Source organism: Pelobates fuscus, chromosome 4 (genome assembly GCF_036172605.1).
Source record: "Pelobates fuscus isolate aPelFus1 chromosome 4, aPelFus1.pri, whole genome shotgun sequence".
In the NCBI taxonomy this organism is placed as follows: domain Eukaryota; kingdom Metazoa; phylum Chordata; class Amphibia; order Anura; family Pelobatidae; genus Pelobates; species Pelobates fuscus.
Window position 1 is genome coordinate 69,339,538 of NC_086320.1, and position 72,089 is coordinate 69,411,626.

A 72,089-nucleotide genomic window follows, 5' to 3' on the forward strand; every position below is an offset into this window, starting at 1 on the left:
AAAACACATTAGGACAGGAATTTACAATCAAATAAGGTGGGCTGCCCTTTAGGAGAGGGCAAGAGACAGGTATGTGAGGTAGGGGTTAGTCTTGGAGGCCATAAGCTTTCCTAAAGAGATGGGTTTTAAGGCACTTCTTAAAAGATGCAAGACTAGGGGAGAGTCTGATGGCGGTAGGCAGGCTATTCCATAGGAAGGGAGCCGCCCGCGAGAAGTTCTGCAAGCGTGAGTTGGCCGTACGGGTGCGGTCAATGGACAGGAGGTGGTCACGGGCAGAGCGGAGAGACCGAGAAGGGACATACCTATGGATCTGTGAGGAGATATAAGAGGGGCTAGAGTTGTTCAGTGCTTTATAGGTGTGAGTTAGTACCTTGAATTGACTCCTATAGCATACAGGAAGTCAATGTAAGGACTGGCAGAGGGGTGAGGTGTGAGAGAAACGACTAGAGAGGAAAATCAGTCTAGCAGCAGCATTCATTACGGACTGTAGGGGTGCAGTACGGCTTTTGGGAAGACCAATCAGGAGAGGGTTACAGTAATCCATGCGGGAAATTCCTAGAGCATGGACAAGCTCCTTGGTAGTATCTGGTGCAAGAAAGGGGCGGATGCGGGCTATGTTTTTAAGATGGAATCTACAGGATTTGGCAACATGCTGGATGTGAGGCTCAAAGGTGAGACCAGAGTCAAGTATGATGCCAAGACAGCGCGCTTGCAAGGATGGACTGATGTTGGTACCACAAACTTGAAGGGAGAGCGAAAGAGGAGGATCAGTATTAGGAGGAGGAAAGACAAGGAGCTCAGTTTTTGAGAGAGTGAGTTTCAGAAAGCGGGAGGACATCCAGTCAGAGATGGAAGAAAGGCAAGCAGTGACACGTTGCAGGACGGCAGGGGAGAGGTCCAGGGAGGAGAGATATAGCTGGGTGTCATCAGCGTACAGGTAGTAGCGGAATGCCAAGAGAGGCAGTATAAAGAGAAAATAGAAGGGGACCAAGGACAGAGCCTTGGGGGACTCCGACCGAGACAGGACGAGGGGAGGAGGTATCATTAGAAAAAGAGACACTGAATGAGCATTGGGAGAGATAAGAGGAAAACCACGAGAGGACAGAGTCACAGAGACCAAGCGATTGAAGAGTTTGAAGAAGGAGAGCATGATCAACGGTGTTAAAGGCCGCCGAGAGGTCGAGAAGAATTAGTATGGAGTAGTGGTCTTATGATTTCAGCTAAATAGAAATGAACCCTTTCAGCTCTACACTACCAGAGCAGGTTCATGTTCTGAAAAGTGAAAGAAATATACTTCATTATAGATCTAATGTATACCAATACACCGTGCCATTGGATTTCCTTTTTGTCTTTACATACTGTGCTACTACTAGACGTGGAGATTTCTTACTAACCTTGGCCACCATATATCCTAAGACGAGGGTTGCACCGTATGTGCTGTCCACAGTAGAGCTTTAAGGAGCTCCTCAATATGTGAGTGTGTTTTTGACATATTCACATAACTCCCATTTTGCTATTTGGTATTGCACTATTGTTTGATTGCACTTATGTATTAACTCATTATTCATATTTCAATTGTATTTTCCTCTGGCACCGCTTATCTACTTTTGCTTTGATGCTCATATCAGACAACATTTTTTCGATTTTCTTAGCATTGTGATGAAAGAAAATATAGGTATTATTATTAACAGGAGGCAAGTATTACCTAACTCAGAAAACACCCCCGAATATTTGTGATTTATATTTTGCAGTTTAAAAGATATACAAAGATTCCATGTTGGACTTATACAGTTTGATTTTTGATCTTCCATTGAAATTTCGTCTAGTTTTCTAAATTCAAGTTTTTGATATACCCATTGTTGTACAGGAATAACATTTCAACACGAAAAAGAAAGATTAATGTGGGACTAATGTTCTATAAACTATGGACTGTGCTGATTGATTGGTGCACATTCTATAAAGGTTGGTTGTTGGTTTTTAAATTCATTTTCTTTGTTTGATGTATTATGTTTGCTTCTGTACGGTAGTAAAGACAGAATGATACATAATACTCGCCTTCTGCCTATAATAATATCTATATTTTTCTACACAGCAAGGCTAGGAAAATCTTACATTGTGTCTGAAACAAAATTTAGAAACAATGCTCCAATCTGCTCAGCTCCTCCAGGGTTAATTAACCCCTTAAGGACACATGATGGAAATATTCCGTCATGATTCCCTTTTATTCCAGAAGTTGTCCTTAAGGGGTTTACAACTGTATCTAACTCCAGAAATATTATTGTATCAGCTTTAAACTGGGATGATAGTGGGGGTTTGTCTAATTTGTTATCTCTCCCATCACATGGCTGGACAAAAGTGGTAAGTGGTGTCCCTCAGGGTTCTGTTTTGGGACCGCTTCTATTTAACATATTTATAAATGATCTTGAAATGGGCATTGAAAGCCATGTATCAGTGTTTGCAGATGACACAAAACTTTGTAAAGTAATAAAATGTGAGCAGGATATTGCCTTGCTGCAGAGGGATTTGGATAGATTGGGGGACTGGGCACTAAAATGGCAGATGAAATTTAACGTAGAAAAATGCAAAGTTATGCACTTCGGGGTTAAGAATGCACAAGCAATTTACACCCTAAATGGTAGTGAACTAGGGATAACCACACACGAGAAGGATTTGGGAATTGTTATAGACAACAAATTAGGTAGCAATATGCAATGTCAATCTGCCGTTGCTAAGGCCAGTAAGGTTTTGTCATGTATAAATAGGGGCATAAATTCTCGAGATGAAAATATAATTTTGCCTCTTTATAAATCGCTGGTAAGACCACACCTTGAATATGCTGTGCAATTTTGGGCACCTGTTCTAAAGAAGGATATCATGGCACTAGAAAAAGTGCAGAGACGAGCTACAAAATTGATAAAAGGAATGGAGCATTTTAGTTATGAAGAAAGGTTAAAAAATTTAAATCTCTTCAGTTTGGAAAAACGGCGCCTTAGAGGGGATATGATAACATTATACAAATATATTCGGGGCCAGTACAAACCTTTATCTGGAAATCTATTCATAAACAGGGCTATACATAGGACACGAGGTCACACATTTAGGCTTGAAGAAAGGAGATTTCATCTAAGGCAAAGAAAAGGTTTTTTTACAGTAAGAGCAATAAGGATATGGAATTCATTGCCGGAAGAGGTGGTTTTGTCAGAGTCTATACAGATGTTTAAGTTGCAATTGGATAAATACTTGCAAAAACATAACATACAGGGATACAATTTCTAATTAGTGGGGTAATAGCTGCTTGATCCAAGGAGACATCTGACTGCTATTTTGGGGTCAAGAAGGAATTTTTCCTAGTTTGTTGCAAAATTGGAAGCGCTTCAGACTGGGTTATTTGCCTTCTTTCGGATCAACAGCAAAAGCATATGTGATGAAGACTGAACTTGATGGACGCAAGTCTCTTTTCAGCTATGTAACTATGTAACTATGTAACATAATGGATAAACCTGTAACAGGTAACCCAGATATGTAGAGGCTGGCTTGCAGCACAAAGTTGATCTGATATTGTCAAGCAAGGTATTTAATTACCAGCTAGTTTTGTTGAATAGCTGTAAGATAAATGATAATACTTAATTTACTTTAGTGCAAAGGACATGTGTTATATATCTACCTTATGTCTTTAGAAATTGAAGCAAAATTCCTAATTGCCTATAATGCATCAACAACTCTTCATTTTTATTTGTCCAAGTGTGTGAATTTTCCCATGACATTTTTGATTGGTCCTGTTTACGATATATCAATAATAACACATTTCAATTTGCTTGACAACTGATAATTAACACTCTTTGCTCCTTTCAGAATGCTCTGCATCAATAAATCAATAAAACAAAAATGTTGTTTATCTGTTTTTGTTAAAAACTGTTAGAAAGCATAATAATATTTGACAGAGATTCAGTGATTAGTAGCTGTTATTGTTGATCATACGAGAAGATCGTACAACTCTATCATGGACACGCTGAACAGGCCTGTGGTTCTCCAGAATGGGGACTGGGTTTTCATACTCCGATGTACACAACAAACTGCGGAACTGTGCCAGCTGCCAAGAGTAATTTACACAAAAGTATAAGTACTTGTCTGATTGCCTATTATTAACAAACTGAGATTATTTGATCTTAGATTTTATCAGGGTTATATAGTTGCAATACAGGCAAGAGGTGAAAGGTAATTTTAAGACAGGAATGTTAAATACATGTCAGTTCATTTTAAAAAAAATAGATAATGAAACATTAAATAATCATTTAAAATTAAATATGCTAAAAAAAGAGAAAAGGATAATTATATTAGCATTTGTTCAGAGTATAAAGCACGTAAAAAACATGCACACATAAAAAAATAAAAATTATTTATATTATATCATATATCGTCATATCTATATATAAACACAAAAAAACGAACTCAGTGTTTAGGTGATACACCCACCACCTAAAATAACCAAGTTAGAGTGCAGCACTATAGAATTAATAAAGCACTTATCCCTCAAAACAGAGGAAGGGGGATCGTGCTATATCTATAAAATAAAAAGAAGTAAAAACACGAATAGTGTAACACTGATATAATTTGAGCTGGTATTATATATATCGTATCCAAACTCACATTTTACAAAGCCTTTTTAGATATCGGCTCTAAACATCACACTTGCACTTCCCAGGTGGCAGACCTTTATACTCTCCGATTTTTCAAAGTGATTTCAAGATTATGGTATCCACGACCAAGAAGAGATTACTAGTGGTAAAATCTAGGTGTAGTATTTTACATCCACATTGATAATAGTTCATAGAAATCTTTAGCCGATCCGGGTGAAGGAGGTGCAGCTGCATCTGATTCCCTCATCTGTTTTGAGAGGGTAAGTGCTTTATTAATTCTCTGTAGCACTGCACTCTCACTTGTTGTTTTAGGTGGTGGGTGTATCACCTAAGCACTGAGTTCGTTGTTGTTGGTTTTTTTCAATTGTTGGGTTTGTGGAGTGCCCAACTGAGTGTTTTCTAGCAGCTTTGAACATTACTATCAAATAAGCGCCTTAAATCACTTTTCTGTTTGTTTAAATCTCTCTCTCTCTCTCTCTCTCTCTCTCTCTCTCTCTATATATATATATATATATATATATATATATATATATATATATATATATATAAAAACACATATCAAGGTCATTGCGAGTAACGTTCATAAAATGGGGCTTTACTGTTTTTTTTAATGTATTTTATGTATGTCATTTCTAATAGGGTGTAATTGGAAATTCAAATTGAACATTTAATTTATTTAACTTCCTTCATGATGGATGATATGCCTGGAGGACAGGAATGCATCTTATACTTATTATAATAATCTGAACTATTTTGGTAATCAGCCTGAAATGCAAATGATATACACTGAATAGACACAACATTAAAGGACCACTATAGTGCCAGGAAAACATACTCATTTTCCTGGCACTATAGTGCCCTGAGGGTGCCCCCACCCTCAGGGACCCCCTCCCGCCGGGCTCTGGAGAGAGGAAGGGGTTAAACACTAACCTTTCTCAAGCGCCGGGCGGGGAGCTTTCCTCCTCCTCTCCTTCTTTCTCGCGACATCATCTGCTGAATGCGCATGCGCGGCAGGAGCCACACGCGCATTCAGCCGGTCATATAGGAAAGCATTTGCAATGCTTTCCTATGGAAGCTGGCGTCTTCTCACTGTGATTTTCACAGTTAGAAGCACGCAAGCGCCTCTAGCGGTTGTCAATGAGACATCCACTAGAGGCTCTGGAGGCTGGATTAACCCTCAGTATAAACATAGCAGTTTCTCTGAAACTGCTATGTTTATAAAAAAAAAAAGGGTTAACCCTAGCTGGACCAGGCACCCAGACCACTTCATTAACACCATCTGCCTATAATTGTGTAGGTCCCCCTTGCACTGCCAAAACAGCTCTGATGAATCAAGGCATGGACTCCACAAGACCTCTGAACATGTCCTTTGATATCTGGCACCAAGGCATTAGCAGCAGATCCTGTAAGTCCTGCAAGTTGCGAGGTGGGACCTCCATGGATTGGATTTGTTGTTCCAGTACATTCCACAGACGCTCAAAAGGATTGAGATCAGGGGAATTTGGAGGTCAAGGCAACACCTTGAACTCTTTGCCATGTTCCTCATACAATTCCTGAACAATTTTGGAGTGTTGCAGGGTGTATTATCCTGTTGAAAGAGGCCACTGCCATCGGGGAACACCAGGGGTGTATGTGGTCTGCAACAATCTCTAGGTAGATAGTATGTGTCAAAGAAAAATCCACATGAATGCCAGGACCAAAGGTTTCCCAGCAGAACATTGTCCAGAACATAACACTGCCTCTACCAGCCTACTTTTTTCCATAGTGCATCTCTTCCCAATGGAAAATGTGATTCATCAGACCAAGCAACTTTCTTCGTTTGCTCTGTGGTTCAGTTCTGATGCTCTCGTTCCTATTGAAGGTGCTTTCGGTGCTGGATAGGGGCACTCTGACGAGTTTGCAGATACGCAGCTCCATATGCAGCAAACTGTGATGCACTGTGTGTGCCACTTGTGGTAGGTATTAACCACTACATACCAGGAGGAATACCGCACAAGATTTTCCATTTTGGAGATCCTCTGACCCAGTCGACTAGCCATCACTATTTAGCCCTTCTCAAAGGCACTCATATCATTTTCTCTTTGCAATTATTCCTGCTTCCAGCAGATGAAATTCAAGAACTGATTGTTCACTTGCTGCCTAATATATCCCACCGCTTGACAGGAGCCATTGTAATCAATGTTATTCACTTAACCTGTCAGTGGTTTTAATGTTGTGGCTGATCAGTATAGATACTCTCTGTGATGACAGAAGTGAGAAAAACCTTTTTTGAGATTTGAGCAGGGAGTAACAAAAGGGCCAGCTACTGAGCCTTTGCCTATTCTCTGTGTTTGTTTGTTTTCTTATCGTAATGTACCTTGCGATGCTGAAATTGTGAAATAAATTAAGTAAGTTATTCTATATGAATAAATGTTTACAACAAAGGCAACTTGTGCTCTTCTTAACAAAGTACAGAGATGCTGTGTGTGGAATATTATCAGCTGTTGTTGTCTCTATGTGTACATGTCCTTTTATACTCAGGATACAGGCAATTTTAACCATTGCTTCTGTGTAAGTACCAGGCATTGTGCTCTAAATGGGGGTTGGTTCATGCCAATGTGCCAAAAGACTGAAGATCTCTCCTACTCCAAAAATGAACCTATTATGCTCTACCAACAGGTTTTGGGAATAGTAGAAAAATTGTCTTCACCGTTTGTGGGTCCCTCATGGCTAAGAGGAATACTGAGAACCCTCATACATGTGTCACCCATGGCTTAAAAGGAATACTGAGGGCCCATCTTACTGTCCAGATGCAGAAAAGTACAGAAATGTCAATATACACATGTATATGCCTGTTTTATTGAAACATACTTGCTGTGAACTGATCGGTATTGCCTCCTGTAAGACAATCCAGGTTACACACTCAAAGTAGGGTTCTGTTGTTAATGATCCAGGGTATGTCCAGTAATTCAGATCCTCCGGCAGCAAACTTGAAAGATGATATCTTTTAAATGAATGTTCCTTGCCCTGTACAAGATATTTGAAGGAAGAAGGTAGTAAACTCGGATACAGGTCCCATCAGTACTAATAATTATAGTTAGCCCTGTTATATATGTTCCCAAGACAAGCACAAAACAAACTAAAATATTAATGGAACACTCTAACCACCAGAATCACTACAGTTTGTTACTAAGTCAGCCACCTCCTATATGCAATATTTGCTGGACCAATGTTTGGCTCTGCATTAAGACTTCTAGATGCATTGGCATAAAGTATATGCTAATTGTTACAAAGCTATGATTGCAGCACAAGTACAGTAGGCTCTACCAATTCTTATCAATTTAATTGGATTGGCTGAGATCCTTATATGAATATTGATCTTACACAAATATCACTATTTTAAATGTTTGAAATAAATGAAGGAAAAAAGAGGGCATATTCTTCACACATAAAGCACTTCAACACAATGAAGTGTTTAGGGGTTCAGAGTATGCCTTTAAGAGCACAGTATTTATTTATAATCAGATTTAACAGATGCATTTGGTATACAGTATCATAAATTAATTTTTCATATTGAATAGAACATAATAAGCACCAAACCAACTTACGGTAAGCTTAACGAAGCAGTGTTAGTTTATAGATTATGCCCCTGCAGACTGACTGCTAAATTCTCTACCATTTAGAAGTTACATCACGTTTGTTTCTGTTTATGCAATCCTAGTCACACCTTCCCTGGCTGTAACTAACACAGCCTGCATGGAAAAAAAAGCTTAATTTTCAATCAGATGTTAACTTGCTTTAGAAGCTTTTATCTCCTGCTCTGTCAATTAATCATTAATCACACAGGAGGTAGCTGCTTGGTCTAGCGGGCTAATAACACAGTAGGAGATTCTAAATTAAACAGAATGTGCAATAAAGGAATTTTAAACATTAGACCTCTCTTTACAGGAAGTTTTTAGGAAGGCTGTGCACGTCACATGCAGAGAGGTGTGCTTTTGGCTGCATAAACTAAGTACTTTAACTCCTAAATGGCAGAATATGGTACGGTAAGACTACAGTGGCATCATGTATATACCAAAACTGCTTCATTAAACTAAAGTTGTTTTGATGCTTGTCCCTTTACAAAATTATGAACCAGGCTGTCTGTAAACTGGCAGCAAAGCAATATGGCTGAAATCTGTTTATAGATCTCTTCAGCTCATCGTGGCGACGAAAGGTAAGTGCTGGTGAAAAATAAACTATCCATCTTGTAATCTTTTGGTACTGGTAGACAGAAGTTTACAGGATTCGCTCAGATCCCACAGACCAGAATGAGAGACTCCTGATTAGTGGGCTAATTCCTGGTGAGCGAGATGTATGACTGCTTTGGACTTTGTTTTATATATTTTGAATGTATTATCTATATAATTCGTTCAAAATTTGAGAGGGTTAATATTTGAATATTATGTTCTTTTAAGATAACTTTTTCAGGCTGATTTTTGTTTCATCTAGAGAACTCGTGCTACTTATGGCAAAGAGCAAATACTTCATGATTAGAATAGAATAAAAATAAAAACTACCTTTGTTTTGACTTCATGCAAATGATCAATTATGGTTTGTAGTACTGTATTTGTTTCTCCAATCTGTACATAAAAATGAAAAATAAAGAAATAAGTGGGAGGATAAAATAAATACGTTAATGTTAAAATATACGTTTTTAAAGATCACGTAACTTAACAGATTTACTTTTGTTTTCATGCTCATTGAATGTGTAATATTTAAAGGAAATCTACAATTTGCTTTTTCTTACTACTTAAAATAAGAGTAAATGTAATGTAGCCCATGTGGCATTACTTTGTAATAAAAATACATGTTACCTCTTTCAATGCATCTCTCAGATTACCCTTGCTCTATGGAGGCGGCCATCTTTAGTTTTCATTATTCGGAAGCTTGCTCATAATTTCAGAATGTATTTACCCACAATAGCTTTAGGTACCCACGATGGTATTTGGTCAGATATACTGTGCATCTTAACTAAAAGGCTGAACACTCTGCCCCAAAGAACAAGGATATACCACGAAATAGACTGAAGTGAAGTATGGGAGTTTCTTTATTGTATGAATTGTAAAATAAATTTTATTAAAGTGCAATCTTGTATTTGAAAGAACAAAAAAAAAAAACTATTACAGTTTTCCTGTAATCAAATATGTTCATTAATGAAACATAGAATACTGCGCACTAGACAGCAAATGTCAGTTTCATGATAAGCAGCCATTAAAATGTAAGCAAAAAAAATGTTTAAACTTAATCTTAAACTTAATCTAAATTAATCTTAATTTAAATAACACGTTTTCAAGCAACTAAAACTCAATTTTGCAGAGGTTTGAGCTTGAGTTTGCATCTGGTTAAGTTGAACAATTGGGGTTGTTTACTATTATCTCATGGTATGTAGTAAATTGAGAAAAAAAATGAGATAAATTGTTGAAAACCAGATGCATTGATTAATTTAAAGTTTACTAAATGCACCATCATTTAATTGCCTTGAATAAGCTCTGATCAATTCTAAAAGTCCAAAGTGGTTCCAAACACCCTTGGCATGTCCTCAGCAAGGCATGTCCTCAGCAAGGCATGTACCCATTCTAGTCTAGAATTAAAGTTATTCCTTTGGGGAAGGCCATGCTTGCTGACTGGGACCAACACAGATTTCTGCAGCTCCTTGAATGCCCCACAGCCACAGTAAAAGTGTAGTTTAACACCTTTTGCTCATTTCTAGAAGTGGATATCTACTCTATGTCAAAGCTGAGATAGAACCTTGTCTCACCCTGCATGCTGTTCATTTCTAGCAGAAGGTCAGGGTTTTTCAACTTTAAAGCCTGGCTATGTGTAATATGCCCAGTACTCCTGGACTCCTGTACTACTTTGACCACCCTAACCCACACTTTGACCAGATTGTTGTACACAGGACTTCTATTCGTATTTTGTTTTTCCTTTCATATATGCCTATTTTATATTTTGGGTTAAACGCAAATATGGGATTATTTAATTTGAGATATGCTCACCGATTCCCAAGGATGTTGTGTTTCTATGTTTATTTATGTGCTACATGTTTTAATCTTATTTTACCTTAATAAGCTTTTCCCTTGTTTTTTTGTATGTCTATCTTTAATTGATGCAAGGCTTGAATCTTGACCCTTTCTGCTTCAAATGAAGTTATGCATCTTACTTTTAAAACAGTGAAATGTATGCTTACTATTTATTGTGTCATTTGTAAAACTTTGAGCAGTTTATCTTGTCTGTATTTTGCATCAACCACTGAATAAAGAGAGACTCACAAAAAAATTCTCATAACACCAAAACAATCTTATTGTCATTTGTAAATACAATTGTCAATGATAACATGTCATCTTTATTAAAGGACCACCATAGGCACCCAAACCACTTCAGCTAGTTTTAACGGACCTCCAGCATCAAAAAATTGAGTAATGCTTTCCTATGGGCGGGTTTCAATGCGTGTGCGACTCTGGACGGGCATGCGCATTCGGTTCCACTCGGGAGCTGAGGTCGATGGAGGAGGAAAGGTCACCAGCGGCCAGGGAGCCCGGTGTTGGATTAAGATAAGCAAATAAATGGTTAATTAACCCTTTATTTGCCGCAGAACAGGACCGTTGTCACCGTCATATTTGTATTCCTCATGCTATAGTGTTCCTTTAACCCCTTCAGGACCGGACTGTTTTTGCGATGTTTGTACGTTAAGGACCAGAGCTATTTTAACACTTTTGTGGTGTTTGTGTTTAGCTGTAATTTTCCGCTCTCTCATTTACTGTTACGATACAAATTATATATTGTTTTTTTCAGGACAAAAAGGGCTTTCTTTACATACTATTATTTTTATCATGTCATATAATTTAATTTAAAAAAATAGTAAAATATGGTGAAAACAAAACAAAAAAACGTGTTTTTTGACTTCTACTTAAAAAATATTTTACTGATCTACAAAATCGAATGAAACAAACTGCTAAATAGATTAAACATTTTGTCCTTAGTTTAAAAACATCCAATGTTTATGTGTTTTTTTGCTTTTATTTGCAAGTTATAGGGCTATAAGTACAAGTAGGAAATTGCGGTTTCAAAATTTAAATTTTTCAAATGTATCAATAGTGACATTGTAACACTGTTATGTCATAAATATCCAAAAAACACCCCACATGTATATATTTTTCTTAAACTAGATAACCCAGGGTATTCATCTAAGAATATTTTGATACTTTCTATGCAGCCATTTTACCACAAACCTTTGTCAAACTTTGCATAGGTAGTTTATTTTTTTTATTTTTTTCACATAAATTGCAATTCAGGTATAAATTCACAGATTTTGTTAGGTGTCACTACCAAACAACACCCCAATATGTGTTCAGAAACATCTCCCGAGTACAGGGATACCCCCCCATGTATAGGTGTTTTGGGTTGTTTGGGGGCTAAAAGGCCACATTTTGCAGGTGCGCTTATCAGTTTCCCAGCTTGGAATTTTGACATGTAGTCAACCTGCATGCATGTCCTATTTGGGACATTTTTGAAGCCGGCCAATGTATTTTACCCCCATCAAACCATATATTTTTGAAAAGTAGACACCCTAGGGTATTTCACATGGTGGAATTTTTACACTTTCCATGCACTAATTCTACCACCAGGCTTTGTCAAACATTGAGTTAGTAATTTTTTTTCTGTTTTTTTCACACACATTGTACTTTAGGCATGAATTAACAGATCCTGTTATGTGTCACTGCCAAACAACACCCCAATATGTGTTCAGTAACATCTCCCGAGTACAGGGATACCCCCCATGTATAGGTGTTTTGGGTTGTTTGGGGGCTAAAAGGCCACATTTTGCAGGTGCGCATATCAGTTTCCCAGCTTGGAATTTTGACATGTAGTCAACCTGCATGCATGTCCTATTTGGGACATTTTTGAAGCCGGCCAATGTATTTTACCCCCATCAAACCATATATTTTTGAAAAGTAGACACCCTAGGGTATTTCACATGGTGGAATTTTTACACTTTCCATGCACTAATTCTACCACCAGGCTTTGTCAAACATTGAGTTAGTACATTTTTTTCTGTTTTTTTCACACACATTGTACTTTAGGCGTGAATTAACAGATCCTGTTATGTGTCACTGCCAAACAACACCACAATATGTGTTCAGCAAGATCTCCTGAATACAGTGATACCACCCATGCATAGGCTTGTCGGGTTCTTTTCGGGCTAAAAGGCCACGTTTGGCAGGTGTGCTTATCAGTTTCCCAACTTGGAATTTTGACATGTAATCAACCAGCGCCCATGTCCCATTTGAGCCAATGTATTTTACCCCCACCAAACCATATATTTTTGAAAAGTAGACACCCTAGGGTATTTCACATGGTGGAATTTTTACACTTTCCATGCACTAATTCTACCACCAGGCTTTGTCAAACATTGAGTTAGTAAAAAATTTTCTGTTTTTTTCACACACATTGTACTTTAGGCATGAATTAACAGATCCTGTTATGTGTCACTGCCAAACAACACCCCAATATGTGTTCAGCAAGATCTCCCGAGTACAGGGATACCCCCCATGCATAGGCTTGTCGGGTTCTTTGGGGGCTAAAAGGCCACGTTTGGAAGGTGCGCTTATCAGTTTCCCAACTTGGAATTTTGACATGTAATCAACATGCGCCCATGTCCCATTTGAGCCAATGTATTTTACCCCCACCAAACCATATATTTTTGAAAAGTAGACACCCTAGGGTATTTCACATGGTGGAATTTTTACACTTTCCATGCACTAATTCTACCACCAGGCTTTGTCAAACATTGAGTTAGTAAAAAATTTTCTGTTTTTTTCACACACATTGTACTTTAGGCATGAATTAACAGATCCTGTTATGTGTCACTGCCAAACAACACCCCAATATGTGTTCAGCAAGATCTCCCGAGTACAGGGATACCCCCCATGCATAGGCTTGTCGGGTTCTTTGGGGGCTAAAAGGCCACGTTTGGCAGGTGCGCTTATCAGTTTCCCAACTTGGAATTTTGACATGTAATCAACATGCGCCCATGTCCCATTTGAGCCAATGTATTTTACCCCCATCAAACAATATATTTTTGAAAAGTAGACAACCCAGGGCATTTTAAATGGTGGTATTTTAACACTTTTCATGCACTGAATTCTACCACCAGCCTTTGTCAAACTTTTGGATAGTAATCTTTTTTTGTTTCTTTGTCACACACATTGTACTTTAGGCATGAATTAACAGATCCTGTTATGTGTCACTGCCAAACACTGCCCAATATGTTCAGCAACATCTCTCGAGTACAGTGATACCCCCCCATGTATATGGTTGCCGGGTTGTTTGGGGGGCCAAAAGGCAACAATCAGAACTTGTACATGTCAGTTTTTCAACTTGATATATAGGTATGCTTGGTCTATCTTCAGTTTGACATATTTTTGTACCCCCCAGTTAATGTTACCATCATGACAATATGTATAGTATATATTTTTAGAAAGTAGACATCAAATGTTATAGAGGATGGGGTGTTTTGACTTCTTTCCCCCAACCATTTTGCCCCCCAAAGAAAGTGTAGTGGTATTTTCTTTATTCTGGTTTTTATGCACACGTCATCTGGTTTTGGCCAGCTGGTTATGTGTTACTGCCAGAAAACTTGTTAGGCCAAATGTGCAGGTAGCAAATGTACATTTAGCAGCAATCTTTAAACTGACTCCTGCAAATAGAATCTAAATGGAGATTTGGGGGAAGGAAACTGACTAACAAAAAATGGCTGCTTTCCAAAGAAACAGAAAATAAAATAAAAATTCAGGAACACTTCTTACAACTGTTCTGTGTGGTACAGCTTGAAACATGTTCCTACACAGAGTCCTGGTTTCGAAGGGCAATCAGGACAGTGAAAAGGGGTGTCTGTCCTTTTCCCGTTTTTAAAACAGACCCGGCAACGTTTCTGGGGGGGGGGTTTTCTAGCAGTTGGCGGTAACTTAAAAATAAAATGCCTGGACTCAGCTTGCACCGTTGTTGGAACTTGTCCATCTCCATATATTGTTAAAGAAATTATTTTCAACTGAAATTGGAGAAAGGTGGTGTTCCCTGGATTATTTTTTTTAAAAAGTAAAAATGAGTTGTGGGTTGCTATTTGCATCAGATAGATAGCCACCTTTTTATACCATGCTTTGGTTTTTCATAAAATAAGATATGGCTGCATCAGTTGATCAGCCAAATCAACACCACCCATGTACTTATTATACGCCCTGATGCAAACCGGTTTGGACTCTACTCTGCCCCGGACAGAGACGTCTGACATGCGTTCGTCGTGGATGGTGGTGAGCATGTGGACATCCTTCCTGTCCCTAAATTTTAGTGCAAGCACCTCAGCTTTGCGAAGTGCTTTACATTCGCCTTTTTTTTAATTTTGCATCTATGAGAGATCGTGGAAAGTCTTTTGAATTTTTTCTGGCAGTGCCGCAGGCCAGTGTCTGTAAAGCATAAAGTGTTTTAAATAGACGGACACTACTATAAAAATTATCCAAAAATTAACAAGGGGTTTAGTAGGTCCCATACAAGTTTCCCATTTGTCCCCAGGGAGTCAGGACAGTCAGGAGTGTCCAGTTGACCATCTTTCCCCTCATATACACGAAAGGCAAATGTGTATCCGCTTTCGCTCTCACACAGTTTGTACAGTTTTATGCCATACCTAGAGCGCTTTGAGGGGATGTATTGTCTGAACCCTAATCTCCCTTTGTATTTCATTAGAGATTCATCTATGGATAAATTTTGTTGGGGGGTATAAAACATCCGAAAATTTGTCCTGAAAATGGTCTAGCAGTGGGCGTATTTTATAAAGCCTAACGTATTGGGGTTGATCTCTAGGGTGACAGAGGGTATTGTCACTGAAATGTAAAAATCTCAGCAGTAACTCGTATCTGGCTCTAGGCATGGTTTGGGAGAATACTGGACTCGACATTATTGGGTTGGTGCTCCAGTATGAGCGAATCGATGGCTTTTTTAGAATCCCCATGAGCATTGTAAGAGCCCAGAATTTTTTAAGCTCTGGGACATCTGTGGGATGCCAGTCCTGCTCCCTGGCTGTATAGCTACCTGGATTGTTGTCAATAAATTGGGTAGCATACAAGTTAGTCTGGGAAGCAATCTCCTCCCAGATGGTATCCCCTAAAAATAGTTCTACATACTGCATTGGGGAGAAGCCATCCACATTAACATTAATGCCTGCGTTGGCACTAAAAGCGGAGACGTTGGGCTCGGCTAACTGTAGAGGTACCCAGTCCTCCTCCACATTTGGCATAGCAGAGGAAGCACAGCTTCTTTCTTCAGCCGGCTCACACACAGATGACATGTCGTCTTGACTAGACATGTCAGAAAACTGACCTGGGTCAAAATCTGACGCAGTGTCAGTGGCGTCAGAGTCTGACGCCAAGAAGGCATATGCCTCCTGCAAGTTATACATACGCTGCATGTTTTACACACGACTAAAACAAATTACAAACACACACATTTTTTTTTTTTTTTTGACTAAAACAGACTAAACAGCAATCCCTAAACTAACTCCTGTCACAAAAATCTAATGGAGATTTGTCTGACTACGACAGACTACGACAGACTACGACAGACTACGACAGACTACGACAGATATTTTTAAAACAAATTTAACCCTTTAAGGGCAAAAAAAAAGACAGACAGTACAAATGCACTGCTGAAACAGATCTGGCAGGGAAGGGTTTAAAATGGATTTTTAATTCACTTTAGATACTCTGGAACACTTCTGCTGCAACAAACTATCACGATCTCTGTCTCTCTCGCCTCACAAAACGCTACAGAGGAGAGAGGGGCAGAGATCACTGTCAAAGTGAGTGTTTGTAACACCCACTTTGACAGCAGCCAATTGTGAGCGATCGCGGATCGCTCACACACCGTAATGGCTGTTACTATCTGCCTGGGATGTCTGGCAGATAGTTACAGCATTGTACTGGCAGGAGCGATCTTTGATCGCTTCCTGCAGCCCGTTTTTCGCTATGACGGTTCAGGACCGTCAGCGGTCCAAACGCACGTTTTACCGCTGACGGTCCTGAACCGTCCGCGGTCCTGAAAGGGTTAATAATGAATGCTAATGAAAACAAATACCACAGTCAGGCAAAATCCCAGCCATCCAAATTTTATTAATGTTCATGAGGTTGGCACATGGAACTGCATCACAGGGGGAGCCAAAGCCTTGTATGTACGTAGTGGGGAATTACGATGCAGCATAAACATAACTAACCCCATTCACCCCCCAATAACAACAAATAACTTAGTATGGATGAACAGGCAACAGCATTTATTCTAACATAAATAAATTACTGCATAACACATCCATAACTTTATTTATTAAAACTCTTCTTTTCTGTAACCAAATTGTTAGAAATAAATAATCGTAAATTAACATATATACATATATAACTCAACACATAGTATTATACAGTGACCCAACCGTCCTTGCCAATAAACATACAGTGGTTCCTAATCACCACTTCCTCTCACCTCCCCCCTCGTCATAAATCATATCCTTCCAATGCCCGCCACCAGCCGACCTTATCCACGCTCGATGGGCACGACACCTCAGGCAACATAATGTTAACGCTTTGAAGCAGGGAAAGTAGAGACCTGCAAACATAATGAAACTTACTCCATCCTTAAACATAACCCCTCAAACTTCATTGGCAAGGACATACCCCCGGCTCGCTGTGACTAACTAATACTACAAGGGGTGGGTGGGTGGGAAGCTGTTTGCTGGCCCGAATCCCAAGTGGCACTGAGGTAAGACCTCCCCCCTACTAGCTCACATAGACCTAACCCCACACACACCCAAGACACTCCCACGCATCTATCCCCACACTCCTACATGTGCCCTTGTCCGCTTAGCTGCGCTATCTCCCCAGGGCCTAACTCATTTCCAACTTAGCAGTCTCTACTCATACAGGGTAATTAAATCCAAAGTGAATTGATACTTTATTTCAAATTATGGTCAAAATAGACCGACTGGAAAATTTCCCTATTCTGGACTTAAATTTTACATTTTCTTTTAATTCTCACTTTAGTGAATAACCCTGATAGGAATAAGTAAAACTGGAATGAGCTCCAAAACGCATTAGACTTTGACTCCACCTGTGATGCAGTTTCATATGCCAACCTCGTGATGGTTCCATCAGCAGTCTTTCTCTTGTGCAGAGCTTGCCCCTCTCCAGGCTAGCAAACAGAAGGAGCACTGGTAAGCAACCTCAATATACATTTTAAAGCAGGGAGATATTTCTTTTAACCAGTGAGATCCTTTGCCGAATTAGTTCTTTATTGTTCACACTGAGCCTTCATCCAGATAGGTCTTCCTATGTATCACAATTTACCTGTGTTTATTTTCTTATTCTCCATAGTGTTCTCCCAGAGCGCGTATACTGGGAGCTAGGTAGTCTTTGAGAGATCTCTTCTATTTCCCTGGTGCTATCTCCTTTTTTTTCAGTGCGTTCAGTGCTCCAGCATCCAACTAGTGACCAGTGGACATATCTATCCATTGATGTGGTTATATTTTCCCTTTTGCCACATTGTTTCCTTTGCAAATTCGACGCATGTTTCTCCCATATTGATTATCTTTCCAGTAATACATCTTTAAATGGATATATCAGGATTCTGTTTAATCCTGTTCTTTGATTAGATTACTGTAGATGTCATCCTTATAAAGTACCACAAGGAAGCAGTAGAATTCTACAAGTGTTTATCCCTGGAATCCCAGTAAATAATATTAATAATATTGAGGCACTTTCAATAAAATCTGTATTCCTTTCTTACATCTTATACACTTGATGTATATATATATTTTATCTTTGTTCCTATTTAAAGTATTTGGGTTACGTCATAGTAGGGAGTTGAAGAGTAGTTTTTTTCCCCCCATTTTCCTTATAGTGTTAATTTTAGATATTATTATTATTATTTAAAACATAACTAAGTAAGCAATAACTAAGTAGTAAAGAATTGCTTTTGAAATGGGAAAGAAAAAAATGTAGTGTGTTCTGATGTCAGTATTCCATAACTTACCTCCAGCAGTATGCCTATAACAGCCAAGCCATCCGCGTGGTTTGAAGCTTCTTCAAAGCTCATATACTTCTGTGAATTCCAATGAACTATGTGCATCTTTCAAATAAAAGAAAAATAGTATTTTAAAAATGTAGAAAACAATCATCCAACAGTTAATGTCTTATGTCTCATGTCAAGATCATTTGGGTACTCCCTTAGATTATACTTAATTTTAATCTTTTCCACATTCATAGACTTTATAGAAAACCCCCTTGTGTTCATTTGATTGATTGAGGGAGTGAGGTGAAAGACACAAAATGTTTTGGCAGTAAGAGATACACATCATTACAACACTTTGAAGGGTGAAAGAAAAATGAGGACAACACACTGGAAACAATTCACTTGGTTATTTCTAAATTTCAAATTTTAGCAAATTAAATCTAAAATGCAGAACTGAGGGAAACTAGCCAGGCTGTGACTAGAGTTGAGCTGGAGAATTTTTCCAAAACATCTCATTTATCCTCAATTTCGACACTCGGATTTAATTTGCTAAAATCCACAGTTTAGTGAAAAACCTTCTTTTTTTTTGTTTTGTTTTTCAAATATCTTGCTATCTTGCTTTATTTATATTTTAAATTACACGTGGTTAACATTACCAGTTAATTGCACAAATGTGTTTGAGGAAGGGGAATTACTATTTTTGCTATTTACATTTTATTGAGATTTTGCAAATACATTTTTTTTAGCAGAACTAAACAAACAAAATATTAGCAGAACTAAACTAAACAAAGAAAAGGAAAAATGTATTCCAAATCACTATAATAAACCTTTAAAGGAAAACAAAAATTGAATTTTTTAAAAAGGGTAATGCAGCACTCGGTCTGGAAAATGTGGGGAAACGAGAAAAAATTGGGAGAGGGTAAATGGAGAGCCAGGAGAAAAAAGTCAAGGTGACAGAAATTTTAATCAAAGAATGGAGAAAAAAGAGAGGTGGTTCTAATGAAATGGGAAATTAAACAAATTGAAAGATATTAGAGGAGAATTGGAGGGAGAAGCAATTTTGGGGTACATGGGAAAAGGCTACAGATTGAAAAGGAGTATAAAAGAAATATGAGCAGGAAATTAGTGGTGCCTCGCTCAAAGAGGGTCCAAAGTAAGCCTATATGATCGAAGACTCTAAATTCTGTAATTCAATATTTTCTTTGTTAGTGATGCCTGGATATCAGGAGTCTATTGGCAGTAAACTAGGTTTTGCTTGACATTTCATTGTAATACATATTACTGTATAAGTATATTAGCCAGGATGATATTTGGCATTCTAGAGAAACTAGACTTATGCCTGCCTTATATATTTGTTTAGTGATGTATTCCTTGTCACGAATGTTGTGCAACTTGTCTTCAAACACACCCAGTGATAAAGATGTTTACAGTTTTTACACATTGGTGTGAGTCACAGTAATTTAAGAAATTTGACAGAAACACCTGTTAATGACATTTACCTGTGTGAGAATGACTAGATTTTGAAATAAGATTGTTGCACAATATTTACTAAAAACTGCATTTTCAAGTAACTTTTTTTTTGTTCATCTTACAGTTTTACCCTCATGTATTTTACTGTAAGCTGTTTTCTGTTATTTTTCTTTTCTTATTTTGCCAAATTATTCTCTTATTTTGGATCTTCATAGAATTCCCTCCTTCAGAGAGAAGTGATGAACCTTAAAGATAATGTCCTTGGGCCTCTGCAAAATGGTGTGGAATAAATCTTTTAGAGTATTATTCATGTCTTTTGTGGTTCAGGGATCCCCCTGATTCTCAAGTTATTGCTTCTCCCTCGATTGTCCATGTTACCTAATTTTCTGTGGAGAGCTGCTAGCATAATGGCCTGATATTTGAGGTCTTGTTCTTTAATTGAGGCCTCCAATAAGGAGGGGTTAGGTAGTGTGGTCAGTACCATTTTGACTAGCTCATTTGGACCATAGGAGTTTAGGAAAAAAATTCACAAAGAGGTTTTCTGAGATGATGAAGTGGAAGAGGGAGTCTCCACAGTGCCAGTGCTCACCTTTTTGCTAGTTATTGCCTTACTCTTTTCTCGAGATGGATTGCAATCACTTTGCCACCAATCGAGAGTCTCGCTCATGCTTTCATACTTTTTACACACCAAGCCACGGCCCATTTTTCTGACAAAAATTTTCATACCACTATCACAGTGGTATTGTTTAAAGCGGTTAATTTTGTTTAACCACCTCAATACCCAAATCAAGTAATCAAGAATAAATATTCTTGCATCTTTATGCATTTTGGAGAATGAAATCTAGTCCACCCTCATTTTCATTTTAACCATGATTAGCAGCCTGTGTAGGAACACATTTATCTATCAGAAGCCCCGAGTAACTGATATAATATCTGGTAATTTGCTGAAAATGTAAGCTCACCCTCTACTTTAAAACAGCACAGGAAGTTTCAATGGGTGATATCATTCCTACAGTCTGGAGGGGGAAGAATGAAGGGACTACCATTTCTCCATTAACCATTACTTTAGCAATGCAAAGACTGAAATATTGCAATAGCAGTTTTAAATACCTTATTTTACAAATATATGATTTAATTGTATTTACGGTATGCAGCTATTGTGCTCAAATGCAAATGCAAAAAATTATTTTGTAAATTCTGTTGTTATTTATAGTAAGCTGCACTGCTAGTAATGCCTTCAGTGTCCCTAAAATATCTATGAGCAAGGTATTTGTCTATTTTTATTTATCTATTTTTGGCACATTGTTGCTTTTATACTAAAATGTTACACCCTATGTGAAGTACAAGATAAAGCACACTATATACTGTCGAAAAAATGTAATTTAAAAATATTTTTCTAAGTTTGGATGAATAAGTGAAAAATAAAAAATGTGTAATTTTAAATTATTGTAATTTTATATTTGTCTTCAAAGCAATATATAAACAAAATTACAATGTTATGAAATGTTATGTTAATGTATCTTCAAAGCAGACGTGAAAGGATTAAGAAACAAACAATCCTTCAAATTGTAAATGCTATTTTTTTTCCTAGTAATATTACTAATTTGCCTTATTTTATGAAAGTAGTCAATAATAAAATCACCTGGAAAACATTCTGGGGGCGGAGAAAGCAATAATGTGACATCATGCACGCGGTCGGGTGGAGCTGGAGCAGGCACGGGCGATATGAAGCAGGAGACCAGGGGATGAACGTCAAGAATTTCCTTTCCCTCTTCCCCCCTGCTAAATGAATTATGAGAGCGGAGTCTGGTACGGGAGCTGAGTCTGGGTACACCTGCAGGATACTCCCAGAACCTGAAGCTAAAGAAGGGGAATTATAGGGATATGCCTATCGATTGAAGCTGTATATAGAGGTTTTTTTTGTCCCATTTGGAGAAATGGCGCCCTGAAGCAAAGACGGGAGTAGAAATAAGAAAAAAGAGGAAAAAGATAATGGAGAACAAAACAAGCGAAGCAGGAATAAATGGGGAGAGGACAGAAAAGAGGAACAGTGACCAGAAACTGATAGCTGAAATTAGATAAGTGATATAAAATCTTTTGGGATTCTCCCTTATATGTCTGAAATTACTTGATACATTTTATTTTGTATATTCCGCTATAAATGGTGTAGGGGAGAAGCAAAAAACAAGAGAAAAAAGACATTCAGATAACTATAGCAAAAGAAAATCAAGATAGAAGACTTTAACTCCAATAACAAAATATAAGATATTTAACAGTGACACTCTAAGTTTTTGCAAAGAGATAAGTGCATTTTGAAGTTGCAAAAATAATGTTTTTTTCTTTTTTTTTATTGATAAATATCTTCCTATTATGTATTTAAGGGAAGAGAAGGAAATATACGCATAAGAGAGAGTGTGTAAGGGGGATTTTGATAAAAGCAGATATCCCCGTTGGATATCGGAGAAAATTGCTCTTTGTACCTTTAAAAATTATACTTGGAAGTAATCCACCACACCCTATCTAATTGTTGACAAACTGTATAATTATTCTCTCTTTTAAGAGATATACAACTGTAATGTAATTAAGGACGTCAAACAAAGTAAAGGACACACTAAAATCTATCTCTGGTAAATAAAAAAAATAAAAAAAATCATTAAGAAATAGAAATTTGAAATAAATATGTCAAAATGGCCGGAAAAAAGACAACAGAAAATAAATCACAAACAAAAAAAGAAGGAAGCTAAACCTGAAAAACTGTTAGCCTTTTTTACTCCCCACACCACAAATATAAGTATGGAGAAGTCAATAACAAATGAATCTGAAGAAACAACAATATATCCGACAGATGAATCAGAGAAAGAGAAAATAATACCTACAAAGGAACAACCTATGACACAAGAACATCTTATGAATGCACTTGATCTTCAGTTTGGGAAAATAAAAAATGAAATTCATATAAATATGCAAGATTTTAAAAAGGACATTGCGACATTAGGGAATAAAATCAAAGAAAATTAAGAAAAAAATGCAAGTCTGGAGACACAAACTCTGGCAAATATATAAATATACAAAATGAGAAGAAAATTGGAATGCTGGAACAAAAAATTGCAGATCTGGAAGATCGCTCCAGATGAAATAATTCAAGATTAAGAGCAATACCTTAATCTATTACAAGTGAAAATCTGGAAAAAAAAAATTACAAGATTTATTTTCTAAATTGGGAGTGACACAAGAATGCCATGTGCATTTATGGGAGAAATGCTATAGAACGGGAAAGCCACCTGGTTCAGCAGATGATCCACCTAGAGACGTTATTTTAGCTTTATCCTTGTTCGGGACGAAGGAGAAAATATTAAAAGCAAAGAAGACAACTGTAATACTTAAAAAAAAGAAAGTGGGGGGCGGGGCCTGACTCTCAAGATGGCCGGACGCATTTGCTAGCAGCTCCGGCCACTGAAATCTTAAAACCGTCTTAAAATGGTCCAAACAGACTAAGCAGCAACGGAACTCGATCCAGAACATGAAACGCTACCGGAGGGGACGTTTATAACCCTCAAAAATCCTAATCTGGAGCAGCAATCCATCGTCTGGCCTAAAGAGACTGTGGACCCATCGGTGAGGAGAGACGGCCGCTCTCCCACCTGGGGCCGTGTAGCTCACAGCGACTTTCTCTCCCCCCCCCCCCCCCCCTGGACTGGTGGGGGATATCCCGGTCCCTGCTGGGGAACTCACCTCACAGCTGAGCCGAAAGAAGCTGATCCTGAGACAGCGTGGTGAGCTCAAGATGGCCGCCGACCTGCAACCCCCATCACAACAATCCATCCCAGAGCACCAGAACTGGGCAGCTATGTTCGAGGCAAGGTTCGAGCGGCTCTGTCAGGAATTTTGGCTCAGAATAAGCCAGCGCCCGCAAACACACACAGTGCCCAAACCACTCCTACGAGATCCCCCCGATACTGCAGCGACCATGAGTACTGGGAAGCCCCTGCCACACTCACCTAAGAAGGTGGGAGGTCTCCTCAGGGGATGGCCAACCTCACATGGCAGAATGCCCCACACGAAGAAACGACAACTGCGGGAGAGACCGAAGTGGGTCCAGCGCCGTCGGAAGCCCAGCTGCACTACCACACACCCAAAACGCAATCTGCTTGGGGTCCCTACCCCCTCCATGGCCCACTCAACGGCAACACATGGCAGGTGCAAGAAGCTGACAATCGACGAAAACGGATGGAGCTGCAAGCCAGGTTACGCGGTCTGGGACAGGAGAGATGCCTTGCTAGGGACTCTGGAACTCTCAGCTAACCTCTATCGGGTTGGTGTGGGCTGAAACTGACTGGCTATGGGACATTTGTATCTCGGCTTGTGTATTTGAGCTGTTGAAAGTTTCTTGTTGTTTGGGGGACCCCAGCGGTTTCTATTCTTTCCACCCTTACTTTACCCTAACTTTCCCCTGCTACACTACTCTGTTAGAACTCTCCCTTTTATTTGGTTCTTGATATTCTGTGTAGTCTAAACATGTGTCTTATAATAGTTGTATTACACAGTTCCTTAATCTACTCTCACAGTCCAGTTGGTAAACAAAATGGAGAATTTACTGCAATATAGCAATCTGGACATATGCTAGCTAGCCTGTAGCAATCATCTTATTAACAAAAGTTTAAGCCTGTTAATGATTTAAAAATGTGCAAAGTTTTTCCTGCCACTGTTTCACTGCAATGTCAAAGTATACGCTGTTGTGGCGTTATCAAGTCGATTTGTACTCACATGCACAACAAAAATAAAGAATTAAAAAAAAAAAAAAAAAAAAAAGAAAGTTAGATATAAGTGGAGGAACCCAGTAAAGATAATTCTCACATATGATTTTACTAATTCGACACTCCTGAAAAATTAAGAAAACGAGCATTAGATAACAAAAGAATAGATCCTATATAACAGACTGATGAATGTGTTTTTTTTTGGGGGGGTGGGTATTTGTATTGATCTTATTTTTAAATTGTAAATTTGATATGCAAAAAGAGGTGGAGGAAAAGAAAGGAATGATAGATACACTGTAATGGGAATTGATATTTTTAAAAATATGTAGACACACAATAAGAGAATTTATGAGAATTAAACAGGACTCACACTAAAGAATTGGTTGTATTTCACTGAATAAGACATTACATAGAAATAGAAGTGAATGTTTTATGAAAAGTAGTTACACAAAAGTTATATATAGAAAACACAATGAAAGTGAGAAAAATGTAGATAAAGGAAAAATAAAAGGGAGGTGCGTTTTTTTCTTTCAGAAAATAATAACTGGAATTACAGTAACTGGAATACACTAATGAGAATTAAATTACACGTTATTTCACAAAAAATAGAAGGAATGTATTGGAATTAGGGAATAGATATTAGAAATGAATAGCACGTTTAGGTGGAAAGAAAGAAAGAATAAATCTATAAAAGAAATAAGAGGGAATAGGAACTCATTTAGAATTTAAATAAATATTTGGTAAAATTTCACTTTGTAATGGCACTAAAATAATGAAAGTGGTAATTAAGCATTGTCAAGTAAATTTGTTTAGAAGGTAGAGAGGGAGGGAAAGAAGAAGAAAAAAAAGAGGAGGAAGGATTTTATTTCTCTCTCTCTCTCTTGTATTTTTTTAAAAAATAATATTATTTTATAGGACCTTATGATAATTTTGCTCTCCGCATATAAGTGGTAATATGGGTTACAATATCCTACTAAAAAGGAAAGAAAGGGGAAGAAAAAGGGGAAAAGAAAAGAAAAAAGGGGAAAGGGAAAGTAAAAGAAGGAAGAGAGGAAGAGAGAAAAAGGGTGAAAAAAGGAAAATTAGGTTAGAAGAGAAAGGAGAGAAAGAGAAAAAAAGAATAAGAATAATCTCTTCTAGGTCTCATGTAGGAATCCTCTATTTCTCCTGAAAGTAAACAAAAATATATATAAAATAACAGGAGAAGAGAAAAAAGGAGATGAGAAACTGGTTAGCACTGCCCCAGCTCTATCGCCATACATAGTATGTCAATCAGGTTCCACATGTTATTGGGAGAGAATATGTGGAAGTGGAAATGCACAAATGGGTTGTGCAGCTTCCATGTGGTATGTTATTTGTATGTAATTTGTGTTATGTATAGTCTAATGATGTATTTATGTATTTTTTGGCAGATTTGAGGCTTGTTGTGAGGGATAAGAAATGGTACTGTAAATGTAATGGTAAAATTTCTAACGTTGAATGTTTGTCGAGGTATGAATTCTCCTCAGAAAATATCTATTTTGTTTTCTCATTTAAATAAGGAAAATGTAGATATTTGTGTGCTCCAGGAGACTCATTGGAAACTGGAGGACAAAATAAGAGTGAATTCTTTGAGGTAGCCATTGGTGATCTTGGCTTCCCTAAAAGAGAAAAAAAAAAGAGTAGTGGCGATCCTATTCTCCAGCAACCTTGATGTTAAAATTAAATATAAAGAAGAAGACTCCGAAGGCAAATATATTATTGTTGTAAGATAATTTAATAACAAAACTATGACTTTAATCAATATATTTGCCCCAAATAAAGCGACTGCCCAATTTATTTCAAAGATATTTAAAAAAGCAGAAAAAATAAAACAAGGCTCAATAATTATAATGGGAGATATCAATTGTGTAATGAACCCTCAGATTGAAGAAAACATTAACGTGCAAGGTGAAGAATGGGAACGCTCCCCACAAGCAGGGAGATTACAATCGGTTTTGGATAGATATTCTTTATTAGATATTTGGCGTGTTTTTCACTGTCTGAACCTTAATGAAACACAGTATAAATTGGTAAATCGTTGGTATAGAGTCCCCAAAAGTATATAGCCAACTGCTCTACATAATTGCTGGAGATGTGGGGATCAATATGCTGATTATATGCATGTATGGTGGTCATACATGCATATGGTGGTATGGTGGTATGGTGACATCTCTCAGAGATTAATTAAAAACTTCAGATTTGATTGGAATTTAACACCTGTTCAAGCGTTATTACATCTACATTTTCCGAAACAAAATAATCAGGGAAAAGAAAATATTTCATATTTTAACTGCTGTAAAACTTTCAATTGCAAGAAATTAGAAATCCCCAGAAATTCTAACTTGGCAAGAAATCAAGAATCAAGCAACTATACAATTAGAAATGAAGAAAGGAATATCTTACCAAATAAATTGGAACAAAAAAAGATCAAGAGTTAAGGAGGTATTGGTTAAATATTTTTCAAAAAGATGAATTCTGAGACAAAAGGGTTAGAAGGATCAAAAAAAAGATTTACTAGAAGGGGGAAATGTATGGAAATTGGGACACATATAAAAACCCTGTACAATAAATGAAAAAGAATATAGAGAGGTAAGGGAAATGAATAGGAAACAGGAAAAGGGATATTTAGCAATAATACGCAGTTTTTTCCTAGCACCTTCCTTATTACCTTAAGATTAATAAATCATAGCAAGCCATTGTATTTATGTATATATTTTTTCTTTTTTTATTTATTTATATTTTCTATTATTGTCGTTTTTTTGTATTGATATTAATGTCGATATAGGTTTTTAATTGTCCGGTAAGATATGATAATATTGAAAATGTCCCCATTCATATATGAGATATAGTGCAATTTGTAATATGAAGATAAATAAAATGTAAAGAAAAAAAAATCACCAGGAAAATTAGCAAAAATCTGATGGGTATCTGATAGGTATAAAAATTGTCAGAAATGTGGATTATTTTGGTTAATTGTGGAAGAGGCAGAACAAATAATGCCACCGATGTATACAGGCAAAGTAACCGTTTTATACATAAAAAGTAGCGTGTATTCACAAAACTGATGCAAACATGAAAGCAAATGCCACAATTATTATAAATCACCCTCATTCTGTTTAATGTTGAATTATACAAAAATATGTTCAAAGGGGTTTTGTCACTTGTGAAGTGTGGTTTGAATCCATCGAATAAAAATTATTACAAACATTTATACATATTTTAGGCTTATGAATAGTTAGATTAAGAGTTCAACACTAATATTGCCCATCTAAAAGCACAGCCATATAAGGTAACTGTTTAGGTAAGTATTACAGTAACCATTCTTTGTCACCCATGTTGTGATTAGTATAGGACCCACTCATATTGGGGTACCTTGAAGCAGAGGTGGACTTAAAGGAACACTCCCAGCACTATAACTATTACTGCATGCTGTAATTGTTATGGTGCAAATTGAACAATAAAGTTGGAATTGAACTATACGGGGTTATACAACCTCCGAGAGACGCCACCCGACCCCTCGGAAATACAAAACTTCCTCAGAGGAAGAATCAAACGCACATTGCCGGCAAATGAGTTAAGAAACTCCCACTGGGGAAAAGCCCAGGCCCAGATGGCGTAACAGGGAAGTACTACAAAACAATGGCCCATGACCTGGAACAACCTTTCCTTAAGGCTTTCAATGCCAGAGACCTAAAGCACACTATGTCCCACTCTGCATTGGAAGCAAACATAGCCTTAATACCAATAGAGGGGAAGGACCCATCCAATTGTGGTAGCTACAGGCCCATCTCATTAATAAACATTGACATAAAGATCTTTACTAAAATTCTAGCCAACAGATTGAAACCCCTCCTCCCAGGACTAATACATGATGATCAAGCTGGCTTTATCCCAGGTAGGGAAGCAAATAACAATACCACCAAAATTATCAATCTAATGCACTAGGCGTCCACCAAAGGCAGAAACTCACCTAACATCCTTTTAGCAATAGACGCAGATTGGTCCATTATGCTCGCCACTTTGAAGAGTCTGGGATTTGGGGAGAAGTGGGTGGAGTGGCTGGAAGCTATTTACTCAATCCCTTCAGCTAAACTCAAAATTAATGGGCAACTTTCCGACCCAGTCCAGATACGTAATGGAACACAACAGGGTTGTCCCTTGTCGCCCCTCATCTTTATACTGACCCTAGAGCCTTTCATACAAGGGATCAGAGATAATCACCTGATAAAAGGCTTCAAAATAGATAAAGGAGAGTATAAAGTGTCCGCGTTCGCAGACGACCTTCTATTCACAGTCACAGACCCTAGTTCATCCCTCCCCCAGATTCTTAAAGAAATGGACCTCTATAGCAGAGTCTCAAACTTCAAAGCTAACCTTACGAAATGTGAAATTCTACCACTCAATGTCACCCAAGATTAAGAGAAACGACTTAGCGGCTCCTTTGCCTTCAGCTGGGCACCCAACTCCATTAAATATCTGGGAGTACACCTGCCTAGAAGACTAGACCGCCTCTATGAACTTAACTTTCCCCCACTCCTAAAGGCTATATCCTCAGAGTTGATGAAGTGGCACAAACCAGGGTTCAGCTGGTTCTGCAGAGTAAATATAATTAAAATGAATGTGCTCCCCCGCCTACTATATCCCCTCCAAACCCGGCCGATAGCTATCCAGAATACATTCCTAAACGCAGTTCGCAAGACCATCACGACATTCATTTGGACCCCACTCGCCCCCGGCTGGCATACTCCTAGCTCCTATCGACAACAAGCAAAGAGGAACACCCCCTCATTGGTAAAATACTTTCAACAATGTACAAACTACTCATAAAACTCCAGTCGCGAGCACCTCCCTCATATGTTAGCAAATGGGACCAGGAACTCCAGGTTAAACTCACACCAAGCCAATGGAAACAGGTATACATGAGAACCCACAGATCTTCCACATGCACGGCCATACAGGAAGGTAACTATAAAAGACTAGCTAGGTGGCATTACACACCCTTTAAAATCCACAAAATATACAACTCTACTCAACACACCTGTTGGCGGTGTCACCGACCGAATGCCAACACCACACATATTTGGTGGGAATGCTCTTACATACAAGCCTTTTGGCTTTGTATACTTAAGCTAATTAAAATAATCACAGGGACCGCGATACCACCTTCCCCGGAATACCTGATCCTCCTCCTTCCACTCCCAGGCATTACAAAAGGGGGACTATCACACACCTTCTCACAGTGGCAAATCTATTGATCCCTGCCAAGTGGAAAAACCCACATCCTCCATCCCTTAGGGAATGGATTCATAAGGTAGAAGGAATAAAACAAATGGAAGAATTCACATATGCTATATCCAAAAAATACCAGACATTCCACCTCATATGGCATCCTTGGATTGACTTCCTAAATAAGGGAGGAACCCTAAGATAGGACAGGGACTCACAAAATTATATATATTTGACAATGTTCTAGGACCCCCACCCAGACTAGCTCCAGACTATTTCCCGACCGCTACTATCAGATACCATACCGGGATAATGGCCATAAATCAGGCAAAGGCGTTGCAATAACACTGACGGACGAATTAGTCTACTAAATAATGTCCTTCTGTAATATGTGATTACCACTTGCTTCTGTGTAACCATGAAAGTCTATAAATGTAGTGTGTTACTTGCTGCTTCAATACTGTGTAACTTCTGAGAAAATGTTATCCTGATGTACACTGAATTATACTTGTATATGCTTATTTGAAAACGAATAAAAAAACATTTACTGATAAAAAAAATAAAAGTAGGAATTGGAGGAAGCAATATAGTAAATATATTGAGTTGAAGCTGGGAAAAAAATGGGCCTGAACCCCCACAAGAAATGGAATAAACTAGAGGATTTGAAAAACAATCCAGCTCAAAATTCTTACAACTTAACTTTTATTATAATATATATATACAAAAACAATTATCCACCAAGTGCAGTCATTTAAGAACTTTTGATCAACGAATATCGATAAGAATATAATACGGACATCACTCTAACGAGGAGATGACTTTTATCACCATATTCATTGGAGAAATAAACATGATTTATAAATTGAATGTTTAGAGAGGGAAGCCCTGTAGTAAGCACAATGACCAATACACAGAGTGAAAACTAGCCCCGACTCGCGCTTCCCACAACGGGCGTCCCCTTGAAGAGCTCGGTTCTGGCAAAATGCGCGTCGGGACTAGTTTTCACTCTGTGTGTTGGTCTTTGGGTTTACTACAGGGCTACAGTTTACTATTTTACTAGATTAGAAGCTTCTAAATTATTATCTATATATTTCCTAGCACAGACCACACACAGAGTTGTTTCTTTTAACCATTTACATTTTCCGTATTTATAGTATTGTTTTCACTTATTTTTTCACTTGATAACATGGTTTTGTTATAGATTACCTTGGAGTTTAGTAGATATAGAGAATAGGGAAAGGGGAGTATATGTGCCATCGAAAGCACAGAATAGATTTCTATAACTTAAGTAGTTGCAGTGGCGTACATACCAGGGTCGCAGGGGTCGCGGCTGCGACCGGGCCCAGCCCACCAGGGGGCCCGGCCGCCCTGCGACCCAGGTATGTACCCACAGGGCCAGCCTCTTCTGCTGGGGGGCCCAGGAGCCGGCCACCTGCGGGCCCCCCGAGGCTCGCCCTGCTGTCACCCGGCTGGCTGGCGGGCGCGCGAGGGAGCACTGTCCCCTGGGTGATCCCTCTTCAGCTCCCTCGCGCACCGCACTGAAACCGGAGCCGGAAGATGACATCATCTTCCGGCTCCGGCATCAGTACGCGACGCGCGAGGGAGCTGAAGAGGGAGCACTCATGGGACAGTGCTCCCTCGCGCGCGCGCCAGCCAGCCGGGTGACAGCAGGGCCAGCAACACCACTGGACCCCAGGGAATCCCCCCAGCTCTCCCACAGGTAAGGAGGCTGGGGGGATTAAATAGAAAAACAAAACAAAAAAAAAGTTTGAGTGTGTTAGTGAGTGTGTTAGTAAGTGTGTTAGTGTTAGTGAGTGTGTTAGTGAGTGTGTGTGTTAGTGAGTGTGTTAGTGTTAGTGAGTGTGTTAGTGTTAGTGAGTGTGTTAGTGTTAGTGAGTGTGTGTGTTAGTGTTAGAGTGTGTGTTAGTGTGTGTTAGTGTTAGAGTGTGTGTGTGTTAGTGTGTGTGTCTGTTACTGAGTATGTTTGTGTGCGTCTGTCACTGAGTGTGTGTCTGTCAGTAAATGTGTGCGTCTGTTCATGAGAGTGTGTGTGTGTGTGTCTTAAGCACTTACCTTTCTCCAGCGCCGGACTCCCTTAATGCTGGGGATCTCTCCGTCCCCATCCGCCTCTCAGCTCCGAATGCACATGCGTGGCAAGAGCCACGCGCGCATTCAAACCGCCCATAGGAAAGCATTACTCAATGCTTTCCTATGGACGTTCAGCGTCTTCTCACTGTGATTTTCACAGTGAGAATCGCAGAAAATCCTCTAGCGGCTGTCAATGAGACAGCCACTAGAGGCTGGATTAACCCTCAGTGAAACATAGCAGTTTTTCTGAAACTGCTATGTTTTCAGCTGCAGGGTTAAAACTAGAGACCTGGCACCCAGACCACTTCATTGAGCTGATGTGATCTGGGTGTCTGTAGTGGTCCTTTAAGTGTATGTGTTTATGCATGCACTGGCATACATACCGCGGTCGCACGGGTCGCAGCCCTGCGACCAGGTGCCCGCCGCCATGTCTTGCGGCCCCAGCCTGCGCAGAGTAAGCACTCGGGCGGGGGGAGGGGGGGGGGCCCCGGATCAGTTTTCGTATCGGGGCCCCATGGGTTGTGTGTACGCCCCTGAGTAGTTGGCTTATTTTTTGCACTACAATACCGTCTATCATCTAAGACTTATTCACCTACCCCTCTTCTCTCTCTAAAACATTAAATTTATATATCCTGTTTATTTCTCCAATGAATATGGTGAAAAGAGGTATCTCCTCGTTAGAGTGATGTTCCGTATTATATTCTTATCTATATTCTTTACTCAAAAGTTATTAAATGACTGCACTTGGTGGATAATCTTGTTTAGTATAAATATAATAAAAGCTAAGTTTTAATAATTTTGGGCTGGATTGTTTTTACAGGGGCTGTAGTGAGAGAAAAGGAACTATAGTGGGAGGATATTGTGGAGTGGATAGTGGGTATAGTTGAGTGACAGGGGCTTCAGTGGGGGTATATGGGGCTATAGTGGGCTGTCATGAGCGCTAGTGGATGGTAGGGGCTGTAGTGGGTGAAAAGAGCTGCAGTGTGTGTGGGGGGGGGGGGTAGGGTGACCCCCATAGAGCCTCTACATTTCCTACAGCCCTTATCACCTACTAGAGCCTCTGTATTGTTTGTAGTAGGGAGTAGTGCTGTGTTAAAAAAACAAAACACATTTTAATTATAAGAAATAAAAATAACATTTATTCCCCTCTCCTTGTGGCTTACCTTGAGGCCAAGGGTGAATCCTGATCCCTGGTGGTCTGATGGAAGATACTGCATGTCTGCACCCCTGTTGGGGTAGACAACTTCTTCTGGCCAGCACCGGGAAAAGTATCAGTGCGTTGCCATGGTAATCCGAGGCAAGGTTCTGATACAGTGCAGATGAAGAGCAAGTGCACTTCTGCATTCTGTGCCAGCCCTGCATGGGCCTGCCAAGGAAATCTCACATTCAGATGCACAGGAGGAGAAAGGGCTTGAAAGTGAGTGTGATCTTTGATCCCCCTATGGCCATGCTGCTCCCTCCTGCCTGCTGCCCCAGGGCCTTGGCCTTGTGGCAAATACAAGCAATGATTACAATGCCCATAAATCCTATCTAATCAATTATGATTATTATATGATTTCAAGAATACATGAGCTGATCATGCTTTCTAATCACCATCATTTGTGGTATGATTTCACAGTTTGAATTAGTTCCCAGACTTTTTAAATCTTACCTCTGCAGGGTAAACTCTTCCATCTATAACATGCTCAGAGCCGTCTTCATCAGTTGTACCCCAGTGAAAATGAAACTGACGTAAGCGATAATACCCAGTTAATGGTCCATCACTGAGTACTGTAAAGAAGACAAGATAACTTTAGTAACTGTGCTCCTACAATGTCTTTTTTCTTAGCATATGGTTTAAATGCATATTTTAACCTTGTGAATGTCAAAACATTTTGATTTTGAGATTAACCTACTCCCTGGATTGATACATTTATCTAAAAAAGACCTCAATAAAAAAAAAAATGTATACACTTTTCAAATGATTTAGTATTTTGAAAATATTTGAATATTTTGATATTTTTTTATATCTTGATATGTTTTTTGATATTTTCCTACTGCAACCCAAATGGAAAGTCGTGCTATATGGTGCTATGACCTGTGTTCTTCTGTAAAAATGACTGGACAGAAATACCTCCGTGCCAATAGGTAGGATGGATCAGCAGGCACAGAAAACAATATACACAAGGTTCAAATCTAAAAATTCCCCTACTGTGCCACATTCAGTAAGTATAATACTCAGTGTGTTCAATAAATAAAAAAGTATGTTTTTTTTTTTGCGTTACTAAGGACATAATTCATGATCAGCTCATATTTGAGGTCACAGTGAAGTAGTAATAGAGATATTTCTGAAAGGTCCACAGTTGTGTGCATTAGAAAAATAGATACATATTCTGATACCCAGAGAAGACAGACATAGTTGCCCATGACTCTGAAGAGCTTGGCACAGTGGACCTCATTAACTAAACAGTGAATTACAGGAAATTTCACAAAATAAAAGCATACTCATCTACATTTCCCCTTTGTTATTTCGTCCTACAATTTGCACATTCGGTTTTAAATTCATCGCAGTGTATTGCTTATTGAATGAACATTTACATCTATCTGGTCTTTCAAACTTACCTGACATATCAGTTGTATCGTCAAACTCCACATTGAAGCAATGCCCCATATTCACAATTTTTCTGGATGTCTGGGGGTCATACTGGATCGTTATCGGTTGCAGAAAGGGATCATGTTGAACCTTCTTAGTGCAGATGTTAATTGGAGACTGATGACTGTGACAGTGCTTGTGGTGATGAGAATGTGATGCACCCATGTCTGAATGTATTAATCAATTATAAATCTAAGGTATAAAACACAGACAGTGGTAAGACAGAATATGGAAAAGCACAAAAGTATATTATCATCATAACCCTATATCTAAGGACTAACGTTAAAATCCCAAAACACTAACATTGTTATTCACTAAATTGAGAATTGCCAGGAAGTCAAAAATAACTTAAAGTAAATTTCAAATTAAAGTCCTGTATAGCCAACCTGGACACATTCTCAAAGTCAGCTAGGCTTCCAGTTTTGCTATGTTGTCCTTAAATTTGAATTAACTTTGAATTCTCTTTGAACTCCTGCTAATTGTCACTTTATCAAAAAAAAAACTTTTAATAGGTTTATATCCTAAAGTAAGAATTAAAAGAATTCTGTATGCCAGCTATGCTTTCAGTTTGCTCTACTGTGGCCTTAAATTTGAAATTAATTTTGAGTTCTCACATTAGTATACCAAATGTTAACTATTCAACCCTAATACATGATCCCAATGCTTTGAACTTATCTCTAATTAATGATTGGCCAAAAAGCAAACAGATAGTGAAAAAGAGAACTAGGCAGAGTCAGGTACACGGTAATTAGGCAAACAAGGCATGAAAAGGGTAAAGATGAAGAGAGTAAGAAACAAAGCCAAGGTCAATACCAGAAAAATACACAATGATGAAGGAATGCATAAAGTGTACTGGGAACAGAAACCACAATATTGCACAGTAGATAGGGCCAGGAATGTTTAAATACCTTTATGTTACATTTGATTGGTCCACATCATGTCTGTTACACCAAAACGAGCATGAATTTGAGAGCCGGAACAACGAGGACCAATGGGAGCCATAGGTGATAAATACATCAGTTTGATACAAAATAATATTACTTCCGCACAATTTGTAGTTCTTTCAAAATACTACTTCCTTTGATTATTTTTCAGTTCACTAATAACACAATGTGGACATATCTACATTTAACAATTGCACCTTTCAATAATCCAATATGGCAGTGGAGGTGGCATACAACTTTATTACAGAATTCTGGTTTCACTGACTGCAAAACTACTAATTATATTGCCAGCTTTCTAACCATACAACTTATCTAATACATGAATTTCCTGATTGGTGAGTAAGACAAACCATTAGGCATACATCTAAATATAGGACCTGAAATACCTTGCCTGAGGGAATCGTAATACTACTTGAGGCACTGTCTGTGTCTAGACTATGAAAATAATTTGACTACAGATATTTTTCTAAAAAAGGAAAAAACGAACCGCACTCCAATCATGTGAAGAGCCGGGTGCTAAACTGGACCAAGGGCCAGCACCACCCCAAATAAGTAGATATCAATGGTAGACAGAAGGTCCAAGCACTCCAAATATCTTCAAATGTGTTTATTGGGATAAGTGAGACACCGCAACTTTTCCACCCCTGTCATGGGTTGAAACGTTGCGGTGTCTCACTTGTCCCAATAAACACATTTGAAGATACTTGGAGTGCCTGGACCTGCAAATATGTTTCTGACACTTCCATGGATTATTACTATTTACTTATCCCCTATATTTAACACACATATGTATATATGAGTTGTGAAAAATAAAATGAAGTCTATAAAACAAGGCCTCTTTCTCCTACTCATGTTTGGTCTGCACCGATTACGGTTCTGTTGAAGGTGGGTGGTCCTTCTCTGCTGTTTAAAATGTGTTCTAGGGACAACTGTGACAATTAGTTCGCTAACAAGGTTTGGTAGATATCAGATAACAGATGTAAGAAAAACAATATAAATTATTGAGTAAGAATTACATTCATTCTTAATAAGAAGAATTACCCCGTATTAAGCGATTGTACATTTTAAAAAAACACCATAAGAGATGATTTCCTAAAGAACAACTAGTGAAATCTGTGAAGAATGTCTGTAATTTGCATTTATTTTGAGGATAAATCTGCTGCCTGAAGCTACTTCAACTGAGTACAATCTTTACATGCCTTACTAAAAATAAAAAAAAATTATTGGAAACTGCTCAGCTGGAGCACCCACAATGATTCTATGATGCATGGTGAGCTAATTACAAACATTGTACTTTCAAGCCCTGAGGTTTCCTAACAACAAGGTATTCCGAACTACGTTTAAGTGTTTTATCGATCAATTAAGCTTTTTTACATCCCATGTTACCTATTGATTAGTGATCCTTTCTCTCCACTGCTTTCCTGCTCCTGTAATGTCAAAGCACTGAATGATAAGTCACAGCATATACACTAGGTATCTAACAACTGAAACTTAAGCAGGAAAAACTGGTTTTAAAAACCTACTCATAACTCTTTCCAATTCTCTCCACAAAGAAAGGTGTAACAAATAATAGTATCAAAGCAGGTATCTGGGGGAGTGGTGTTATTTTATTATTTTTAGCATGTAGCAATTCAGTATATTTAAACGGTAGTAATTGTATATGGATTTACAGTAATAGCAATGTATGAAGCAATATTACAGTAAGGGGATTTGATTAAGTATCTCCTTATATGAAGGCTGGGATCTGCTCAGTCGCAATATTATATACCACTTTCTATAAATCAATAAAAACCATACACACAAGCAAACAAAAGAGCAATCGTTCCATCTTCTTGATTTGAATTGGATATAAACCAGCATTAAAGGAACTCAATAGGCATCCAGACCACATCATCTCATTGAATTGGTTTGGGTGCACTGTCCCTGTCCCATCCTGTCCCCTTATCTCTGCAATGTAAAACATTGTAGTGTTAACACCGCCTCTAGTGGCTTAAAATAGAATAAACAGGGGAAGACTGAGCTTCCTATATACAAATAAACCAAAGAAATTGTATAGAGTAGATCAGGGATAGGCAACCTTCGGCACTCCAGATGTTATGGACTACATCCCCATAATCCTCTTACACCCATAATGCTGGCAAAGCATCATGGGAGGTGTAGTCCAAAGCATCTGGAGTGCCGAAGGTTGCCTATGCCTGGAATAGATCATATATTAAAATATGAGGTAGGCTAGTTCAGAAAAGGAAAATGCAATCAAAATATCACTCTTCAATATAAAATATAAGTTAACCCCTTAAGGACAGAGGCAATTGAACAAGTTATGACCAAAACAAAATCAAAACAATACCTATATTGAATACATGTTACTCAACCATAATTTACCTCTGTTATATTAAATGCACCCACACTTATTATATATCAATTTGTTCAGGAGAAACAGGGCTCTCAGATCACATTAAATATCCACAAATAAAACCTCATTTTATATGAAGAAAATCTAAAAAAAAAGTGTAAGAAATTAAGGAATGTAATTTTCTTAGTTCTGCATAGCATTTTAACTGTTAATGTCATAATACTATTTCTATCTGTGATATTTTTTCTGGCCATATCCATGATAGCACAACAATGGGTAGCTCCTCCCTATGTCTAATTAAACAGGAACTAATTAAAGGACCACTATAGTGCCAGGAAAACATACTCCTTTTCCTGGCACTACAGTGCCCTGAGGGTGCCCCCACCCTCAGGGACCCCCTCCCGCCCGGCTCTGGGGAGAGGAAAGGGTTAAAACTTACCTTTATTCCAGCGCCTGGCGGGGAGCTCTCCTCCTCCTCTCCGCCTCCGATCCTCCCTTTCGGCTGAATGCGCATGCGCGGCAAGAGCTGCGCGCGCATTCAGCCGGTCGCATAGGAAAGCATTTACAAAGCTTTCCTATGGACGCTTGCGTGCTCTCACTGTGATTTTCACAGTGAGAATCACGCAAGCGCCTCTAGCGGCTGTCAGTGAGACAGCCACTAGAGGATTTAGAGGCTGGCTTAACCCTTATATAAACATAGCAGTTTCTCTAAAACTGCTATGTTTATATAAAAAAGGGTTAAACCTAGAGGGACCTGGCACCTAGACCACTTCATTAAGCTGAAGTGGTCTGGGTGCCTAGAGTGGTCCTTTAAAAGCAGGGTATAAATATTAAATACCCCATTCTACATCCCTCTCCCTCAGTCTTTTTGTTCCTGTCCTATCCCAGATAGAACCTAGTCTTTCAAGGCTAAAACAATTTTCTTTTTGGTTACACCCTTTGCTCCAAGGGAGTTCAGCCTTTCTTGTTTGGGAAGCTTCAGAACACGGCCCTGCCCAAAAGGTGTTCCCTGAATATACCCCTCTTCTGGTAAGGAGTTTACCTTTATCTATTCCTGCAGTCAGGGCCGCCACCAGAAATTTTGGGGCCCCTAATTGAGCTCAGGGTCTGGGCCCCTGGGGGCCCGCCTCCAAAACCGCCCACAGAGACCGCCTCCAAATCCCGCCCACAGGAATACACACACACAGACACAAACACATTCACTGATACAAAAGGACAAAGACACACACACACACACTGATACATACTAACAGACACACATACTGATACGCATATAGGCATACATACTGACACACACATGCTGAGATACACACATATACAGACACACAGGCGTACATAGTGACAGACACATACTAACATACATACAGACACACATGCATGAGGACATTCAGACACAGACACATTCATAATGACATACAGACAGACATTCATAATGACATGCAGACATACACACACAACCAACACACAGACATACACACAGACAGACATACACACAGACAGACATACAGATATACATACACACAAAAAGACATACAGACAGACATACACACAGACAGACATACACACAGACAGACATACACACAGACAGACATACACACACACATTTTCCAGCCACCCTCCTGTTTCTTACCTTGTCTTTGCAGGAGGGTGGCTGGCTGGAGCTGATGGGACTGGCAGTCGGCTGGCTCTCCCTCTTCATTGTCGGGCGGGCGCTCCTCCCGTGCGGAGTGAGCTGGGAGTAAGTGACCACTTCCTCCCAGCAGCACTTGCGCTGCGGCGGAATTTTTTTTTTTTTTTTTTAAAGGGCGCTATACTACGGCCACAGCGCTGACTGGGCCCCTGAAGATATGGGGCCCATCGGTTGGCCCTAAGTGCATGGGCCACCCGATGGGCCCCATCAGTTGCACCGGCAGCAGTTCCGCCGCTACACGTGGGGCCCGGGCGGCCGGGCCCCCCAGGGCCGCTGGGCCCGTGACAACCGTTATGGTTGTCACCCCCTGATGGCGGCCCTGCCTGCAGTGACCTAACGGGTAGCAGGTTGGGCAATCATTTTTCACACATGAACATTTTTTACATGTGCCAATATCTGAATATATACCATCATCTCTACCCCGAAGGATCGTTGCCTGGGTGTTCTTTTTGACTCCAACCTCTCCTTCACCCCTCATGTCCAATCAATCGCCAAATCCCGTTGCTTCCATCTCAAAAACATAGAGCGCATCCGCCCCTATTTAACCCCAGATGCGGCTAAGGTGCTGGTCCATGCTCTTGTTCTCTCTCGCCTGGAGTACTGCAATACGCTTTTCAGTGGTCTTACGTGTTCCCAGGGCTGCACCTTTTCTGTGGAACTCCCTTCCCTCCTCCGTAAGAATTTCACCCAGTCTCCACTCATTCAAAAAATCATTGAAAACTCACTTCAAGAAAGCATATCAATTAAACTGTTAGCAGGTTTTCATCCCCAACCCTACATGACTCCTCTCCTGCAACTGTCAAGAATTACCTATTAAGCCCTCAGCGAATACTTTTCTAACAACTTACTTTGTACCCCTACTTTTACCCTTTGTGTCACTATACCCCAGTCCCTCTAGAATGTAAGCTCATTGAGCAGGGCCCTCCACCTCTCTGTTTCTGTACGTCCAGTTGTCTGGTTACAATTAAATGTCTGTTTAATTGTCCCTTTGTACAGCGCTACGGAATCTGATGGCACTATATAAATATTAAAATAATAATAATAATATATATATATATATCAGAACTCATATTACAGTGTCACAGTGTGAAATAGAAATTGTGAAACTAATGTGAATCTTGGCAAACTCATAAATTTACTTATCAATGATAATAATCTTTCAGAATGTTTGCCTTTTTTTATTGTCAAAACCTAAAAAATATACAAATTGCATTGCTACCTAAACATATACATTATGGTTTGGATATATACAATTACATATATAAGACATACCAACATTCATATCAACCATTCTTACTAGGAGAAAAGGACAAACACATTTTCTCGCAATGGAAAATCAGAATATAATTGTTCATGGATCTAAACGTTGCGGTGTCTCACTTGTCCCAATAAACACATTTGAAGATACTTGGAGTGCCTGGACCTGCAGATATGTTTCTGACACTTCCATGGATTATTACTATTATATTTACTTAGAGAAAAAAAGGGTAGCAAGAGAGGTGAGGGCGGACAACAGCTCAAATAGCCTGCCCTTCGATGGGTCCCACCTCAGATCTCAAGCTGGTTTTAGCTCAACCTGTGCCATTACAGAGAGAACATCTCTGAAGCATATCAGACTGGTCCCACCCATACGGCAGTCCAGATCCAAATGCCAGCAAGTTCCCTCTGCAAGAGAGATACGGCAACCCCAGACAATCGTTTCAACCTTGTAAGGTATCATCAGTGAAGTATAGCCAATATCCCTCTAGGCAGCGTGAGCAAGGGGTCCACGTCTAGATTACCCTTTGCACTTAAGGAGAGAAAAAAGGGGTAGCAAGAGAGGTGAGGACGGACAGCAGCTCAAATAGCCTGCCCTTTGGTGGGTCCCCGCTCAGATCTCATTACAGAGAGAACATCTCTGAACCATATCAGGCTCTAGCCTAGTTTTTTGCTCTCTATTATATTTACTTATCCCCTATATTTAACACACATATGTATATATAAGTTGTGAAAAATAAAATGAAATCTAGAAAACAATGCCTCTTTCTCCTACTCATGTTTGGTCTGCACCAATTATGGTTCTGTTGAAGGTGGGTGGTCTTTGTCTGCTGTTTAAAATGTGTGCTAGGCACAACTGGGACAAATAGTAATCTACCAAGGTTTGGTAGATATCAGGTGACAGATGTAAGAAAAACAATATATATTATTGAGTAAGAATTACATTAATTCTTAATAAGAAGAATGACCCCGTATTAAGCGATTGTACATTTTAAAAAACACAGAAGAGATGATTTCCTAAAGAACAACTAGTGAATTCTTGGAAGAATCTCTGTAGTTTGCATTTTATTTGTGGATAAATCTTCTGCCTGAAGCTACCTCAATTGAGTACAATCTTTACATTTTTACTAAAAAAAAATTCTTGGAGACTGCTCAGCTGGAGCACCCACAATGATTCTATGATGCATGGTGAGCTAAGCTGTGATTTATCAAACATTGTGCTTTTTAGCCCTAAGGTCTCCCAACAACAAGGTATTCCCAACTACGTTTAAGTGTTATCGATCAATGTAGCTTTTTTACATCCCACGTTACCTATTGATTAGTGATCCTTTCTCTCCACTGCTTTCCTGCTCCTGTAATGTCAGCACACTGAATGTTGAGTCACAGCATATATACTAGGTATCCAACAACTGAAACTTGAGTAGGTTAGACTGGTTTTAAAACCTACTCTGTCCAATTCTCTCCGTGCCAAAACAAGTATCTGGGGGAGTGGTGTTCTTTTATTATTTTTAGCATGTAGCAATTAATTATATTTAAACGGTAGTAATTGCATATGGATTTACAGCAATAGCAATGTATGAAGCAATATTACAGTTAGGTAATTTGATTAAGTAATTCCTTATAGGAAAGCTGGGATCTGCTCAGTCAGCAATATGATATACCACTTTCTATAAATCAATAAAAATCATACACACAAGCAAACCAAAAAAAACAATTGTTCCATCTTCTTGATTTTAATTGGATATAAACCAGCATTAAAGGAAATGGTTTGGGTACACTGTCCCTGTCCCCTTATCTCTGCAATGTAAAACATTGCAATGCTATTTCAGAAAAGGAAAATGCAATCAAAAGATCACTCTTCAATATAAAATATAAGTTAAAAAAATATATATTATTATTTCTGGTCTTGAGTGAAAATTAACTTATGTTATGTTGCTGCTACTAATCTGCTAATATAGATTCCCCAAATCCTGTTTTTTTTATAATCAATTATATTAATAATAGCAATATTCTTTTTCATTTTTAACTGTTATATGGTTTGAGATTTGATTTTGGGCCATGATGGACTAATTGAACTGTTCTTTCAGATGCATCAATAATATTTGATTTTCCTTTGACATATTTGGCCAGTTAATATGTATCAAAATTTATCGGATTCTAATGGAATTTCTAGTTAGTAGCTATTTAACACCTTATATTAATTTTTTTACCAAATACCAAGGTGGTATTCTCTGAGATATTACCTGTGCCACACGCTACAGTGGAAAGGCAGCGGGAGATTAGAGAGGTCAATGCGTGGCTTAAGTCTTGGTGCAGGGAGGAGGGTTTTGGGTTTTTAGAGCACTGGGCCGACTTTGCGATTGGGTACAACCTTTATAGTAGTGATGGATTGCACCTAAACGGGAGAGGGTCTGCAGTGCTGGGGGATAGGATGGCTAGAAGGTTGGAGGAGATTTTAAACTAGTAGTGGGGGGGGGGAGGGTCATAGCAATCTACAAAATGGAGATAGGACAGAAAGGAGATGGGCTTTAGCACAGTATAAAGGGGGTGGAGACGGGGGAGGGGCAAGCTCAGAACAGAGAAGCTATGTAAGGTTGATAATTCACAAAAAGTACAAGTGACTCATGGTAATATTAAATGTATGCTTACTAATGCAAGGAGCCTAAATAACAAAATGGGGGAACTAGAGGCAGTAGCATACTCTAAACAATATGATATAACAGGCATAACTGAAACATGGTGGGATGAGACACATTACTGGGCAGTTAACTTAAATGGGTACATGTTATTTAGGAAGGATAGGAAAAACAAGAAGGGTGGTGAGGTATGTTTGTATGTCAACCATGATTTAAAGCCAAATCTTAAGCAAGTGGAATGCGATGAGGAAAATGTGGAAGCTTTATGGGTAAATATCTGCTTGGGGGAAAAGAAGGGAAAACAACTATAGGTTGGAATATGTTATAAACCACCTAATGTTAATATTGACGAGGAACAACAGCTGTTTGAGCAAACTGAGAAAGCTGCAAATCTGGGTAACACTTTAATTATTGGAGATTTTAATTACCTGGACATAAATTGGGACAGAAGGACTAGTAGCTCAGCAAAAGGAATAAGGTTTTTAAACTTGTTAAATGACACCTTCATTTTACAACTTGTACAAGCACCAACTAGAGTGGAAGCTTGTCTGGACCTGGTTTTAACAAACAACGTTGATCTTTTGACCAACATTCAAGTAGGTGAGCACTTAGGAAATAGTGATCACAATATAGTGTCCTTTGAAATAAACTCAAAAAAAAAAAAAAAGCACATGGGGTATACTAAAACATATAATTTTAAAAAGGTCAATTTCAATAAGTTAAGGGCGACTTTACAATATATTGACTGGCATAAACTCTTTAGTGAAAAGAACACTGAGGATAAATGGATCATCTTCCAACAAATATTAGAAAGGTACATTTCTCAGTATGTACCATTGGGAAATACATATAAATGAAACAAATGAAAACCAATGTGGCTTAGTAGAGAAGTAAAACAAGAGATTAAAAATGAGAAAAAGGGGGGGGGGGCGAGCCGCCGGGCTGACAGGCAGCCACGAGATTCAGCTCCAGACCCGAGCACTTTAAAGTGGCCAAAAAAGCGGGTGCAGAGCGCCCCAAAGCCGACATACTCACAATCATGGTGGAGAGCATTACTCCAGCTTCCGTCGGATACCCGTGGGCCACCAGAGGCAAATCCGGGAAGGGGGATGCCGACATCCCCGGCCTACACGCGGCTGGAGCCTTGATGCAAGCAGCATGAGAGAGGGACCGATGAAGCGGGGTTACCCTATCGTGGATGCCCACAGCGAGAGACTGAGACTGCATGAACAGTGCTTACCGGCGGTGCGGCCCCGCTCTCCCCCCTTTGGCCGGCGGGGGTTATCCCGGCCACATGGCGACGGCCCTCCGGACGTCTAAAAACCGGTCTAAAAAACCCCAAAATTAAAGTGTAGGTACACTAAAAACTGAAACGGGGGTGTTAGTTAATGAAGACCAGGAAAAGGCAGGAATTTTAAATAACAATTTCTTCTCCGTATATATTAAGGAAGAACCCATGGCAATAGATGTGCAAATGATTGCTACTAAAAACTTGCAGAATAATTGTAATTGGTTAACTCAAGACAAGGTGCTGCAGCAACTAAAGAAACTTAATATTAACAAAGCTCCAGGGCCTGATGGTATCCATCCACGAGTACTTAAGGAACTAAGTGTAGAAATAAGTGAACCTCTGTTTTTAATCTTTCATGATTCTTTTCTTTCACGAAGTGTTTCGGAGGATTGGAGGAAGGCAGATGTGGTTCCTATATTCAAAAAGGGTTCAAAATCCTTGCCTGGAAATTATAGACCTGTGAGCTTAACTTCTGTGGCTGGGAAAATATTTGAAAGGTTATTAAGGGATAATATTCAAGAATTCCTTGAGAAGAACATGGTTATCAGCAAAAATCAGCACAGTTTTATGAAGCACAGATCATGTCAAACTAACTTTATTGCGTTCTACGAAGAAGTAAGTAGAAGTATGGATCAGGGTGTTGCAGTAGATGTGATCTATTTGGATTTTGTCAAGGCATTTGATACAGTTCCACACAATAGATTAGTGTTCAAACTCAAGGAAATCGGTCTAGATGAAAATGCTTGTTCTTGGGTAGAACATGGGCTTAAAATCAGAGTACAAAGAGTTGTCATTAATGGTAAATTTTCAAGCTGGACAGAGGTAACAAGTGGTGTCCCTCAGGGGTCTGTTCTGGGACCCCTTCTATTTAACATTTTTATAAATAATCTTGAAGACAGCATTGAAAGTCATGTTTCAGTGTTTGCAGATTACACAAAACTCTGTAAAGTAATACAATGTGATCAAGATATTACTTTGCTGCAGAGGGATTTAGATAGACTGGGGGACTGGGCACTCAAATGGCAGATGAAATTTAATGTTGAAAAATGCAAAGTTATGCACTTCAGCGTAAAGAATACACAAGCAACATATACCCTTAATGGAAGCAAATTAGGGATAACAACACACGAAAAGGACTTGGGAATTTTTATAGACAACAAACTATGCAACAATGTGCAATGTCAATCAGCAGTGGCCAAGGCCAGTAAGGTATTGTCATGCATGAAAAAGGGCATTCATTCTCGGGACGAGAATATAATTTTGCCTCTTTATAAATCACTGGTAAGACCACATATTGAATATGCTGTGCAATTTTGGACACCTGTTCTAAAGAAGGATATTATGGCACTAGAAAAAGTGCAGAGGCGGGCAACAAAATTAATAAAATGGAAAATATCAGCTATGAAGAAAGGTTAACAAATTTAAACCTATTTAGTTTAGAAAAACGTCATCTGAGAGGGGATATGATAACATTATACAAATATATTCGGGGCCAATACAAACCATTGTGTGGAAATTTATTCACAAACCGGACTTTACATAGGACACAAGGTCATGCGTTTAGACTGGAAGAAAGAAGATTTTGTCTAAGGCAAAGGAAAGGTTTTTTTACTGTAAGAACAATAAGGATGTGGAATTCTCTGCCTGAAGAAGTGGTTTTATCAGAGTCCATACAGATGTTAAAACATCTACTATATGCATACTTGCAAAAAACAGAATATTCAAGGATATAATCTTTCAATGTGGGGTAATAACTGCTTGATCCAAGGATAAATCTGACTGCCATTCTGGGGTCAAGAAGAAATTTTTTTCAAACTGTGTTTTTTGCCTTCTTTTGGATCAACAACAAAAAACAAATGTGAGGAAGGCTGAACTTGATGGACGCAAGTCTCTTTTCAGCTATATAACGATGTAAAGTTAAACAGTGCTTCGTCTTTCTAAGTTCCAAGATTCCAGCCATTCATCTAAGGAGATATCTTTCTCTAGATCTTTTTTCCCAAGCCTTCTTTGTGGTAAGCACAACGGCTTTTTTATCTTGTTTATCTTGTTTCATCATATGTAAAAATCTGGTAATTACTCTACAAGGGAATGAATGGGTATAAAAAACCTTTAAAGCATTTAAAAAATTAGAATTATCTGATATTAAATATTTATTTTTAAAAGTGTTTCCCTCTTAAGTACGTAAAGAGATCTTTATCTTGTAACCCAAAATCTATCTGTAATTGATTAAAGGCTTTCACCTTTAAAAATAGTGATACTAGATGACTGGGTCAGTGCATCTCCAAAATGGCAAGTCTTGTGGGGTATTCCCAGTATGCTGTGGTTAGTACCCGCAATAGTGGTGCAAGGAATGACAATCAGTGAACCAGGGTCAAGGTCATAGTCGTACAAGGCTCATTGATGCACGTGTCGAGCAAAGGCTAGCCCATATGTTCTGATCACACAGAAGAGCAAATGTAACTCACATTGACAAAAAAAGTGTAACGATGGCCATGATAAAAAGATGTTAAAACACACAGTGCATTGCACTTTGTTGCGTATAGGGCTAAGTGCCCATGATGACCCCTGTCCATTGCCGAATGCACCTTCAAGAGTCAGAACTGGACCATGGAGCAATAGAAGGTTTCCAGGTCTAATGAATCACATTTTCTTCTAGATCATGGCCGTGTGTGTGTGGCTGGCCGGGTGTGTATGCTGCACTTACCTGGGGAAGAGAAGGCAGCAGGATACAAAATGGGATGAAGGCAGGCCCTTTAAGGCATATTCAGTTACCAAACATTACATGAAAACCTACAATGTCTTGCTCTTCTTGGTAAAGGTAGACAGAAATTCCAAAGTGCAAGGTGTACAAAAAAATTGAAATATAACGTATACGAACATAGCCTCCCAAGGGAGCCTTCCAAGCTGGTTACCACATTAACCAAAAGTGTGTATGTAGAAAAGAAAAACAGGATAGAGCTATATTATCAGGAAAAGAACATTAACAATACATATAATATAATATTATAAGCAATAGTGTAAAAAGACACTGTGATACGAAGCATTCAAAAAAATTTGAGTATGTAATCATCTCAAAGGTGCCTCCCCTGACACTGACATAATTTTTGCTCTATTTTTTCCACACACAGTCCCCTTTTTTCAGGGGCTCAAATGTAATTGGACAAATTAACTCAATCATAAATAAAATGTAAATGTTTAATACTTTGTCGAGGATACTTTGCATGCAATGACTGCTTGAAAACTGGAATGCATGGACATCACCAAATGCTGGGTTTCCTCCTTAGTGATGCTTTGCCAGGCCTTTACTGCAGCTTTCTTTACTTGTTGTTTGTTCTTTCTGTCTTAAGTTTTGTTTTCAGCAAGTGAAATGCATGCTCGATCGAGTTGAGATCAGGTGATTATTCCAATTCTTTGCCTTAAAAAATTCCTGGGTTGCTTTCGTAGTAAGTTTTGGGCCATTGGCGTGCGGTACAATCTCCTTTGCTGAATTTGTCTGAATCTGAGCAGACAATATTTCCCTATACATTTCAGAATTCATCTGACTGCTTCTGTCTTCTTTCACATCATCAATAAACACAAATGAGCCAGTGCCACTGGAAGTCATGCATGCCAATGCCATCACACTGCCCCCACCGTGTTTTACAGAGGATATGGCATGCTTCGGATCTTGAGTTGAGATTTTTCTTCCCATCATTCTGGTACAGAATGATGTTCCAAAACTGGACTGACTTGTTTATATGTTTTTAGGCAAAGTTTAATTTAACCTTTCTATTATTACAGGCTTTTAAATGGTTTGCACCTTGTGGTGAACCCTCTGTATTTACTCTTGTGAAGTCTTCTCTTCATGGTAGACTTGGATAATGATATGCCTAACTCCTGGAAAGTATTCTTTCATTGGCTATATGCTGTAAAGGAGTTTTTCTTTGCCATGGAAAGGATCCTTCGATCAGCTACCACTGTTGATTTCTGTGGAGAGACAGGCATTTTTGGATTGCAGAGCACACCAGTATATTCCAGGGTAAGGGGGAGGGGAGCATCGGCGGGTGGAGAAGACCAGCCAAACAGGGAGGAGGGAGAGAAACCCACCGAGAGACAGGGAGCCAGAGAGAGAGAGTGCCCGGCCAACACCAGGGAGACCCGGCCGGACCACCCAAAAAAGGCGAGGTGCACTGCCCGAAGGGAAACTCGACACCCCTCACCCTGCCTGGCACCGGAGTGAGGAAAAAGACACCGCTCCCCCCCCCCCCAGTCAGCCAGGCAGTGTGAAGAAGGAAATTTAACAAGCCATGTACAACATATAGATCAAGAGATCATGTGTAACCAAACCAAATCTTAGCATTACCATGTGTAGTTATGCTAAGGAAACCGGTGATACATATCACACAGGAACGTGAGATTAATTTCTTTGGAACCCTGCAATACACACATAAACCAAAACAGTGCAGGGGGCGGGGGCAGAGCAACGGGACCCCGGGAGGGTGGGTGAGTGAGCAACCGGCAGCACATGCCAAAACCCATGAGAACTCTGCCGGGGGGATGAGCATGGAAGAGGACAGGAAGAGACAGGGTGGCGCAGGGGGAACCCAGAGAGAGGGAGGGGACCTGAGCAACCAGCCCGACGGTGCGCAGAGAGGCTCCCGTCAGGCCAACTCACCGGCAAGCGAACGGACCCCGGCAACAGCAGCAGCTGGAGCAGGACCACCACGAAGCGAATGCACAGGGAAATCATGAGGGAGGAGAAATCCAGTGGTTGGCAAATGCACAGAAAACAGAGAGCAATCCAGGAGACCGGACCACTTGGATGCAGGTGAATGTAACTCGCCAGACCAACCACGGTAATGTGGGAGAGGATTTGATGCCCTTATAAAAAGAGGACCCAAGCCCATTCCACAACTCCAGGCCCAACCTTAAATTTGTCCAATGAAAAAGAGGGGGCTACATATTAAAGAGCTGTAATTCCACCAATTTGGATGTGAAAAAGAGGGGGCTACATATTAAAGAGCTGTAATTCCACCAATTTGGATGTGCATACCCTCAAATTAAAGCTTTGAGACCATATTACCCAACTGTAACATGAATTTATTTTAGTAAACAGACGAAATAACAAAACTTGTGCCAGTGTCCAAATATTTTGGGACCTAACTATAGCAACCCAATAAAATATTAGGATATAATGAAGGTATTCTCATGATTATACACATATTGCATACATAGAGCACAACCACCCAGGCATTGTACCAGCACAAGCAAGAGTCTTCCAACACATTCTGGAAGGTTCTTGAATATTTATGCTGCTTCTAATGGATGCAAATTGAAGTTGCTTCCACCTCATGAAAATGCCATGGTGACTACGACTGTTTTTTTCAACATATAGTCCAATCAGCACGACCAGGGGGTACAGCCAATATGGCTGTATGGGGCCAGGGGGGACAGCAGGCCCAGGCCCTATATTCCCAATGTGCGTATACAATGCTCAGCCACAACATTAAAACCACCTGCGTAATACTGTGTAGGTCCCCCACGTGCTGCCATAACAACCCTGATGTACCGAGGCATGGACTCCACAAAAGCTCTGAACATGTCTTGTGGTATATGGAACCAAGACATTACACACACTCTGCATCTAGTATACACACACACACACACTCTGTGCATTCACTATACATACACTGCATCCACTATAAACACACTGCACCCAATACACATACTCTCTCTGCACGCACAATAAACACACTGCATCCAATAAACACACTCTCTCTGCATCCGCAATAAAAACACACTGCATCCAATACACATACTCTCTCTGCACTCACAATAAACACACTGCATCCAATAAACACACTCTATCTGCATCCGCAATAAAAACACACTGCATCCAATACACACACTCTACAGCCACTATACATACACTGCATCCACTATAAACACACTGCATCCAATACACACACTCTCTCTGCATCTACAATAAACATACTGCATCCGATACACACACTCTCTCTGCATCTACAGTAAACATACTGCATCCGATACACACACTCTCTCTGCACCCACCATTCCGGGCGGTGAGGCACCCAGTGGTCGGACTCTTTGAACTGTGAGTAGATACCGGTATTTTATGCCTGGGACTTAATTAATTAAAGGGGGGGGGGTGAATTAATTAAAGGGGGGGTGAATAATTTAAAGGGGGGGGGTGAATTAATTAAAGGGGGGGTGAATTAATTAAAGAGAGGGTGGATTAATTAAAGGGGTGGTGGATTAATTAAAGGGGGGGTGGATTAATTAGAGGGGGTGGATTAATTAGAGGGAGGGTGAATTAATTAAAGGGGGGTGGATTAATTAAAGGGGTGGTGGATTAATTAGAGGGGGGTGTGGATTAATTAAAGGGGGTGGATTAATTAAAGGGGGTGGATTAATTAGACGGGGTGGATTTATTAAAGAGGGGGGTGGATTTATTAAAGAGGGGGTGGATTAATTAAAGGGGGGTGGACTAATTAGAGGGGGTGGATTTATTAAAGGGGGGGTGGATTAATTAGAGGGGGTGGATTAATTAAAGGGGGGGTTCAATGTACATACCGGTACCGTAAATAAATAAGCCCTACCCTGAAAATAAGCCCTAGTGTGTTTTGTGTGACTAAAATTAATATAAGACCCGGTCTTATTTTCGGAGAAACACGGTATAAACTTTTAATCCTAAAACCTTAAATGCTCAGAGAATGTGACTCCAAACTTGGAAAATAGCACCATCTAGTGGTGAATTTATGAACAATTTCAGTCAAATGTGAAATAGACATTAATATATGGGGAAGCATAGAATATGCATCCTTAGCTACTAGAAGTATACAAGCATACTATTAAAACAAAAAAAAACTACGTAAATCACCTTTCTGTTTTTCTGAAGCTGTACAATAAACTTCTCTCATACTTGACCTCTAATCAATAACTCTCATTACCACCATTGCCTCCCAAATAATACACCAGACACATTCAATAGTGGATAAGAACATACACCAGAGCTTTATTAACATATAAATCTTTAACATTATCCATAACCCTGTCAGATGTTGAGCGGATGCCCAACAGACAGTTTTTCAACCTCCTCCTTGCGCTGCCAGGGAGGAATATGTACACATGGTGAAGCCAGTCAACCAGGCAGGGCCCCTGTGATGGACAGTCAACGTGGCCTCACCACTGCTCCCACTGCCTCATCCCTCCCACACTCCTCTAAACTAGGAGGAAGTGCTGTGTGCTGTCACTTCCTCCCAACAGCTTATGCAAAAGGAGCCCAGTAAGGCTCTTAAAAGGCCACGGCGTCTGACCGGGCCCCTGTTATAAGTACATAGGCCCCAATGGGACCCCTGAGCGTGTGTAGTTCTGCCACCATATCCGTGTGTGTGTGTGTGTGTATGTGTTAGTGTCTATATATGAATGTGTGTATCTGTCAGTGTGTTAATGTTTATGTATTTCTGTGTAAGAATGTATGTATATACGTATGTATCCATGTGCATACATCCAAGCAATCAAACACCAACACAATATGCAAACACACTCTCTTTCAATCTAACACAAATATTGCATACAAACACGACCTGCGTTCAAACTCAAATTATATACAAACTCACCCCTTCACTCAAACACCAATACTACACACAACTGTACATACACATTGAAAAATCAACATTGTTGATTGGCACTGGAGGGTCCCTCTTCCTCCCACCCCCCAATCCCTGGTTACTGAAGGGGTGAAAACCCCTTCAGTCACTTACCTGAGGCAGCGGCGATGTCCCTCGCCGCTGTCTCCTCCTCCGCGACGCTCCTCCTCTCCATTGCGTCGGCCGGTGGGCGAGACTGATCCCGCCCACCGGCCGAGGAGACCTAATGCGCATGAGCGGCAATGCTGCGCATGCGCATTAGCGCATCCCATAGGAAAGCATTGAAAAATTCTTTCAATGTTTTCCTGTGGGGATTTGAGCAACGCTGGAGGTCCTCACATAGCGTGAGGACGTCCAGCGATGCTCTAGCACAGGTTTCCTGTGCTATAGAGCAGGAAGTGACCTCTAGTGGCTGTCTAGTAGAGTTAACCCTGCAAGGTAATTATTGCAGTTTATAAAAAACTGCAATAATTACACTTGCCGGGTTAAGAGTAGTGGGAGTTGGCACCCAGACCACTCCAATGGGCAGAAGTGGTCTGGGTGCCTGCAGTGTCCCTTTAAAGCCAAGGGGGTGTAACCAGGTTAATTTGTAAAAGTGTCAATTTATATTGAAATCTCCAATTTTTGTGAAATGAAAAAGAAGACACACTCTTCACACATAAAGCCCTTCAGCAAGCTGATGTGTACCTTTAGGGATCTAGAGGTTAGCTTTAAAGGTAAAACAATACAATGAATGCTGCTTACCTCTCACAGAAAATTCACCACTCTTACAAGGGTGGAAACAAATTTGGGAAAAAGAAGTTACACTCTTGCACCTCTTGTTTTATGCAATGGCATCTACAAATTTGTGAACTGAAAAACAGACCCAATAGGAAATAGGAAAATAACATTATGCAAAAGGTTCAAGGTAAGTAGTAAGTCAGAAATAACAGGACAAGTTCTAGAACAACAACATAAAACTGAGCAACACTTTTTTTTTTGCATAACCCCAATGCATTACAAGCTTCATAAACCCAACATGTTTGCAGAAAAGAATCTGAATCATGTTTAGTTGAAAGTGATTATTGATGCGACACTATAGTCACCCAGACCGCTTTATCTCAATGAATTGGTGTGGGCGCAGTGGTCCTGTCCTTTTAGCCCTGCAATGTAATGCAGTGTTATGACAGCCAAACACAGCGCTAGTGACGCTTACGCTGCACTGACTGTCACCTGACATGGAACCCCACATAGGAAAGCATTGTTTGTTTGTTTTTTTTGTTTTTTTTTACCAATACCTCTCACTGGGTTTTTCAAATGTAGTCTCACTCATTTATTTTTCTGTAATTTGATTCATAAATATAATGGATTGCCCTGAATATTTTTATCCAACTTTGAATTTTAATCAGTGTTATTACTAAAGTTTGTAACTGCTCAAAAATCACAAGGGGTTATAAGTTACATAAACTGTGCTGTATGTTTACTGCAAACATATAGGTTTTGCCAAATTTACACCAGGGATATGAATAATGGCAAGTTAACCCAAGGGGCACAGCATCTGCGTCATTAAGGTATGACAACAAAACCTAAGCACAATAATAATGGCTAATAATAACCAATTAAATACCCTCAACATGCAATTGTTACTCGTTGAGCCAAAGACATTGCTCCCTGTTATGCAATTCATCAAAAAAATATCAAGCAGGATATCATGTGTATAAAATCTATTATATAACTAGCCCTGATTTGTTAATATGGCAAATATTTGGTTTATATCTTTATAGCGCCGTAAGCATGCGGTTTAATTGGTTATTATTGGTTATTATGTTATATATAAGTATTATCAAATTGGTCTTACTAGAATTTGTAATACTGACTATCAATAAAACGGTTGTTAATAGTGCATTTGTCACCATCACAAATGTCATTCATTTGTCTACCCATAAATTCTCTGCCATTTTGGATTTTCTAACTGTGTCTCTCAATATCTACCCAAGTGTATTGTAAGCTCTCAATTCTCCTCTTATGCTTTTCAGCATCATGTTGTCGTTTTTAGTTACCATTAATCCATGTTGTACTTTTTAGGGTTTACAATTCTATCAGCACCTGTTTTTGCTATTCAATTAATCCTCAAAGCCGCAAAACACATTGCAGTAGTTATATTGCAAAATGTTTCTCCTCAGTGCTTTAAGCAAATCATTGCTGCCCAAAGTAGGACAGATAAAGTGGACGTTCCATTCTGCACTAGAAAAGCAGTAGCAGATGGGACAGCTGTAGTTCTCAGAAGAGACATGTATGTTTTGCCTAATTACTTGAAAATGGTTTGACACAAGCCTGGGGGCCAGTGTCAACAGACTCCATGTGCCATAACCAATGTGCTGTAGTGATTAAGGTTCTTTGAGTGCCACTTGAATATATCTCAGTTGAAACAATTTAATTTAAATACAGAGTGCTGGCTGAGCAAAATATTAGTGAATTTTAAAGAGTGCAGCATCATTAGATCTCTGTAAAACAGTGCCACCTAGGGACCAGGACAGACTTCTGTTGTGGAAGATTAAGGGCTTCAACACATGGCAATTAGAGATGTCGCGAACATAAAATTTTCCGTTCGCGAACGGCAAACGCGAATTTCCGCAAATGTTCGCGAACGAGCGAACCGCTATAGACTTCAATAGGCAGGCGAATTTTAAAACCCACAGGGACTCTTTCTGGCCAAAATAGCGATGGAAAAGTTGTTTCAAGGTGACTAACACTTGGACTGTGGCATGCCGGAGGGGGATCCATGGCAAAACTCCCATGGAAAATTACATAGTTGATGCAGTCTGGTTTCAATCCATAAAGGGCATAAATCACCTAACATTCCTAAATTGTTTGGAATAACGTGCTTTAAAACATCAGGTATGATGTTGTATCGATCAGGTAGTGTAAGGGTTACGCCCGCTACACAGTGACAGACCAAATTTCCTGATTAACGCACAGCAAACAACCGCAAACAGTCCATTTGCACAACCGCAAACTCCCCATTTGCACAAGGTTGGATACCAAGCTAGCCATGTCCCGTTCCTTGTCCTCACTGATGTCATTGAAGGTCTCTTCCTCCACCCAGCCACATACAACACCAAGGGCCCCCGAAAGGTGACAACAAGCCCCCTGGGACGCCTGCTGTGTTTGGTCTTCACCTCCTCAAAGCCACCTTCCTCCTCTGACTCCTCTTCTTCAGACTCCTCTCTTTGCATTGCCTCTCTCTGCGTTATTATAAGGTGTGTTAAGTAGTACTATTCCTATCAGTTTAATCCCTGTTATGTCCCCTATCAGGGGACGTGTATATGGCATCGATTTTAGGAACCGGGAGATGGAAAAAGATGCTTGGTTGGTCATCCTACTTCAAATTTGGGGCACTGCGCGTGCAATCTAATGTGCCACCAGATAGGAGTGGTGTGTTAAGTAGTACTATTCTTATCAGTTTAATCCCTGTTACGTCCCCTATCAGGGGACATGTATATGGCATCGATTATAGGAACCAGGAGATGGAAAAAGATGCTTGGTTGGTCCTCCTACTGTCAGGATCGGGACAGGGATCCAACACGCAGCGTACAAACAGTAGCCAGATACGTATACCGGACCTTAGAATGGCCGGACTAACGTAAGTAGTACTGAGAGAATAGTCAAAGACAAGCCGAGGTCGAGGGTAACAGAAGACAGGAGAGCGAGAGACAAGCCGAATCAAGGATACAGAGGAAAGCAGAGTAGAATAAACAAGCCGGGTCAAAACCAAAAAGGGATAAGCAGAATACAAGCACTGAGTGACTAGAACAAGCTAGAACCACGACAGGGCAATGAGCTGACGAAAGAAGCTCCGTTAAATACCCTGTTCAGAAAAGTAAACACGCCTCTGAGGCGTCCTGATTGGTCCTGCAGCAATTGACTGACAGGTCGTTCCAGTAGTGTCCTGACGTACTTCCGGACGTGATGCTGTAAAAGGCAGTCACTCCCTCGCGGCCGGCTTTGCATGACCGGATAGACCGCGAGGAAGGGAGCCATCAGACCGTCCGGATGGAGGAACTGCTAAGTCTCTACCTCTTTCGGAGGTAGAGACCACAGGTACCCTGACAGTACCCCCCCTCTCAGATACGCCCACCGGGCGGAAGACACCAGGGCGAGAAGGGAAGCGAGAGTGAAACGCCCTGCGGAGACGGGGAGCATGCACCTCCTCCTGAGGTACCCAACTTCTCTCCTCAGGACCATAACCCTTCCAATCGACCAGATACTGCAGTCTCCCCCGGGAGACTCGAGAATCAACGATGGAATTGACCTCATACTCCTCCTGACCCTCCACTTGCACAGAGCGAGGAGGGGCGATCGTGGAGGAGAACCTGTTACATATTAGTGGTTTTAGCAAGGAAACATGAAATGAATTCGGAATGCGTAAGGCATTAGGCAACGCTAAACGATACGCAACTGGGTTAATTTGAGACAGTACCCTGTAAGGTCCAATATATCGAGGAGCAAACTTCATGGACGGCACCTTTAACCGAATGTTTCTAGTACTCAACCATACTCTATCGCCTGGAACAAACACCGGTGCTGCCCTTCTACGTTTGTCAGCGTGTTTTTTAACCAGCATGGAATTGTGCAGAAGGATTTGTCGAGTCTGATCCCACAACTTCCTTAAATTGGCAACATGAATATCCACCGACGGTACCCCTTGAGAAGAAGACTCCGAAGGAAGGATGGAAGGATGAAAGCCATAATTCAAGAAAAAAGGGCTAGACTGCGTAGAATCACAAATGAGATTGTTATGTGCAAACTCCGCCCAAGGAATCAAACCGACCCAATCGTCCTGGTGTTCAGAAACGAAACAACGTAAATATTGTTCAACTTTTTGGTTAGTGCGTTCAGCAGCTCCATTGGACTGAGGATGATAGGCAGAGGAGAAATTCAATTTGATGCCTAGTTGGGAGCAGAAAGATTTCCAAAAACGGGAAACAAATTGGGAGCCTCTGTCAGAGACAATTTGGGAAGGTATCCCATGCAAACGGAAAATCTCCCTAGCGAATATCTCCGCTAATTCAGGCGAAGATGGGAGTTTAGGTAAGGGAATGAAGTGAGCCATCTTAGTAAATCTGTCCACCACAGTGAGGATAACAGTCTGCTTTTTAGAGGTAGGCAAATCAACAATGAAGTCCATAGCCAAACAGGACCATGGCTTTTCAGGGACCTCTAAAGGATGCAGAAATCCGCATGGGAGCGAATGAGGTTGCTTAGTCTTGGTACAAACCTCACATGCCCTGATGAAATCTTTAATATCTTTACGTAAGTCAGGCCACCAAAAATCTTTAGAGACCAGAGCATACGTTTTGCGGATGCCCGGATGCCCCGCCACTTTGCTGTTATGGAGACAGCGTAGCACCTCCAGTTGGAGAGTGGCAGGAATGAAGTGTCGATCCCCAGGAGTCTGTTTGGGTGCCAAATGCTGAGACTTCATGATCTCGGAAAGCAATGGAGAGTGAATCCTGAGATTCGTGTTTGCGATGATATTTCCCTTAGGAACTATGGAGGACAGGACTGGTTCAGTTATAGTGGATGGTTCATATTGACGAGACAAAGCATCGGCTTTAGAGTTCATAGAACCAGGTCTATAAGTAAGTACATAATTAAAGTGAGTGAGGAACAAGGACCAGCGAGCCTGTCTGGCGGATAAGCGCTTAGCCTCCCCAATATAAGACAAGTTCTTATGATCCGTTAATATAGTAACAGGGTGTAATGTCCCTTCCAGTAAATGTCTCCACTCCTTTAAAGCCTTAAAGCGGCACTGTCATGCCGAACTTACCTTTCCTCAATCTCTTCCTCTTCTACCCCTCTCTCAGGATCTGTTCTTCTTTTCTTCCTGTCTCCTTTAGTTTTCTTTAAAACCATAAGACAAAGTAGGGACTCTTTGTCTTATGGGATTCCTCCGCTTGACCAGCTCTGACCAGCGGAGGAGCAAAGTGTGCTTCATTTCCGCTGGTCAGAGCAATTTTCCCATGATCCCTAGCTTTCCTCCCTGTTCCCACAATGCTTCCTGTCAGTATTGCCAAACGTCCTGTCACTTACGTCCCGTCACCGGACGGTTAGAACAGTTCGAGAGTAAATGACCTTTGGCTCCACAATACATACACAAACCCTCTCTTCTTCTGTACTGTCTTTCCTCCTCAGAGAGGCGGGTATACCCTATCTGCATAGGTTCAGGAAGCAAAGATACCGTGGAGTCAGGACTTGGAAAAGAGGGAGCTAACCTAAAAGAAGGTCTCCGGTTCCTCTCTCGAGTGTTCTGTCTCTCTCTTAAACGTTCATCTATACGAGAGATGAACGAAATTAAATCTTCTAAATTCTCAGGGAGTTCTCTAGTAGCAACCTCATCAAGGATTACATCAGATAGGCCATTCAAAAATACATCCATATACGCCTGCTCGTTCCACTTGACTTCTGACGCCAGAGACCTGAACTCTAGTGCATAATCCACAAGTGTTTGGTTCTCCAGTCTCAGGCGCAACAGTAATCTGGCTGCATTAACCTTCATACCTGGAGGGTCAAATGTTCTTCTAAAAGCAGCTACATATGCGTTATAGTTATATACTAATGGGTTATCGTTCTCCCATAGTGGATTGGCCCATCTCAGAGCCTTCTCAATAAGTAGGGTGATAATAAATCCTATCTTTGCCCTATCTGTAGGATAGGAGCGAGGTTGCAATTCAAAGTGGATACTAATTTGGTTTAAAAAAACACAACACTTCTCAGGCACCCCACCATAGCGTACTGGGGGGTAATGCGAGAAGAAGCACCCACTGTGGCTACCTCTAAACCTGAACTGACAGGAGAAATAGGGGTATTACGTATCTCCTCTGGTGGGTTATTGGCACGAGATAATAGTGCCTGTAGCGCAAGTGCCATCTGATCCATTCTGTGATCCATGGCTTCAAACCTAGGATCAGGAGAAGCAAGCTGACTGTTTGTACTTGCAGGATCCATTGGCCCTGTCGTAATGTCAGGATCGGGACAGGGATCCAACACGCAGCGTACAAACAGTAGCCAGATACGTATACCGGACCTTAGAATGGCCGGACTAACGTAAGTAGTACTGAGAGAATAGTCAAAGACAAGCCGAGGTCGAGGGTAACAGAAGACAGGAGAGCGAGAGACAAGCCGAATCAAGGATACAGAGGAAAGCAGAGTAGAATAAACAAGCCGGGTCAAAACCAAAAGGGGATAAGCAGAATACAAGCACTGAGTGACTAGAACAAGCTAGAACCACGACAGGGCAATGAGCTGACGAAAGAAGCTCCGTTAAATACCCTGTTCAGAAAAGTAACCACGCCTCTGAGGCGTCCTGATTGGTCCTGCAGCAATTGACTGACAGGTCGTTCCGGTAGTGTCCTGACGTACTTCCGGACGTGATGCTGTAAAAGGCAGTCACTCCCTCGCGGCCGGCTTTGCATGACCGGATAGACCGCGAGGAAGGGAGCCATCAGACCGTCCGGATGGAGGAACTGCTAAGTCTCTACCTCTTTCGGAGGTAGAGACCACAGGTACCCTGACACCTACTTCAAATTTGGGGCACTGCACGTGCAATCTAATGTGCCACCAGATAGGAGTGGTGTGTTAAGTAGTACTATTCTTATCAGTTTAATCCCTGTTACGTCCCCCTCATCAGGCCTTTTTAGTCGAATGTATCGCCCACTGTCGGGATCCATCCCTCATTCATCTTAATAAATCTTAATAAATCTTTTATTAAGATTAATAAAATCTTAATAAAATGACCTAGGCGACTTCTCTTCTCAGTGACAATACCTCCTGCTGCCCTGAAGGTCCTTTCTGACAGGACACTTGAAGCGGAGCAGGCCAGAAGTTCTATCGCAAATTGGGATAGCTCAGGCCACAGGTCAAGCCTGCACACCCAGTAGTCAAGGGGTCAGGGCCGGTGCAAGGATTTTTGGGTACATAGGCGAAGATGAATTTTTCCGCCCCCCCCCCCCTCTAAAATTAACATCTTCACCTATGTGCCTCCTAACCAGCCCCTCCCTCTTCCCCGTCACTTAGTGTTCCTCTCCCCTCCCCCCTCTTTTCCCTGTCCCTTGTTTTTTCTCTCCCCTCCCCTCTCTGTCCCTTGGTGCACCCCCCAACCTCTTAGCGGTCACACTCCCCTTCCTGGTGTGCCTCCTACCTGTCTTGTAGTGTTGCGGAGCAGACCCTCTACAGGAGCTTCAGTTTTCTGTACCTGGCTGGACTGACAGGAAGTGCTCTCTCAGTGAGCACCTCCTCTCAGTCTGGCCGGGTACAGGAAACAGAAGCTCCTGTACTGCGCTCCACTCCGCCACGCTACACTCAGTGGTGTATACACACTAACAGCCACACACACTCAATGATAAACACACAGACGTCACTGACAGACACAGACTCACTGATCTGACACACACTCATTCATTCATTGACAGACACACACTCAATCACAAACATACTCTCACTGATTTGACAGACACTCACAAACACACACACACACAGACACAAACATTCATACATACAATCATTCACAGACACACACAGACACATACACACACTCACATACACAGACACACACACACTCACAGACAAACACACACAAACACATACACAGACACACTCACAAACACATACACACACTCACAGACAAACACATACAGTCACACACACAAAGACAAACACATACACACACTCACAGACACATACACACACACTCACAGACACATACACACACACTCACAGACACACACTCACAGACAAACACACACTTACACATACACTTTCAGACACACACTCACAGACAAACACATACACAGACACACACATTTAGACAAACACACACTCACACATACACTTTCAGACACAGACACACACACAAACTCACATATACACTTTCAGACACACACTCACAGACAAACACATACACAGACACACACACATTTAGACAAACACACACTCACACATACACTTTCAGACACAGACACACACACTCACACACACACTTTCAGACACACACACTCACAGACACACACACACACACACACTCACAGACACACACACACACACACATACACTTTCAGACACACACACTTTCAGACACACACTCACACATACACTTTCAGACACAGACACTCACACATACACTTTCAGACACACACAATTAAATATTAATATCCACCCAGCCTCCCTACCTGGAGAGCTGGTGTGGATGTGTCCCTGGGGTCCAGTGGGGCTTCAGTGCGGCAGGCGGCAGCGTTCTAATGAGAGGCTGCGACTGCGAGGGAGCTCTAACCTGTCTGCTCTGCTCCCTCGCGGGCTGTCTGCTGATGCCGGGAGCCGGAATATGACGTCATATTCCGGCTCCCGCAGCATCAGCACACGGCGCTCGAGGGAGCAGAGCAGACAGGTTAGAGCTCCCTCGCAGCCTCTCATTAGAACGCTGCTGCCCGCCGGGGGTCCAGAAGGTGACCTGGCAGGAGGGAGCGCTTCCCTCCTGCCGGTCACTGAAATCTGGCGCCCCCAGAGCCGGTGCGCCCTAAGGCGGCCGCCTGTGCCGCCTTATGGACGCGCCGGCCCTGCAAGGGGTTCTTCGCTCCTCAGAGTGTCGATATTTGCAGTTAAGGCGAGGTAGTCTGCTACCTGTTGGTCGAGTCGTTCTCTGAGGGGGGACCCCGAAGGGCTGTGGCGATGCGTAGGACTTAAAAAGCTCTGCATGTCCTCCATCAACAACACGTCTGCAAAGCGTCCTGTCTTTGACGGCGTGGTCGTGGGAGGAGGAGGATTACTTTCACCTCTTCCCCTGTTAGATTCCCGTTGTGCTGTGACATCACCCTTATACGCTGTGTAAAGCATACTTTTTAATTTATTTTGGAACTGCTGCATCCTTTCCGACTTGCGGTAATTCGGTAACATTTCAGGCACTTTCTGCGTATACCGGGGGTCTAGTAGCGTGGACACCCAGTACAGGTCGTTCTCCTTCAGCCTTTTTATACGAGGGTCCCTCAACAGGCACGACAGCATGAAAGACCCCATTTGCACAAGGTTGGATGCCGAGCTACTCACGTCCCAATCCTCGTCCTCAGTGATCTCACTGAAGGTATGTTCTTCCCCCCAGCCACATACAACACCACGGCTACCAGATAGGTGACAACGAGCACCCTGGGATGCCTGTTGTGTTTGGTCTTCCTCCTCCTCCTCAAAGCCACATTCCTCCTCTGACTCCTCTTCCTCACAATCCTCTTCCAGTGTTGCCACAGGTCCAGCAAGTGATGCTGATAAGGCTGTTTCTGGTGGTGATGGTGACCACAACTCTTCCTCTTCACGCTCATCTACGGCCTGATCCAGCACTCTTCGCAGGGCACGCTCCAGGAAGAAAACTAATGGTATGATATCGCTGATGGTGCCTTCGGTGCGACTGACTAGGTTTGTCACCTCCTCAAAAGGACGCATGAGCCTACAGGCATTGCGCATGAGCGTCCAGTAACGTGGCAAAAAAATTCCCAGCTCCGCAGAGGCCGTCCTAGCACCCCGGCCATACAAATGGTCGTTAACGGCTTTTTCTTGTTGGAGCAGGCGGTCGAATATTAGGAGTGTTGAATTCCAACGTGTCGGGCTGTCACAAATCAAGCGCCTCACTGGCATGTTGTTTCGCCACTGGATATCTGAAAAGTGCGCCATGGCCGTGTAGGAACGCCTGATATGGCCACACACCTTCCTGGCCTGCTTCAGGACGTCCTGTAAGCCTGGGTACTTATGCACAAAGCGTTGTACGATCAGATTACGCACATGTGCCATGCACGGCACATGTGTCAACTTGCCCAAATTCAATGCCGCAAACAAATTTCTTCCGTTGTCACAAACCACTTTGCCGATCTCCAGTTGGTGCGGAGTCAGCCACCGATCCAACTGTGCGTTCAGGGCGGACAGGAGTGCTGGTCCGGTGTGACTCTCTGCTTTCAGGCAAGTCAACCCCAAGACGGTGTGACACTGCCGTATCCGGGATGTGGAATAGTACCTGGGGAGCTGCCGTTGATGTGGAACAAGACGCAGCAGCAGAAGAGGACTCAGCCGAAGAGGTTATGGAAGAGGATGGAGTAGGAGGAGTAGAGGAGGTGGCAGCAGGCCTGCCTGCAAGTTGTGGCGGTGTCCCCAACTCCTCTGCAAAGCCACGCATTCCATGCTTGGCAGCCGTCAGCAGGTTTACCCAATGCGCAGTGTAGGTGATATACCTGCCCTGACCATGCTTTGCAGACTAGGTATCAGTGGTCAGATGGACCCTTGCCCCAACACTGTGTGCCAGACATGCCATTACTTCCTTTTGCACAATCGAGTACAGGTTGGGGATTGCCTTTTGTGCAAAGAAATTTCGGCTGGGTACCTTCCACTGCGGTGTCCCAATAGCTACAAATATTTTGAATGCCTCAGACTCCACCAGCTTGTATGGTAAAAGCTGGCGGGCTAAGAGTTCAGACAAGCCAGCTGTCAGATGCGGGCAAGGGGGTGACTTTGTGACATTGGCTTCTTACGCTCAAACATGTCCTTGACAGACACCTGACTGTGGGCAGATGAGCAGGAACTGCTCAAGGCGAGAGACGGAGTGGCGGATGGTTGAGAGGGGGCAAGGAGGACAGCAGTACTTGACGTGGCTGAAGATGCTGGACCAGGAGGAGGATGGCGGCTTTGAGTTTGTGTGCTGCTTGTACTCATGTGTTGATCCCATAGGCGTTTGTGATGTGCGATCATGTGCCTTCGCAAAGCAGTTGTACCTAGGTGGGTGTTGGACTTCCCACGACTCAGTTTCTTTTGGCACAGGTTGCAAATGGCATCGCTGTTGTTAGAGGCAGACGCACAAAAAAATGCCACACTGCTGAGCTTGCAATGACGGCATTCTGGTGGTGGCAACAGCATGCGTTGATTGGCGAGCTGTCTGGCTGACCCCGGGTGCCGATGCATGCTGTCTGACTGTGCCACTAGCTCCTTGCAACGACCTTCCCCTGCTTCCAACTCATCTCTTCCTCCTCTCTGTCTCCCCATCTGAACTTTCCCCCTGTTCTTCTTCTCTTCTAGCGGGCACCCACGTGACATCCACGGACGCATCGTCATCATCAACCGCTTCACTTGTATCTGACAACTCAGCAAAGGAAGCAGCAGCGGGTAAAACATCATCATCATCACACCGTACGTCCATGTGTGTAATGCTGCCTGACTGAGACATATCCCTGTTATCTACATCCTCTGGCAATAATGGTTGCGCATCACTCATTTCTTCCAACTGATGTGTAAATAACTCCTCTGACAGATCAAGTGAAGCGGCTGTGGTGCTAGTGTTGGTGGTGGCAGCAAGCGGGTGAGTGGTAACTTGAGAGGTGCCCGAAGCTAAGCTGGAGGAGGATTGTGCGTCAAGGTTCCGAACGGAAGCTGTAGAAGATTGGGTGTCCTGTGTTAGCCAGTCAACTATGTCCTCAGAACTTTTCGAGTTCAGGGTACGTGGCCTCTGAACACTAGGCATTATTCTAGGGCCAAAGGGAATCACAGCACCACGACGGCCAGGACCGGTGCTAGGATTTTTAGTTACACAGGCGAAGATGCCTTTTGGTGCCCCCCCACCCTCGTTTAAAATAAGGTTCATACAAACACAGAAATAATCATACAGAGACATACAGACACAGACAGAGACATACATGCATACAGAGACATGCAGGCATATAAAGACATACATACAGAGGCATACCGTCATACAGACACATACATACATACATAGACATACAGAAACATACATACAGAGACATCCAGGCATACAGACACATACACGCATACAGAGACATACCGTCATACAGACACATACATATATACAGGTATACAGAGACATACAGGCATACAGACACATACGTACAAAGACATACAGGCATACAGACACATAGATTTGTACATACAGAGACATACAGGCATACGGACACATACATTTGTACATACAGAGACATACAGGCATACAGAAACATACAGACAAAGACATACAGGCATACAGAGACCTATATACATACATACAGAGACATACATACATACATACATACAGAGACATACATACATACATACATACAGAGACATACACAATTACATACTTACATCAGTTCAATCTTGTCCCCTGGATGCATGCTGTCTGGCTCCTTGGAGTCCTGTCCTGCAGCCCAGCCCCATCACTGGGCGCCAGCCGCGCTGTGTGGTACACAGGGAGCAGGGATATGATGTCATTCATATCCTCACCCCCTCCACACAGCCTGCGGCAGACACCAGGGTAGGTGTAGTGGCGTACACATGACCCATGGGGCCCCAGTGCGCAAATTGATCCGTGCCCCCCCCCCCACGCTTACTCTGCGCGGGCCGGGGCCGCAACACATGGCGGCGGTCACCTGGTCGCAGGGGTTGCAGGGCTGTGACCCCTGCGACCGCGGTATGTACGCCAGTGCATGCAGATGCACACACACTTAAAGGACCACTACAGACACCCAGATCACATCAGCTCAATGAAGTGGTCTGGGTGTCAGGTCCCTCTAGTTTTAACCCTGCAGCTGAAAAGCTATTTTTCACCGAGGGTTAATCCAGCCTCTAGTGGATGTCTCACTGACAGCCGCTAGAGGCGCTTCCGCCATTTTAAGACACTGAACGTCCATAGGAAAGCATTGAGTAATGCTTTCCTATGGGCGGTTTGAATGCGTGCGCGGCAAGAGCATTCGGAGCTGAGAGGCGGAGGGATCCCCAGCGCCAAGGGAGTCCGGCGCTAGAGAAAGGTAAGTGCTGAAGACACACAAACACTCTCACGAACAGATGCATACACACCAGCTAACAGACACACATTTACTGACAGACACACTCAGCGACAGACATACATACACACTCACTTACAAAACATACACTCTCACTGACAAACACACACTCACTAACAGACATCAAACAGACTCACTAATACACACACAAACACACTCAGTAAGAGACACACAGTAACACACTCACTGACACTCACTAGCAGACACACTCACAGACACACACTGACACTCACTAGCAGACACACACTGACACTCACTAGCAGACACACTCACCGACACTAGCAGACACACTCACCGACACTAGCAGACACACTCACCGACACTAGACACACTCGCTGACACTAGCAGACACACTCACTGACACTAGCAGACACACTCACTGACACTAGCAAACACACTCACTGACACTCACTAGCACTCACTAGCAGACACTCACTAGCACTCACTAGCAGACACACTCACTGACACTCACTAGCATGCACTAGCAGACACACTCACTGACACTCACTAGCAGACACACTCACTAGTAGACACACTCACTGACACTCACTAGCAGACACTAACACTCACACTAACACTTTTCTTTTCTGTCATGTTGTTTCTTTGCTATTTAATGCAAAATCCATGTTCAGTATATACATAAATCCAACTCACAGTACCTAAATAAATTACATTTTATATACATTAAAAAAAAAACACTCACACTAACACGTTTGTTTTTTTAATTTAATCCCCCAGCCTCCTTACCTTGTTGGAGTGCTGAAGGGATTCCCTGGGGTCCAGTGGTGCTGCTGGGCTCCTGGGCGGGCGGGCGGGTAGGCAGGCTGGCAGGCGGGCACACGCGCGAGGGAGCACTCTCCCATGTGTGCTTCCTCTTCAGCTCCCTCGCGCGCCGCATACTGATACCGGAGCCGGAAGATGATGTCATCTTCCGGCGCCGGCATCCATACGCGGTGCGCGAGGGAGCTGAAGAGGAAGCACACATGGGAGAGTGCTCCCTCGCGCGCCCGCAGAATCGGGCGCTCGGCCACGCTACAATAGGTCGTCGGTTGGAGGGGAGCGCAGTGCGCTTCCCTCCTTCCGGTCAGCCTGATTTTGCGCCCCCAGGGCCGGTGCGCCCTAAGGCGGCCGCCTGGGCCGCCTTACGGTAGCGCCGGCCCTGACGATGGCCCCTGCGGGGTGGCCTGCCTCTGCCCGTCATTTTTTTTTCGATTAGTGGTACTATGCGTGCAAGCTATTGTGACAACAGATATGAGTGGCACTGTGCACTGGCAGAAGTTGGCAGAGTAGACGCTGTAGGCCTGACACACACGCTTGCAGACAACCAACTGCTATTCAATCTATTACAGTCAAAAAAGTTTTTTTTTTTTTTAAATGTACACTACTGTTACACCAGATATGAGTTGCACTGGTGTGACACTGTGCCCTGGCAGGCTGTGAAACGCACACGTGTGAAGGAAACTGACTGCTATTATTTCACAGTCAAAAAAGTGTTGTTTTTTTTAAGTGTACACTACTGTTACACCAGATATGAGTTGCACTGATGTGACACTGTGCCCTGGCAGGCCCTGAAACGCACACATGTGAAGGAAACTGACTGCTATTATTTCACAGTCAAAAAAGTGTTGTTGTTTTTTAAATGTAATTAAGGAGAACAACCTAAAGATTTTTTAGAATGGGACCGAAAAAGGAAAGAAATCATCAAATTAAACATTCCAAGCTCCCCACTAAAAAGAAGAATAGAAAGAGAGGAACAAGAGGGGGGAGTCAGATACAGAGAAGGAAAAAGAGGAAGGTTATATATATTAAGGGAATATATAACCTCTCCAAAATCCCCCTTACTACAGTGCAGAGTAGAGTATTAGCCAGAGGGATTAAATTTTGTCCTACAGCCAATTTGGACCACTTTTCAGTCTATATAGACCTTAAAAAGTTTGTGAGAAAATTATGTTTAAAAGATTTTTTGCAGATAAGTTAGATAAAATAGAGGAGTCCCAAACAGGGGCGTACCTAGAGCATTTGGCACCCGGGGCGGGTCCTATTTTTGGCACCCCCCCCCTCAACTTTAAATATAAAAACAACCAAAACATTTTTTTATGTATTTAGCACTAAACAGTGTTTGTGTGTTTATATGTATGCATGTCTTTGTATGGAGTATATGTGAGTGAATGTAGCGGTGTGTTTGTATGTAGTGTTGGCGTTTGAATGCAAGCATGCATTAGTGTGTTGTGTGGTATTTGAATGCAGTGGTATGGTTATATATAATGGTGGGGTTTGTATGTAGTGTTAACGTTGAAATGCATGAGTGTATTTGTGTGTAGTGTTGGAGAGATTTTTAGATGTCTGCACATATACACATACACGGACATACACACATGCAGATACATATACACACAAACACAGTCACACACAGATACACATGCAGACATCGTGGCGACTCTAGGAACAATATATGTGGGGGGGCACATAAGATACCACAGTCAAAACAGGAGGGGGATCAGTAAAACTTCTCACTAGGGGATGGGGTAATATGCTGTCATTGGCTGGCTGATGCCAGCATGCTGTGTTCTGCATGCTGGCATCTGACTACACATTTGCATATACCGTATATACTCGAGTATAAGCCGAGTTTTTCAGCCCATTTTTTGGGCTGAAAAACCCCAACTCGGCTTATACTCGAGTCAAGGTCTGTATTATGGCAATTTACATTGCCATAATACAGACCGGGGGAGAGGGGGCTGGCAGAGCTGTACTTACCTGTTCTGCAGCTCCTGTCAGCTCTCTCCTCCTCCGCGCCGTCCGGTCAGCACCTCGGTCAGCTCCCAGTGTAAGTCTCGCGAGAGCCGCGGCTCTCGCGAGACTTACAGTGTGAGCTGATAGAAGGAGCTGCACGGACGGCGCAGAGGAGGAGAGAGCTGACAGGAGCTGCAGAACAGGTAAGTACAGCTCTGCCAGCCCCCTCTCCCCCCCACTGAACTGCCACTGGACCACCAGGGAAGGAGAGCCCCCCTCCCTGCCATATATCAAGCAGGGAGGGGGGACGAAAAAAAAAAATATATAAATAAAATAAAAAATAATAATAATAAAAAAAAAAATTAATAACAAAAAAAGGGGGATAAGGACCACTATGGGAGGGAGGGAGGGGGGGGGGGATAAGGACCACTATGGGAGGGAGGGAGGGGGGGGATAAGGACCACTATTGGAGGGAGGGGGGGGGATAAGGAACACTATGGGAGGGGGTGGGATAAGGACCACTATGGGAGGGAGGGGGGTATAAGGACCACTATGGGAGGGAGGGGGGGGGTATATGGACCACTATGGGAGGGATGGGGGGGGATAAGGAACACTATGGGAGGGAGAAGGGGGATAAGGACCACTATGAGAGGGAGGGGGTGGGATAAGGACCACTATGGGAGGGGAGGGGGAAGTAAGGACCACTAGGGGAGGGGAGGGTAAGGACCACTAGGGGAGGGGTGTGAAGGAACACGGGGGTGGGGAGGTAAGGACCACTGAGGGAGGAGGAGGGGAAGTCAGGACATATGGGGGGGGAGGGGGCGGCAAAATTTTTTTTGCCTACGGCGGCAAATATCCTTGCACCGGCCCTGCACACACTGCATTCACACACTGCATTCATACACACACACACTGCATTCATGCACACACACACTGCACTCATACACACGCTGCACTCATACACACACGCTGCACTCATACACACACGCTGCACTCATACACAAACACATACGCACACACTGCATTCATTATACACACACTGTAAATAAATATTCAATTAATATATTTTTTTTAGGATCTAATTTTATTTAGAAATTTACCAGTAGCTGCTGCATTTCCCACCCTAGTCTTATACTCGAGTCAATAAGTTTTCCCAGTTTTTTTGGATAAAATTAGGGGCCTCGGCTTATATTCGGGTCGGCTTATACTCGAGTATATACGGTAATTCACATTAGCCACCCAGATTTCTTGTTGTGGGCTGGCTGACACCTCTCAATTTCAATCTTTGTTTAGCAGATAACTCCTCTTTTTGCTATCCTTTGTGGGATTGTCATATTTAAGGACACCAAATAAGGAGCTATCTGCTAGATCAGGGAATTATCTATTAAACAGCTAAAGGATAAAAAAAAAGCCCTCTTCTTATTTTCAGTTGTTTAGTAGATAAATCCCTTATTTGTTATCCTTATGTGGGATTGCAATATTTAAGGACAGGAAATAAGGGAGATATCTACTAAACACATATGCAGAGATACACATAATCACAGATATACACAAACACAATCACTGACCCACACACATACAATCACAGACACACAATCGCATACACACACAAACATCACATACATACACACATTTAATAATTACGAGGTCCACCCAGTCTTCTTACCTTGCTCTAGAAGGGCTGGAGTGGATCCTCAGTCCCTGGTGGTCAGTGGTTGCTGCTGGGATCTCTGTGCTCTTTCTGCACAGGTCCATCGCACGCGAAGACTGTCAGACACAGTCAGATGCACACAGTCCCGCACACAGTCACTCACACAGTTACAGGCAGACAGTCAAACACGCAGGCAATCACAAAGGCAGACAGTCACACATACACACACAGATTCACAGACAGTCACACACACAATCACAGGCAGACAGTCACACATACACACAACACAGTCACAGACAGTCACTCACACACACACACACACACACACACACAATCACAGGCAGTCACACACACACACACAGTCACAGACAGTCACAGGCAGACAGTCACACAGGCAGACAGTCACACATACACAGAACACAATCACAGACAGTCACACACACACACAATCAGAGGCAGACAGTCACAAACACACACACACACACACAATCAGTCACACACACACACACACACAGTCAGAGACAGTTACTCACACACACACACACACACACAATCACAGGCAGACAGTCACACACACACAGACACACACAGTCACACAGACAATCACAGGCAGACAATCACAGGCAGTCACACACACACAATCAGAGGCAGACAGTCACACACACACAATCACAGGCAGACAGTCATACACACAGTCACAGACAGTCACTCAAACCCTCAATCACAGGCAGACAATCACAGGCAGACAATCACACACACAGTCACACAGACAATCAGAGGCAGACATTCACACACACAGTCACACAGACAATCGCAGGCAGACAATCACAGGCAGTCACACACACAGGCAGACAATCACTCACACAGTCAAAGATAGTCACAATCACAGTTACACACACACACACACACACACACAGTCAAAGACAGTCACAATCACAGTTACACACACACACACACACACACACAGTCAAAGACAGTCACCATCACAGTTACACACAGCACACACTCTCTCATTTACAGTAAGCTTGGGCTGGAGCAGGAGTGGATTCAGTCCCTCTGGCTCCTGTGCTGTAGTTGGGGAAGCAGGGACTCCTTCCTGCTTCCCCTCTGTGTGCAGCAGTATGAGGCTGCATTTAGCTCCGCCCCCAAATCTGGCTT

At 41.5% G+C, this 72,089-nt stretch overlaps 1 protein-coding gene across 4 annotated transcripts; it reads right to left on the reverse strand.

Moving 5' to 3' along the window:
• Window positions 1–3,318: 3,318 nt before the first annotated feature.
• LOC134607791 (carbonic anhydrase 1-like) lies at window positions 3,319–37,306 on the reverse strand. 4 transcript variants are annotated; one of them, XM_063450348.1, is made up of 8 exons: window positions 37,223–37,306; window positions 35,801–35,833; window positions 34,862–35,059; window positions 33,912–34,030; window positions 18,723–18,818; window positions 9,176–9,238; window positions 7,488–7,643; window positions 3,319–4,090 (listed from the first exon to the last, which is right to left on the reverse strand). In XM_063450348.1, the coding sequence occupies exons 3-8, from the start codon at window positions 35,055–35,057 to the stop codon at window positions 3,953–3,955; spliced, it is 768 nt and encodes a 255-aa protein (XP_063306418.1). In that variant the 5' UTR covers window positions 35,058–35,059; window positions 35,801–35,833; window positions 37,223–37,306; the 3' UTR covers window positions 3,319–3,952. The 4 variants fall into 4 exon arrangements, with proteins under 4 accessions (XP_063306418.1, XP_063306417.1, XP_063306416.1 ...); XM_063450347.1 differs by having other exon boundaries at window positions 34,862–35,084; XM_063450346.1 differs by lacking the exon at window positions 35,801–35,833 and having other exon boundaries at window positions 3,320–4,090; window positions 34,862–35,084.
• Window positions 37,307–72,089: the final 34,783 nt, after the last annotated feature.

Coding starts and splice junctions, on each gene's coding strand:
- LOC134607791 (XM_063450348.1), bottom strand. CDS start 35,057: ATGGGTGCATCACATTCTCATCACCACAAGCACTGTCACAGTCATCAG. Junction 9,239..18,722: donor TTATAGGCATACTGCTGGAG/GTAAGTTATGGA, acceptor TTTTATGTACAG/ATTGGAGAAACAAATACAGT. Junction 7,644..9,175: donor TGCATGAAGTCAAAACAAAG/GTAGTTTTTATT, acceptor TATCTTGTACAG/GGCAAGGAACATTCATTTAA.